Raw genomic sequence first — 72,089 nt, forward strand, 5'->3', positions numbered from 1 at the left:
TGTTTGTATTAAAGCTCCATACGATAGATAGATAGATAGATAGATAGATAGATAGATAGATAGATAGATAGATAGATAGATAGATAGATAGATAGATAGATAGATAGATAGATAGATAGATAGATAGATAGATAGATAGATAGATAGATCTTTATTCATCCCGAAGGAAATTATTCGGCCAGGCCGCTCCAGAGGAAAATAACTTAGTTAAAGAAAATAAATAGGATACAAAGAGGAAAATATATGATAAAATATATCCTGCAATGTCTAGACAATATACACGACAAAGGAGCAACCTAGATATAAGTTAAAAGTTAAAATACAGTGCAACATTAATTTAAAAAGTGCTGTAATACAAAAGTCCGAAAAACACAATCTAAGAATTAGATATGTTATTGTGTATGTTTATGTTCCCCTCCCAGCAAAGGGTGAGGAATTGTAAAGGTAGATGTTTGTGTTAAAGCTCCATACAGTATAAAGGTAGATGTTTGTATTAAAGCTCCATACAGTATAAAGGTAGATGTTTGTGTTAAAGCTCCATACAGTATAAAGGTAGATGTTTGTGTTAAAGCTCCATACAGTATAAAGGTAGATGTTTGTATTAAAGCTCCATACAGTATAAAGGTAGATGTCCATGTGTAGTGTGATTATAAAGCAGCTCTAGGTTCTATATTAATACTGTGAAAGTATCTATCTATCTATCTATCTATCTATCTATCTATCTATCTATCTATCTATCTATCTATCTATCTATCTATCTATCTATCTGATGTATGTTACTGATGGACAGAAAAAAAAGAAGTTGAACCATGTTGGAGCCTGATGAAGCAGGAAAACACTTTAGTATTAATGTGAACACAGTGACACCAAGCGGCTGTTTGTGATAACTGCAGCAAATTCACTTGTTTCTCATATATATATATATATATATATATATATATATATATATTAATATATATATATATATATATATATATATATATATATATATATATATATATATATATATATATATATGCGGGTGAATCTGAATAAATACGAATATCATGGAAAAGTGTATTTATGTCAGTAATTCAATTCAAAAAGTGAAACTAATACATTATATAGATCCATTACATACAGAATGATGTCTTTATGTATTTAATTTATTTTAATTGTAATGATTATGGCTTCACATTTAATGAAGACCTAAAATTTAGTATCTAAAAAATGTTTTATATTGCAAAAGACCAATTTTAAAAAGCATTTTTAATATAGAAATGTTCTACTCAATACTTGTTTTAGGCTATTTGACTTTAACTACAGGAAATTGACTTTTCCATGATATTCTAATTTATTGCGATGCAGCTGTATATTGTTTATATTAATTAAGGACGACCATAATTTACTGAAATACCCTGTTGCATCTTGAATAAGTAAAATAAAACGTTAAGTGATGAAATCAACAGAACATGGCTCAGTGTCATGTTTGCTCTTTAATCTTTAAACGGTTTCATCACAGACCAACAAAGTGTCATAAACATAAAAACTTTTTCCAGGTCTTCTTCACAGTATTGCATTTTGCACAGTGTTAATAATACAGACGACAGAGTTTTTTTTTCAAAGAGTGAAAGGCACAAAACTAGAGATTACTTCTGCAAAAAACGAAATCCCTACGGACGAACAGGATGAACTCAACGGATATTTCTTTTTAAAAACTCGACGACGGCCACAAACAGAAAAAACTAACTTCGTCTCTATCGACTCACGGCGAGAAAGGTAGTAGTGTCGTAATTATAATAATAATAAAACTAACATTACATGTCCAGTCACTTTCCTTCTTTTCTTTTCTTTTCTTTTCTCTTTTGCACATTTCAAAACTCAGAAGTAATAAAACTCATTTTCCAGACGTTTCCAAACCTGATTGTCCCTCACACACACACACACACCGGCTTCTCGGTTGGTTTAGTGCAACTGTCTCTCTCTCTCTCTTCAAAAACCTTTAAAATAGACCTCGCTCTGCTACAAAAGTACACACAGTAGTACAAGATAACAGTATTTTATAAGTACTTTTTTTTGCTACATATGAAGCATGCTTTCACAGTAACACAATAGCTACATATGCAGTAGTAGTAGTAGTAGTAGTAGTAGTAGTAGTGGTGGTAGTAGTGGTGGTTGTAGATCTGCGTCATGCGTCCAGTGTCTTAAAGTTTTTACCTTCAGGGTCTGTGAAACTGTTAAAAACTGATGACTAATGCTTTTATTGTTTTTAAACTTTATATTTAATATATATTCCATTCAACATGTAGTATTGGGTAACTTACTGAAACTCTAATATTTCCATTTGAATAAAATTAAAAACAAAAAACACTGTACACATCTCGTTTTGAAAATATGTGGCCAACAACTCTTTGATACGGGTGCCTGCGAGGTCCATTTTTAAGACGTCACATCATTAAAGCCAATCTGAATCAGATAGAAACAAGTAGAAAGTAAAACATCAGAGTGAAGTGAAGCAACCAGAGGTGCAACATCTGGAGCAAGGGGCAAAGCAGGCAAATCTTAGAGGCCATTAAGGGTAAATGAGGGGCCAATAACTGCCAATAACATAATAATTTTGGCCATTTTAAATGTAATAAAGCCAATAAATGTAATTCAATGTTTGAGACAATAACGTAATATATATATTTTTGCCAATAATGTAACAACGTTATTGGCCCGGTATTAAAAAACCCTGTAACTCATTGAGTGCCAACCACGTAATTTCTCGTTTTTCGTTCCCATGCGTTGAGTGCCAAAAACGAAATTTTTCGTTTTTTGCTTTTTTTTTAAATTATGAAAATAGACACTTTAATACACATTATATGTAAATTTGGGGACTCTACGACGAGGAGAACTGAAATAGATGACGATCAAAGTCACATGACAGCTCATGATCTGGAAGTTTTTATCATAACTCAGCTTCTGCAAACGGAGTTCTGCATGCAGATGCAGCGCAGCTGCGCCGCAGCTGCTCTGCTCTCACCCGCGAGGCTGCAGCAGCTGGGAGCTGAACCAGGAAGCTCTCAGCCCACTGTCCCGCCCGGTCTTCATCTGGAGCAACACCGTGTCCTCCCCAAAGTCCTCCCGCGGTAAAATCTGATGGTCTCTGGGTCAAAGCAGACCGGCACCACCGACCCGTACCACAGACGGACCGCGACCACCGGCGGGACCGGTGTTCGCGAGCCGCTGTGGCCGGCAGAGCCTCACGTTCCGCGGCGAGAGGCTGTGACACGGCACGGTGCGTCTGTGTTATTGCTGTTTAGTGGCGCCCCCCCCCGCCCCCGATGGTGGTTTTGTGAATAGAACAACAATTGTTGTGTATATTTATCTTATACGAGCCCTTTGATCCAGAAATGCGAGTGTCAGAAGAGCGACAGGCACAAACAGCGCACCTTTCATAAAAGACGCTCTATCTCCTTTTCTAGAAAAAAAGGAGGGATTTTGGTGAAACCCAGCCATGTTTAGCTTGACTTTTCTCAGGAACGGAGGCACGTAGAAACAAACGGTTTGTGGCCATTTGAAGGATAAAGTTAAACCTTTCAAATGAGCTACAGTATGTGTTGGTGGCAATAATATAGAATACACTATGGCTCTAAAATAAAAAGTCAAATATGGTCTAATTTGCCGGTACACTTGACTAAAACTTTGGAAAGGAGCGCGGCACTCAATGAGTTAATAATATAATAACTGGTGCCGATAATGTAATAATATATGATCTGTGATGATATAATCACATTTCTCATGAAGCATGGTAGGAGTTTATCGTATATTATTACATTATCTGCTCCAGTTATTACAATGTCAAACTTTTTTTTTTTTAACACTAGGCCAATAATGTAATAACCAGCAAAAAAGTTGATACATTATTGGCTCAAACATATATTTTTTGGCTTTATTATATTATTGGCCTTTATTACATTTCAGGTTGCTACAGGCTGTTCATATTGGCACATTTTACAACAACTATAATATAAACTAAAATATAAAATAGCTTGGGTGTTTAGGCGTTTAGGGGGCATCTGTAAATTGTAGCGTCTTGGTTTTGTTAGCTGTGTTCAAGACTAAGACCTGCAGGACTTTTAAAGGGATAGTTCAACATTTTTGGCAAATTGGCCCATTGTCATAATCCCTATAGTCATAGCAGTAGGTTCGTTACCTTTAATTGTCGGTGCAAGCTGTTTTTAGAACGGCGGAGCAGAGCCGTGAGCTGCTCAGAGCTACGCTACAAACGGAGGCTCATTATGGGATTTCTTGGTTTCCCTCATCATCGAACTCATCAAATACACAATCCCAACAACTCCACAACGCTCTGGTGGACAAGTTGTGACCTGCACATTCACCACGCTATGAGATAATAACACAACGTTACCACACAGAGTTGTTTTAGAGGGAAATACAGAGACTGTTGATGAAAAACTGTCCCTGAAGGCAACGCGCATCAGCGGTTTTGCATGAATTTCCCTCCCCTCTTCCCTCTTCTTCTAAAAACAGCTTGCACCGACAATTAAAGGTAACGAACCTACTGCTATGACTATAGGGGTTATGGCAATGGCCCAATTTGCCAAAATGTTGAACTATCCCTTTAAGATTTAAATCAACATCATTTCAAAAGGACCTGCAAACACCCGGCTGCTGCTCATCAATAATAATAATAATAATATAAAAACAGTACAGACTTGGTTTGTGTTTGTTCTGCCCGGTTAAAGTTCTGTCAGACTACTACGTACTTCCACCTGACGACACATAATAGCTTTGTATACAAAATATCTATTTTTAAACACACCGTCAACGAAACCTAAACCAGTGACAGCAAAGATACTTGTTATTTTGTATTTTTAAAGTTTTTTTTTTAACATCACATTACCGTCTTTTACATTTACATTCTTTATGACCGCATGAGTGCAAAGATGACGTGTAAACAGATCGTACGGAACGATACAGAGGAATGATTCTATTAAACAAGCCGTCGGGAGTTTGTTCATTATACTGCAGATGCACTGTAAGCGTTCACGGCACTGTAAGTCACTTTGGATGAGAGCGCTGATAACGGCGTCATTCGTTTTTGTGTGTTTTTGTTCATATATATATACGTGTGTGTGTGTGTGTGTGTGTGTGTGTGTGTGAGATCGGAGAATCTCCACCCGTTTCTACGTGAAGGAGCGCAAGTTCGAGACCCGACCGACTCTTCACTTTGAGCTATTTGTTAACTCGAGAGTACATTCGTTTTATGTGTGGCGTCCTACAGAGCTGGGCCACGCCGCCGCGGGAACACGGCCGGTTTCACCTGGTAGCGTAGTGGAGGGGACGTTCGCACAAAGACGCCGTAAAGACTTCATTCTTGCGATTAATTATTATTACAAACTGTCAACAAACATGACTAAAACAAATGTCTCTCTGTGCTGGGAACTGTTTTTATTAAAGGAAGTTTCACCAAAGTTCACCAGAAAATTAAATTCATTATTGTCATTATTGACTCCTGGTGAATACTCCGGAGTAGTTTTTTATTCCTCAAAGTGCATCTGGAGACCCGGGAGGCCGGTTCCTAGTCCAACCAAAACTTTATATGAGAGTAATAATAGGGACTGACACAAAAATGTCCATAAAACTACACAACAACCATTTAATATTCCTCCACACTGCTCGTCCACTGCAATCCAAGTGTCCTGAAGGGAGATAGTCCAGAGTTTACTGGAAACTACCTCATTCAGGACATTTTTACAGCCTGAACAGGACCTTATATCCCTTCAGGACATTTGGATTGCAGTGGATGAGCAGTGTGGAGGAATATTTAATGGTTGTTGTGTAGTTTTATGGACGTTTTTGTGTCGGCCCTTATTATTACTCTCATATAAAGTTTTGGTTGGACTAGGAACCGGCCTCCCGGGTCTCCAGATGACCTTTGAGGAATAAAAAACTACTCCAGAGTATTCATCAGCATATGAGGGAGTCAATAATGACTTTCATTTTTTGGTGAACTATTCCTTTAAGTCTAATCTTAAGGGTCATTATCCAGTGGCTCTCTGACACCTTTTGTTTTTACATTTCTGTTGCTTTGTCATTTGTTTTTATCATCGCTGTTTTCTTAAATTCTCTTTTGTATATTTTATGTGAAGCACTTTGATCATCACTCCAGATGTTTTTATGTGCTATATAAATAAAGATTGATTGATTTAGCATGAGCCTGCGTTAGCATTTACTCGGTATCGGAAAATGCATAGGCTAGCTGACTAGCAGCATGCGAACTTCAGTAGGAGTAGCATCACTGCAGAGTCAAGAACCGATTCTGGTTCTGAATATCTAAGAACTGTGGATTTTAGGAAATGTGGGAAAACTAAAGCCAAACCAAACAAAGAGTCAGTTGTTGTGAAATCTCCGTGTTTTCCCTCCACTACACTTCCTGGTTCCGACCGCCAGGAGGGATCAATAAAAAACACAACATACATTAGTCAACGTATGTGATGTTTCTCTGTGATCTGAGGCCGGTTCAAACAAAACTGAACACAGAACTGATGTGACCCAGGTCTGACGTCGACGTCCCGTCTGTGCTTTACAAACCAAATCAACGCAGCGGCCGCGACTATGCAACATCTCAACTACAAAACATCTTCTTCTATAGTTCACCCTGTAGTAATTAATATATTATATTTACATACACATATAAATATATACAGCTAAGGAAAGGGCCAAGTTTCTACAATCAGGTCCATGTTAGTTGTGTGTGCACATGTGACATTTATAACTTTAATTACCGTAAATTCTCAAATAAAAGCCTCGGTCTCTGATACTGACTCATAGGGGAATAGCACTAGCCTATCAGAACTAAATATTGGTGAAATGAAGGAGTTTCTCTGCAGATAATGTGTTATTTAGAGGCTGCATTCTCCATTATACGGATATACGCGCCTCTCGGCTGGAGCTCATTTCATCACAACCACTTGTAATGACACCAAAGTTATCTGGGGGAGGAAATGATCGGATTTTATGCTAGAAATAAGGTCCAGATTGTAAAAAAAAAACGGCAATTACCCTTTAAGAGGAGATCGATTTTAATCTTCACTATGAGTTTTTAGAGTCAGAGACGTAAATAAAATAAAAAAACTTAAATCCTCTGTTTGGTGTTGAAAGCACAGACGGAGAGAAGACGACTGGACTGAACCGGGACGAGACGTTAAGGTGAAGGTCGGACCAGAGGAGAGGACGAGTCGCCGACGGCAACGGGAACTATTTACACTAAAAACCAAAACTAAATCTTATAATTAATCTGAGAATGAATATAAAAACCATTTATCATCCGACCTGAAGTTTCTCTAAAACACAGAGGAGGAAATTATCCAGAACTTATGGGGTCGACTTAAAAAACTTCGTTTGTGGAAGGTGAAGAAGGTTTGTGCCGTCGAAGCTGTCGTGTTTGTTTCTGTGTTTGAATAGTGAAACTTTATCAACATCTTCGTCCTGCTGTGTTTTTATTTCAGTGGAATAATTGATGGAAAAGTACAAAACGCCACAATAACACAGAGGTTAAAAAAAGTCCATGCAGCTCTATTTATTATTGCATATTGATGTTGTTGAACCCTGTTACGCAGCATCAGACTTTGATGGACAAGTTAATATTTATACTCTGACGGCCCGTTATATTTTAATTTTATACTGTTTCTCATTGTCACTCTTCTCTTCCTCTTATTATTTATCTCAGGGCAGCAGTAGACACGTGTTGATCAGTTTCTCTGTGAAATGACAAATGTTTATTATTGTGACGACTCTTAAAGGACAATTCTGGGCAAATTCAACTCGGGGCTGTATTTTCCTAACATTTTAGGTCTAAAAGAAGGAATCTGAAGACTTTCAGTTTAATTGCTCCTTCTGGGTGCATGTTTGAGTCGCCATCTGACGCTGTCTGTGGAAAAAAATTGCGGCTTTGAGGGATGCAAACAGCCTAAGCAGCAGAACTTGCATCCGCTCCCATTCATCGCTGCCGTGGCGACGCAGGGACAGACACAACTACCGCAAAACAGGAGCAATTAAACTGAAAATCTTCAGATTCCTTCTTTTAAACCTACAATGTTAGGAAAATACAGCCCCGAGTTGAATTTGCCCGGAATTGTCCTTTAAATGTTGTGTTTTTCTATTTTTATATAAATAAATTATCATTTTAAATAAATCCATATCTATATATATATATATATTTAATTCAATGGGAATTTACAGGGAACTGTACATTAAATTATAACACTTGTGAAAATAAAACAGTTTAATGTTTCGGGGAATCGTTTTCTCTTTCTAACTGATTTTTGTCGGTGAGATTTTGTCTAAATTTTCCAGATTTGTAAACTTTTCTGTGACAAAGAAACGTTTTAGAAACTTGATCAGTTTTGCAGGAAACGTTGATGTTGTTGTTGTTGGTCCAAACCAAGTTTTTGTTTTGAACTTTTCCACAGGTTATCACACTGGAATAAAGCCGCTGTGTCGTGAGCGTTTTACCGCCGTCGCCCTCTCTCTCTCTCGCCACAGTTCTAGGCCTCGTACCCGGCCGAGCGGCGCCGCTGGTGGTTCCAGATGTCGTCGCGGTGCTCGGGTCGACAGAACAGCCGGGACGACTGGGCCAGGCGCTCCCGGTGTTCCCGCTCCCGGTGCTCCCGGTCTCGGTCTCTGTCCCGGTCTCGATCCCGGTCTCTGTCTCGGTCTCGGTCTCGGTCCCGCTCGGTGCCGCCGCCGGGTTTGGAGAACAGAGGACGGCTGCCAAACTGGGAGGACGAGTGTGTCCTGTTGTTGTGGAGACCGGACGAGGACAGCTGACCCCCCGCCGACCTGAGGAGGACAGGAAACAGGAACAGTCACTAAGCCGTTTTAAAGTGTTTCCATCCAATCAATCAATCAATACATCACTGTAATAAGATGACGTCATTAAAAGGTTGGGTCTGGAGTTTTGTGCCCAAAAAATAAACATTAGATTTGTACAAATGAAATCCGTCTAAATCGTCAACTCTGGGCTTCTAGTCCTGTGCCTGTATTTTGGTCTTTTGCTCTGTTTTGTTCAGGTTTTATAATGCACGTGCACGTTTCTGGGTGGAGTGGCGAGAGAGCATAGATATCTATGGAAGAGAGAGTCTGTGTTTTCTCTCCAGCCAGTGACGGAGCTCAGGTGAAGCTACGTGCAGCAGAGTAGGAGGCTCAGGGCTGCTAGCCGCACTAGCTGTCTCTGATGCTAACGAGTGCTAGCAGCTAGCACGTCTCTCTCTCTCTCAGCAGCAGCAGTCAGGACCGCAAAGAAAAAGAAATACAGTCTGAGTGAAGCGCTGGAGCCACGGACCGATTCCCCACCGTCACCGACACTGGTAACAAGTATTAGGGCCGTTGTAGTGAGCTAGCTCGATGCTAACTTCGGCTAGCGGTAGCGGTTAGCATCCGCAGCTAACACCGTCTTCCCAGCTCACCACAACGGCATAACAACATAACACCAGAGGCTCCCGGTGTTGGTGACGGTCGGCTATTGGCCCGCGGCTCCAGAGCTTCACTCAGACTGTATTTCCTTTCCTTTGTTGTCATGACAACGGCTGCTGTCTGGGGCAGGAGGCTACACAGCTTAGCCCGAGAGGAGGAGGAGCCCAGTTTCAATGTTTTGTTTACAAACTGCAACGAACAAAGCTCCAGGCTCTACCTTTAAAGACTCACATCATTATAAGCTATTTGTTTTACTGATTGATCACAAAGGATCAATATTAAACAAATTCAGAGCTGAAACACAACTGATTAATTGATCAATTAAGACATATTTAGCAGTTATCTGATAATCGATTATTGATTATACAACTGTAAAAGTGAAATTCTGAAGTATTAATGGAACAAAAAATCAACCAATAATTGAAAAATTGATTCATACTGTAAAAGTTGAATGAAAACTGAAATATAAGGATGTTTGGTGAATGTTCTTTCTTTTCCGCTCAGTAGAAATGATGTGACGTCATGTGACCGACCTGCTCTTAGTGATTCTGTGAGGTCCATTGTTCGTTGGCTGCTGGTGCTGCTGAGGAGACGCCAGAGGTCAGAGGTCACGGTTTCACTCACAGAACTCAACAACATATATCATGATTAACTCAGTGTGTGTGTGTGTGTGTGTGTGTGTGTGTGTGTGCGTGCTGCACCTTGTAGTGGTTGCACTGCGTCGGGCTGCCGTTGACCTGGTAGTACTCCACCAGCCTCTCAGCCAGAGCGATGCGTCTCAGCAGGTTCTCGATGAAACACTGGATACGAACTTTACCGCAGGTTTCCTGTCGAGCCGCCGCCTCCAGAAACTTCTGGATGGTTAAAACCTCCCTGGAGACAGAGGACACGTCAAGTCAGCGTCAATTCAGCGTTAAGTCAGCGCTGAGTCAGCATTAAGTCAGTGTTGAGTCAGCGTTGAGTCGGCATTAAGTCAGCGTTGAGTCGGCATTAAGTCAGCGTTGAGTCGGCATTAAGTCAGCATTGAGTCAGCGTTGAGTTGGCATTAAGTCAGTATGAAGTCAGTGTTGAGTCGGCATTAAGTAAGCGTTGAGTCGAAATTAAGTCAGCGTTGAGTCGGCGTTAAGTCAGCGTTGAGTCGGCATTAAGTCAGCGCGGAGTCAGCGCTGAGTCAGTGTTGAGTCAGCGGTGAGTCAGTGTTGAGTCGGCATTAAGTCAGCGCTGAGTCGGCATAACGTCAGTGTTGAGTCGGCATTAAGTCAGTGTTGAGTCAGCGTTGAGTCAGCGTTGAGTCAGTGTTGAGTCGGCATTAAGTCAGTGTTGAGTCGGCATTAAGTCAGCGCTGAGTCGGCATAACGTCAGTGTTGAGTCGGCATTAAGTCAGCGTTGAGTCAGCATTAAGTCAACATAAAGTCAGCGTTGAGTCGGCATTAAGTCAGCATTGAGTCGGCATTAAATCAGCGTTGAGTCGGCATTAAGTCAGCGTTGAATCGGCATTAAGTCAGCGTTGAGTCAGCATTAAGTCAGCGTTGAGTCAGCATTAAGTCAGCGTTGAGTCAGCATTAAGTCAGTGTTGAGTCAGCGTTGAGTCAGTGTTGAGTCGGCATTAAGTCAGTGTTGAGTCAGCGTTGAGTCAGTGTTGAGTCGGCATTAAGTCAGTGCTGAGTCAGCGTTGAGTCAGTGTTGAGTCGGCATTAAGTCAGCGTTGAGTCAGTGTTGAGTCGGCATTAAGTCAGCGTTGAGTCAGTGTTGAGTCGGCATTAAGTCAGTGCTGAGTCAGCGTTGAGTCAGTGTTGAGTCGGCATTAAGTCAGCGTTGAGTCGGCATTAAGTCAGCGTTGAGTCGGCATTAAGTCAGCGTTGAGTCGGCGTTGAGTCAGCGTTGAGTCGGCATTAAGTCAGCGCTGAGTCAGTGTTGAGTTGGCATTAAGTCAGTGTTGAGTCAGTGTCGAGTCGGCATTAAGTCAGCGTTGAGTCAGCATTAAGTCAGCGTTGAGTCAGCATTAAGTCAGCGTTGAGTCGGCGTTGAATCAGCGTTGAGTCGGCATTAAGTCAGCGTTGAGTCGGCATTAAGTCAGCGTTGAGTCGGCATTAAGTCAGCGTTGAGTCGGCATTAAGTCAGCGTTGAGTCAGCGTTGAGTCGGCATTAAGTCAGCGTTGAGTCGGCATTAAGTCAGCGTTGAGTCGGCGTTGAGTCAGTGTTGAGTCAGTGTTGAGTCGGCATTAAGTCAGCGTTGAGTCGGCATTAAGTCAGCGTTGAGTCAGTGTTGAGTCAGCGTTGAGTCGGCATTAAGTCAGCGTTGAGTCGGCATTAAATCAGTGTTGAGTCAGTGTTGAGTCAGCGTTGAGTCGGCATTAAGTCAGCGTTGAGTCGGCGTTAAGTCAGCGTTGAGTCGGCATTAAGTCAGCGTTGAGTCAGCGTTGAGTCGGCATTAAATCAGTGTTGAGTCGGCATTAAGTCAGTGTTGAGTCAGCGTTGAGTCGACATTAAGTCAGCGTTGAGTCGGCGTTAAGTCAGCGTTGAGTCGGCATTAAGTCAGCGATGAGTCAGCGTTAAGTCAACGTTGAGTCAGTGTTGAGTCGGCATTAAGTCAGCGTTGAGTCGGCATTAAGTCAGCGATGAGTCTGCAATAAGTCAGTGATGAGTCGGCATTAAGTCGGCGATGAGTTGGCATTAAGTCAGCGTTAACTCAGCATTCAGTTGGTGATAAGTCAGCGTTGAGTCAGCGTTCAGTCAGCGCTGAGTCGGCATTAAGTAAGCGTTAACTCAGCATTCAGTTGGTGATAAGTCAGCGTTCAGGCGGCAGTAAGTCAGCGTTGAGTTGACATTAAGTCAGTGTTGAATCGTGTTAAGTCAGCGCTGAGTCAGCATTAAGTAAGCGTTGAGTCAGCGTTCAGATGGCGTTAAGTCAGAATTAGGTCAGCTTTGAGTTGCTGTTAAGTCAGCGTTGAGTCGGCATTGACTCAGCATTCAGTTGGTGTGAAGTCAGCATTCAGTCGGCAGTCGGCTTGATTACCTTTCTCTTCGCTCCAGCTCGTTCTCCGAGGCGTTGAGCTGCTCCCTCAGCGCGGCGATCACCATGACGGCCACGTCCACCTGGCGGCTCAGTGACCGCTCCCGCTCGGCCACCTCCTGCCGCTCCTGGGCCAGATGCTGCGAGTGAGCGCGTTCACACAGCAGCTCGGTGTCGGTCTGGGCCAGCTCCGTGCTCACCTTGGCGAGGCGCCGCTGCATCGTGCTGTCGGCCGCCTGCAGGATTCTGGCCAGACGCCGCCGCACCGCCGCCGAGGCCGCCGCCGTCTCCACGCCCGAGTACGAGTTCTGCTCTGGTTGCAGCGAAGGAGACGAGTCACACACACACACAAGACCAGGGCCGTTGCTAGGAACTCTGGGCCCCTGACCCCTCACTTTTCATCACCACTTTTGTCTTCAGGGTTTATACAGGAATCTTGAAGTTAGTTCTAATACCTTTTTAAAGGTGTACAGAAATGGCCGTTTGTCCTGTTTGTCGCGCCGAGTTGTCACGAGCTGCAACACGAGTTTACCCGAGTAAGGAAAACGAATTTGATTGGTCGTTATCGAGTGGGCGGGATATTCAAAGCTTGGGGCGAGACCGAGCTCCGTGTGTGTGTGTGTGTGTGTCTCAGACGTTTGAATGATGGATTACGGATCCAATATCAGTGGCGGGTGAATCGTGTGCAGGCTGACGTATAATCTGTGCGCCTGCATTATCCAATGCGAAAAAAAAAAACACACTTTCATCCCGGATTTACTCAAAAATAGAATTTTGCACAAAATTTGGCCTACATCGTCTGATAGATGAGTTATTACACTAATTTTATGACCCAGAGTGGGCTTAAATTCAATTTTCTTTTCTGTACACCTTTAAGACATTTTCAAGACCTTCTCAATATTTTTCAATATCTCACCGCCACTTTTTTCCGTTTTAGTTTGTGATAAAGACTATAGACCACTATGATATAACAGAATTCAAAATAGGCTGGGATAATAAATCAAAGGCAAAGTTTATCACGAAAAAAACAACAAAACTGAGTCAGCTCCACTCTCAAAAAACCAAAACAACAATCTTCTTTTCTTTTTATGTACCGGTTCATCTTTGTTTTTTAATAAAATGAATAAATTCACACACTTTCACAATGTTTTTTAGGCATCAAATTCTTGGACAGCTAATTCAGAAAAAATACCTTCAAAATTTAAGACTTTATAAAGTTGTGAAAAGACTTTTTAATACTTTTTATTCATTGATTTATCACCTTTTAATACTTTTCAAGACCCCGCGGATACCCTGTTCTTAGATTATGTATTATGATCTTTTTTGTTTGTTTTACTTTTCTGTTACTCTATGTTCTTGACAGTGCACGATGCAATTTACACAATTATTATTACACGTTTACAGAGAGCTACTGTTGCTCAAGCATGGACTAAACCATTTTTATACGAAGACAGGGGGTTATTGCTTGGAAAATAAAGCGTAGTTCATGAATACTGCATGTTTTGATGACGATGCAGCATTGGGCTCTATGATTTCTGCAATCACGGAATCACGGACGGAATCACGGAATTGGCCAATTAAAACTGAATCTTTTAACACAGAAAATCGTGGAATATGACATAATTTGACTGAAATGTAGCCTAGAAATCTAGCTGCCCCCTAGCGGCAGCAAATATATCTGCTCCGTAGGTGGGTCTAGAAACGAGCCATAGGAACTTTTTGAGTCTTGAACACCATCTGTTTAGAGAGTCGTTGGGCGGGCTTAACGCCATGACGACATACATTTTAATTGGCTTGTCAGGCTAACGTCATCCTGCTCTTTGCTCTGATTGGTTGTAGCGCTACCCTATTGGTGCAGAGGCAGTTTGACAGACAGCCTTCATCCCGCCCCCTGGATTGAGCCGAGGTCTACCGCTCGTTGCCAGACTAGACATGTTAATGATATAGTCTGGCTTGTCAGGCTAACTGAAGTGCTAAGCATTTTTGTAGGTGGTTGTAGTACTTACAGTGCAATGTTATGTTGCATCATGCAGTACGCCTATCTGTTCTTAAGGTATGGAGGAAAAGTGTTTGACATTAAAAACCCACTCTTTTTGGTGGTAAAATAAGAGTAAAAGGTATAAAACTGAATTCCCCCAAAAAATTAAACGGAAAAAAACGCAATTTGTGAAAAAATAAAACAGATTCAAAGGGCCCTAGAGTATTAGTCAGAGATACAGGCAGAATAATTAAATAATTTAGTGAATCTGAACCCACCGACCAGATCCAGGTCCAGATCCAGGTCCAGGTCAAAGTCCGGGTCGGGCGGCGGCAGTCCGAGGGAAGCCAGCGGCGGGAAGTAGAAGTGATGGTGGTTGTAGTGATGATGACCTGCGTCTGACTTCTTTCTGGACATTTTAACGTCTTCAGCTCCTCCTCCTTCGTCATTGTCCTCCTCCTCATCCTCGTCTCCTCCGTCTTCATCCTCAGTGCAGCCTTCCTCCTCCTCCTCCTCTTCCTCCTCATCATCGTCGTCCTCCTCCTCCTCCTCCGCCTGCGTTCCCACGCCGACGCTCTGCGTGCGCCTCCTCACGGAGCCGTAGGAGTGGAGGAAGCCGCTGTCTCTGCTGTCGCTGAGGGAGCGGGCGTGAGGCGGCCGCCCCGCGCTCTGGGGGCGGGAGAAAACATCCATTCACATGAGTATCACAATATACATTGATGATTTTTAAATTGATTTCTTTTTTTAGATTTTTTTTTTTTTTTTATATTGTGCAATGTGCATTTGTTCGCCTTTTTTACAAAAAAAATAAGTTTATATAAAAAATTCTAAAAAATAAATAAAAGAAAATCGATTTTTGAAAATTTTTAATTTTTTTTTTAGATAAATAAACTTATTTATTTAATTTTTTTAGAATTTTTTTTTTAAAATATTGTGCAATGTGCAGGTTTTGAAAAGGGTTTAAGTTCACTTTATAATGGAGTATGTTGTGTATAAAAAAATTCAAAAAATAAAATAAAAAATCGATTTCTGAAAAAAAAAAAAATGTTTTTTTTTTTTAGAATTTTTTTTAATTCTTCACTTTGTAATTTCACTTTCACTTTATAATGGAGTATGTTAATTTATAGGCTCCTACAGTGTTTGTTTGCAGATAAATGTTAAAATGGAGCAGTTTACCTCCGTCTATATCTCATTTTGTCAGAAAGGTTTCAGAAGCCTGTATTTTCTACACTCTTTTATTTTTGCCTCTTTTATGCAGTCCAGGCTTTTGAAAAGAGAGTAAACATAGTATATATTGTTGCTGAATAAATCTTAAAGACTGACTTACATGTGATGTGTATGTTTTTTGGGGAAATATGTTTCCTGGAATAGTCTGTAGACAATCATAATCATTCAACTGTTTCACTGGTGTTAAAAATGCAGACTGAAAATCGAGAAAATTGGCAATAGAGAGCCTAAGCGGAAGCAGGAAGTAACGTCGCCATGGGACCTCAACTCGGAAAAAGTCTCCATGTAAGTGAACGGGAGTGAAAGTTTTATTTTGTGATCCGATTGAATTGTGCCATGAGAAAAAAATATGTCTTCTACCTGTTTAAAACATCACGTTTCATCCCGAGAAATCAGCAGTTTGTTGTAAAACGGCAACAGAAGAATGTATTTAGTGTGAAGACGCTCTGCGGACTACAGATCTGGTGTCCCACAAAAAATACGTCACCAACTGACACGGGAAAGGGCGCCATGTGGTGACGTCACCTACGCGACTTGTAGTCTTTCTGGTTACAGATTCTTCCGAATTTTATTCTACAATAGTTTTACAACAAACTGCTGATTTCTCTTCATGAAACGTGGTGTTTTAAACAGGTAGAGGTCAGATTTTTTTCTCATGGTGCAATTCAATTGGATCACAAAATAAAACTTTCACTCCCGTTCACTCACATGGAGACATTCTCCGAGTTGAGGTCCCATGGCGACGTTACTTCCTGCTTCCGCTTAGGCTCTCTATATCGAATGGGCTCTATGCACAGCTCCAGCACTTCCTGAATTTAAGGCAGGTCCTTCATTTCCTGTCTTACATTATTGGACACAGTGATTAATCCAGGTGTGTCTGAGTAGTCACAATGATCAGACACACGTGGATTAATCAGTTTGTCCAATAATGTAAGACAGGAAATGAAGGACCTGCCTTAAATTCAGGAAGTGCTGGAGCTGTGCGTAGAGCCCATTGGCATCCAAAAAATCGTAGAAGAATCGAATTGGGAGAAAAGCGTCTCGTCCCAGCCCTACCGTGCTCTGCTGCCCCCTGCGGGTGGGGAGGCTCATGTCGTGCCAGGGGATGGCCGCCGCCGTCAGAGGGTCGGGGAGTTTCCCGGTGATGCTGAAGCCGCCGGCGACCTCGTCCGGCGAGCGGTACGAGTGTCGGTATTCCAGGTGGCAGCGCAGCGAGGCCAGGCTGCGGAAACGCTCCTGCTCGCCGCAGCGCGGGCAGCGGAACGGGAGCTTCGCTTCGCAGGAAGAAGTGACGGCGCCGCAGGCCTGACCGTTCCTCTCCAAGAGGAAAGAACCAGAACCAGAACCAGAACCTCTGGAGCACAACTTCTGCTGCATCACTCCACACCTGCAGAGAGGAAACTGAGTTAGCCATCAGTGCTGAAGGTGTCGATCAATGAGGCGATTCACAGAAAACAATTAAACTTATTGGTCTCAGCTTCTCATAGATCTGAGGTTTCTGTTCCACATGAATTTAACTGGATTTATTTGGGTTTTAAATCTAGAAATGGATCAGAAGTTGAACTGATTAATAATGAAAAGCAAATATTACTAAATCATTAATGATTGATTAATTTACCAAATAACAGAAATACAAGGCAGTCCTTCACTGTCAAAAAACAAAAAACGTTGAATTTTCTCCAACTTCAAACTCAGGTGAGTTCCTTATGATTCTGAATATTTATTGGTTGTATTAGCTGAACAAAACACTTGTGGTTTACAAACTAAATGATTCATTGATTAATCTGGCAAAACAGAACAATTGATTCATAAAAGTTGAACCAAAGCAAAAACAAAACAAAAATTACAACAATCAAATTCAATTTAGGCAAAACTAATTTTCAGATTCAGAAAAATACTTCTCCCTTTCTTCCATATTCAGTTGTATGATTCATACGCTTATATTTATTCTTTCCTTTCTTGGCCATTGTTCAAATAATTGACAAAAATAACTCATATATTCATATCTTCTGTTTCATATATAGGTTTAATCCTTCCTTACTATGATAATGAGCATTGGTTCAACTATTTATTATGTAGTTTATTATGGCTGAATAAAAATCACTTTAGACTTTCAGTATGTTTTGTTTATTTCTTTGAGTTTAATTATCATACACATGATAAACGGTGTCTCTTAATCTGTTCCTGTCTCTGGGTTAAACTAAACTACAGACATAAGACAGACATATATTTTATTGTTCTTACTTTATAAATGACATTACTAACACCTGCTCATTTAGCAATTAAATATTACACTGAATATCCAGTGTAATAATAAATATTAAAGTCCATGGGTCAATCAGTGAATAACCTGTGTGGTAAGGACATCATTTTCCATCAACAATAGTCATGGCAACAATAACAATCCTATATATTTTTACACATATATAGATGAGTTATGTAATCATTCCTTTCACTAACTTATTTTTTCCATTGTATAGTTTATTTTCAGAGTGTAAAACAGGTCAATATCTCTTTAGCATCGTTAGCTCAGCAGCATCACACAGCATCACAGGCTAACGTTAGCACCGTTAGCTCAGCAACATCACAGGCTACCGTTAGCACCGTTAGCTCGCTGTGCTAACTACTAGCAGGCAGCCATACAGAAACAACAACCGCTGATTCATCACCGAACACGAACCGGGTTGTTGTTTTTGTTTTATTTTATTGAACGTGCGGCTCTTACCGACTGTAGTTTCACGGCAGAACCGTAAACTCACGTCCGACCGACCGCCGTTACTGTGTGAAGGCGTCATGTCGCAGATGGAGACGGACGGTAGCGGTAGCAACGGTAGCAACAGCAGCAGCAGCAGCTACAGCCCGCATGATGTCATCCATTCAACCAGTGGAGGACCACACGTCAAGCTACAGGCAGTAAACAACGACACATCCGGTTGGGATTTTCAAAATTAAACCTGAGAAGTTTTATTTCCGGTTTTGATTTTCAAAACAAGTTTTTTTTTTTTTTTTAAATAACGTCTGAATGAGGCAGGATCAGGATTTGAAAAACATAAAAACATAAACTAAATTAACACAGCGAGCTAACGATGCTAACCTTAGCCTGTGATGCTGTCTGTGTGATGCTGAACTAAACAGATTCAAGCACTCCTTTTTGCCCCTCTCAATTCAGGCTTTAAATGCCACAGAGAAGAGGAGGTGATTTCCCTGCCATTTTGCTGTTTTTTTTGCATTTCTTGCATTCATATTGGAGTTATTGCTTACTATTTATTATTGATATTTATATCCATTCGTTACAAATGCACTTTATTGCTGTGTCTTTGCTGCCTACATCGTGAACATCTTAAATGTTTTTACTGTGTGTGTCCTATGTTGTTTGAATGTGATGCCGAATGTCTGTTGCAACCAAATTGCCCTACAAGGGACATTTTATAAAGTGACTTGACTTGACTTAAACTAAACTAAACTAAACTACTACACTACACTACACCACACTAAACTGAACTAAATTACACTACACGACACTAAAATAAAATAAATCACGTCATAACATAAAATGTTCATTGTTCTAAACAGTAGGTTTTTCATTGTATAACAATATATTTCTTCAGGTTATATGTGATAAACTTAGGCTATAGCCTAACCTTATAACAAAATGAGTCATGTAGAAACACAAATTATGTCATGTTTATAACATAATAATCTGGTTTTGTGTAAGAAAATGATGAAACCAATTCACAATATAAGTTATCACATTAAAACCTAAAAAGTTTCACACTAAAATCTGAATCAATACAAATTATTAAATCTTTATTTAACTAGGTAACACCAACTGAGATCAAGATCTCATTTGCAAGGGTGACCTGGCCAAGTGGTCAGCAAACCCTTAAACCCTGGAAATATATAGATACAACATAATAGACAAAGTCCTATCGAAGTTTGACTAGATGCATCTTCTACTTTTTTTAAAAATAAATAGTTGTACGGACTCTACATGACGATGCATTCAGTTAAAATATGAAAAATGGAAACATTTTCATTTCAAATTAATCATCATGTGAGAACAAAACAAGGAGATTAGATGGAGTCTCAGAAAAAGTTTTTATTTTCACCGTGATCATGTACAGTGATGTCCTGTAGTAGGCTACAGGATGTATTATACAATCAGTGACTGTGCTTTTTTCTTTTCTTTCTTTTCTTTCTTTTCTTTTAACAGCCCATAATATCATCACAGTTTTCAATGCCACAGAAATGACGTCTGTTCCCAGAATTGATTCCAGATGAGTTCAGGTATAGCTGCCAGAACAGAGCATTCAGCTGTTTGTTGAGTGTTTTCATCCATTGTTATTAATAAACCTCAGTGAATAAAACAACCTGATACGTAACATTCATGCGCTGGTGGAAAAAGTCGGACACCTGAGACTTGAGCTGAGTGACTGAAAACTACATGTGCTTTAAGTAAAAAACTTTAATGCAACAGGAGTTACATGAGTTTGGTTTTTATGTTGGATTATTGTCATTTTCCTGAAGCCACCACACGGGGGCGCCAACGTTTAAACCATGTGGAGTTTGTGAGGTGAGTTTGAGTCAATCAGGATTTTTCTGTCTGATAAAATAAGTAAAAACTGCGACGTCTTGTTTTGTTGAACAGTCACTGATATTTAACTCGTCTGACATTCAGCTTCTTGTAAAGGTTTGATTAAAGGGATAGTTTGACATTTTGAGGGAAAAACACCATGCAGGCTCTAGTGTTTCTGCTGTAAATTTGAAGCTTGAGATCGTATTTTTGTCTTGTCCACACAGGAAGGAAGGAAGGAAGGAGAAGATGTAGCACTATGGCTTCCCAAAATGTTAAACTATTCCTTTGTTAAAGGGATAGTTCACTCATTATCTCCTCCCCCTCATGTGGACTAAGGGCTGGGAGAAGTTTCAGAGTCCTCCGTGGCTTCTCTGAGTTACAGGGGGTCTCGGCGTAGCAGTGCATGTCCATATAACGGTTGCAAATGGACACCAACTGTCTTCGTAACAAAAAGACACACCAAGAAACATCCAAATACCTCCATGCTGCTCGTATGTAATGTCTGTCTTGTATTGAAGCCCCAAAATGCGAAATTGTCCCGAAAAAAATTAAATAAGTCTATATTTCAAGCTTGTTTGTAGCGGAAGCCAAATTGGACAAACCAGGGTCCGAGGAGGAGCTTCCGCTACAAACAAGCTTGCAATATAGACTTATTTAATTTTTTTCGGGACAATTTCGCATTTCGGGGCTTCAATACAAGACGGACATTACATACGAGCAGCATGGAGGTATTTGGATGTTTTTTGGTGTGTCTTTTTGTTACGAAGACAGTTGGTATCCATTTGCAACCTTTATATGGACATGCACTGAAATTGGAATTTTGGGTGAACTATCCCTTTAAGGAACAGTTTGACATTTTGAGGGGAAAACACCGGCTCTCGTGTTTCGTGAAGCTTGAGATTGTATTTTTGTCTTTGTCCACACAGGAAGGAAGGAAGGAAGGAAGGAAGGAAGGAAGGAAGGAAGGAAGGAAGGAAGGAAGGAAGGAAGGAAGGAGAAGACGTAGCACTATGGCTTCCCAAAAATGTTAAACTATTCCTTTATTTATGACGTTCACAGGCTGGAGTTGTTGAAAAGTTAAAAACATATAATGCACTTTTTCCCTTCTCGCTCCCTCTTCCCTTCGTCTTTGAACCTCTCACCTTGAGACTTTTAGCCCTGAGCTGAGTCTGACAGGCAGCAACGCCTCCTTTCGCCGTCTGCGCAGCTTCGTCCTCGCCCAAGGTCTGAAAAGTCCTCCTACACTGTTTTTCTTCCTCTTCCTCTTCCTCTTCTTCCTCTTCTTCTTCTTCCTCCTCTTCTTCCTCTTCCTCCTCCTCTTCCTCCTCTTCCTCCCTCATTGACTTCCTGTTTGCTACTGGCAGTGCAGCTGGTAGTTGAGTTTCTCTCCCAGTCTGGTGCCTGCCAGGTGTTTGTCGAAGGCCTCGTCCATCTCTCGGCTCTGCTCCGGTGTGAAGTGGTTCTTCCAGTCCCCGACCTCACCTGCCGCCCAGGTACAAGACAGTTTTAAAGGGATAGTTCAACTTTTTTTTAATAGCAAATTCTCCTCTCATCACATAATGCCTATTAGACATAACTAGTGTTGTCACAATACAAACATTTTGGTATCGATACCGGTACCTAAACTGTCTGTTTATGCCTCATCTTTGTATAGTAGCTTGTATTCTGTGTATTTTATCACTTTTATGTTATGTGTAGGGACTACAGATGGAAATTAGCTGGGAGCTAAATCTGGTGCAACCATCTTTTCATTTTTTTTCCCTTTAAATGATTAATGTAATTGCACACTGTCCCTTATTAAACTAATAAACTAAACTAAACTAAACCAACATGTATACCTTACGATACTTTTCCAGATAAAAAGAAAAAATGTCATTATTTACTTAATTTTAATAGAAAATCTTAGAACTATAACACATATCACTGCTGCTGCAGGTTTAAAGTTTTAAAATTTCCATCGATATTAATTTCTGAACTCTTCCTAATTCAAAACGTTAGTGTTCTGTTGTTTAAAAATTAATATCAATTTGTTTTCTTTGCATTATTTGAGGTTTGAAAACACTGCATCTTTTTATTTTTTATTTTAACCAGTTGTAATTTTTTGGGAGAAATTGTTATCAGTAGTTTATACTGTAGAATGAAACAAGTTGTTGGACAATTGTTAAGATGGGGGAAGGTGGAGGGGCAAATTTTGGGGTTTATTCTTATAGTTTTTAACTTTTGTAATTCTAGTAAATATTTAACTTTGTAATTTTTTGTAATTTTTAATTTGTAATTGATCTTTTTCTCCTATTTTAAGTTGTTGTATTGTATTATTCTGCTATATTCTTTACCTTTGTACACTGGAGCGCTGTGATATTGTATATTCTATTCTATTCTATTCTACAAGTTGTGACCTGCACATTCACCAGTTTGACGAGGGACTGCGCACCTGTACCGTTCACCTCCATTGTGTTCACTAAGCAGCTCACATCTCTGCCCCGCCGATCTCAAAACAACATGCACCGATAATTAAAGGTGATGAACCTACTGCTGTGACTATAGGGGTTATGGTGAGAGGAGGAGCTGACTAAATGTTGAACTATCCCTTTAACCACTGAAGCTCACATTAATAAAAACAAACAATCAAACACTGAACCCAAGATGTTTTTTTTTGTAAAAATGATTGAGAGACTCTGGGGAACCTTTTCTGAAGATGACGTTGCCCATGTTGCCGTGGGAGTTGGCCGAGCTCTCCTTCATGGCGGTGAAGGTGCTTTCTCCTGCGATCCGCTGCACCTGAGCCTCCGTCAGGCTGAAACCAAAGAAGCTGGAGATCTGTCGGACGCCCTCGCTCAGGTCCTGAGAGGAAACAGGAGACAGGAGACAGGAGACAGAACCGGAAAGAAATGAACCGAGATCCACCAACCAACCAAAGAAACACGACCCTGTTAGCTTTGAAATTTGTTCTGACGTAGGCTACTGTTGAAGAGAAACTCTGAAGGATTTTCACCTTAAAGCGATAATTTAACATTTTGGCAAACTGGTCCATTGCCATAATCCCTATAGTCATAGCGGTTGGTTTGTTACCTTCAATTGTCGGTGCAAGCTATTTTTAGAGACTGCTTGATGAAAAACTACCCCTGACGGGAACGATGAGTTTGATGAGGGAAACCAAGAAATCCCATGAGCCTCCGTAGCGTAGCTCTGAGCAGCTCACGGCTCTGCTCCGCCGTTCTAAAAGTAGCTTGCACCAAGAATTAAAGGTAACGAACCTACTGCTAGGACTATAGGGGTTATGGCAATGGGTCAACTTGCCAAAATGTTGAACTATCCCTTTAACTCTGCTACATTTTTAGGTAAATCTTTAATTTACAGGCCGCTAATTACGTGATAATGTAAGAAGAAATAGCCAAGAAATAACAAGTGAGGGTGTAATTATATCTAGAAATATAAATAACTGTCAATTTCATAGTAATGTCGAGAAATATAGCCAAGAAATAATGATTGATTGCGTAGAAATAGCCCAGAAATAAAGGTCAATTGCAAGACAAATTCTGACCTTTTCTGAAAAATTCAAAGCATGAATAGCAATAGGTAATCTTTTACCTCTATGAAAAACATGACATTACTATGAAATTGACCGTTATTTCTGAGATATTTCTTGACGTTATCATGTAATTATCACATAATTAGCAGCCTGTAAACTAAAGGGTTACCCATTTTTAGCTTAATTGACCAGTGTCAGAGCAATATTGTTAGTAAAACTAGTTCCAGGGAGAATGGAGCGTCTCTTGGCTGAAAACCAACCTTGTAAGATCAGAGTCTCCGACCCGGTGTCCCAGCTCTCGTCTCCATGGCGACACTGCCACACAAATATTTGTCCTGGGACTACTTTTTTAGTCAGTGTATAGGCCTATGTTCAGATTAGGGCCAATGAATTTGTGGAAATATTGTAGAGAAAATTTTGGATTTTTTTTTTTCTTTTACAAAAAAGTGATAAGAATTCTCTCTCAAAATTAAAAAAAAGTAAAATATTTTCTTGAAAAAAGTGGTAACATTTCTCAAAAGTTAAAAAAAAAATTATGGAAGAAACTGGTAAATTTTCTCCAAAAAAAGAAGAAAAATCTAGAAAAAGTGGTTAAAATTCTTTTTAAAATAATAATAAAAGTGGTAAGAAAAGTTTAGAAAATTCTAGAAAAAAGTAGTTATATTTCAAGAAAAAGTTAGGGACTCCCTTGAATTCTCTTAAGGACCCCTGGGGGTCCCCGGACCTCACTTTGAGAACCATTCAAATCAATGACTTGTAACTTTGGGCCAATGAATTTGTGGAAATATTGTAGAGAAAATTCTGGATTTTTTTTTTTATTTTTACAAAAAGTGGTAAGATTTCTGAAAAAGTAAAATATTTTCTTGGGAAAAAAAAACGTTATCCACCGCTCCATGGATTGATTTCTCACCGGCTTCGTTGGAAAAACAAATGCACATGGAGGAGAGGAGGGTTAGAGACACAGAGGAGGGTTAGAGACACCAGACCTGGAGAGTTCAGGTTTTAAAATCCACATTAACAAGCTGCGACTTGATTTTCTATTTGAGAAATGAATCTTGTTTCCTTTCCTTATTTCTGAGCAGCAGCAGAACTGTTGCAGCAGTTCTTCTCTGTGGTGGATTACAGGGATTTTATGTACAGGTGTCTCTTGTTGCAGGAGATCAGGGCGCATTATAAGGTTCATCACTGCGGATCGTCGTGGTAACAGGCAGCGCGGAGAGGAGGGATCAGCTCTGATTCCTCCTGATTTATGAAGCTATTTCACAGGAATGTCGGCGGCTGCAGGGGAGTGAGCGGGATCTGCTTTGTGTTACTGTGACTGTGGCTCACATTCTGCACTGGGCTTCAACACAACTTCAAGTCCACCTCATAAATACAAATACAGCAGACTCCACCGGCTTCACATTTCTTAGTTTTCCTTCTTGTTTTGTTTATTTTTCACAGAGTCATTGTCTTCCTCTTACTGCTGTTTGATTTTAGTTGTGTCGTTGTTTGTCTGACTCTCAATGTGTCTTCTGAGGTTTTACAGAAACAACTAAAATCAGTTAAAACACTGGTGGATAGTTTGTAAATGGTCGACAGAAATTTTACAAAGTTAAAATATGAATTAATCATATTATACAGGTGATAAGTTAAAGGGATAGTTCAACATTTTGGCAAATTGGCCCATTGCCATAATCCCTATAGTCATAGCAGTAGGTTCGTTACCTTTAATTGTCGGTGCAAGCTGTTTTTAGAACGGCGGAGCAGAGCCGTGAGCTGCTCAGAGCTACGCTACGGAGGCTCATTATGGGATTTCTTGGTTTCCCTAATCAATCTCATCAAATACACAATCCAACAACTCCACAACGCTTTCGTGGACAAGTTGTGACACTTGGGTCAGTACAGACAAGCTAAAGAGTTTTGATGACTCTGAAAGTTCTCCAAACCCTTCCTTGGCATGATGGTGAGGAGATGATTGGTGAATTATCGACTTTGGGTGAACTATCCTTTTAAGAAAGGCTCAAAAAAAGCTCTGCATCTGACAATAATATAATATATAATATACAGTTATGACTCTTCAAAAATCTACTTTTATTTATTGTTTCAAATCCACTCAGGGGGCAAACAGACTAAATCAAGACAATTTTAACTGGCTAAAAAATGTCATAATCTGATGAATCTGCGAATATTGAATCTTATTGAATTTATCAGGCAGATAATAATCAGTACCGATAGTTACTTTTCCATGTGGCGGCTTCAGGACACTTGGGTCAGTACAGACGAGCAGTATGGAGGTATCTGGATGTTTCATAATGTGTGTTTTGGACGATTCAAAAGTGAACTCTATCCACCGCCATTATATGAAAACCTGTTGCCAGCCGGACCCCCCCTGGATCTCCTAAAGAGTTTTGACTGATGACTCTGAAAGTTCTCCAAACCCTTCCTTGGCAAGACGGTGAAGAGATGATTGGTGAATTATCGATTTTGGGTGAAGTATCCCTTTAATGCCAAAGCCTCACTATCTCGTTGTATCTCAGGGTTTCATTGCAAAAAGTGTGTGAGCAGCACCTGTTTCAGCTCCTCGTAGGTGACGATCATCACGTTGGGGTCGTCCATCTTCTTCTCCCAGGCCAGGGCGTGGTCGAAGTACGACCCCCAAGGAACTACACACACACACACACACACACACACACACACACACACACACACACACAGAATAACAAAGAAGATTATTTGACCTACATTTCAGTTCAAAAGACTGCAAAAAACAAAAAAAAAACAAAAAGAAGTGTTGAAACCTCTTCACAGTTTATGTTAAAGTGGTGCAGAGGTAAAAGCTGAGATATCAAGAAGTTGTAAAATCCATTTAAATTGGGTCAAAATGCACACACACCTACACACACACACACACACACACACACACACACACACACACTAGTGGGTAATTGAGGCAGTAAAGTGATAGTGAACCTGTTTACAGCTGTGATCTCTGTACAGTGGTGGTGGTTTACAGTCACTGAGCTGCTCTCTAATCTTTGTACTGTCCCACTTCTTCACACTCTGACTTATTGTACTTTATATGTATGAGGGAACTATTCAGTGCTAATCCGTCATTTTCATTCAAATTCATTGTAATTATATTATTTGTAAAGTCATTATTTACAGCACCGCCCGCTACACTGAAAAAAAAAAAGACAAAATCTGGATCGAAAGAACAAGACGAACATCAGTCGAGCAGAGACAGTCTCCAAGATCGTCCAATCGATCGCGATCGACGGGTTGGCGACCACTGCTTTAAAGGATATGTTAGTCAGCAATGTTATCGGCGTAGAGAGAGTTATTTCTCTTTATTAAACAAGAATCAACACCATAAATGTCCTTTATTATCTCTAGGAACTCGTTGCAGTAGGTTTCAGGATCTTTAGTAGTGGCTAAGCTGTTCCAATCTGTCGGCTTGAGTTAGGCAGATCTTTCACTGGTATCTTATAAGAGATTTGCTGTTTTTCTTGTCTGAGTTTTTCTTGTTTGAGTATAGATAGATAGATATAGATAGATAGATAGATAGATAGATAGATAGATAGATAGATAGATAGATAGATAGATAGATAGATAGATAGATAGATAGATAGATAGATAGATAGATAGATAGATAGATAGATAGATAGATAGATAGATAATCTTTATTACGGACTCAGGTCCATTATAAATAAAAAGGAGACAATACATAGACACATACAATACAAGATAAAAGATATAAACCTTCACACAGTAGATTAGGTGATAAGTGACTGAGCTGAGGCTGTGTGAGTCAAATGCAGTGATTTCATTTATTTCATCATTATCATTTAGGCCCTGTTTACTCGACAATGCTAGCAGGTGAAAACGCCAAAATGTTTTATCAGATGTGCCTTTCGTTTAGAGGCTGACGGCGATTTTGGGGCTTAAAAACGTAAAAAGTGAAACCACCCTCCAGAGTGGAAATCTTAAAAACGTGTTCCCGTCTAAAGGGAGGGCGCAAAAGTCTGCTCCGATCAGGTCCCATCTGCTCACGTTGCGTACTTACTTACTTACAGTACTTACATTCTTTGTGGTGTGTTTCACACTGCCACCTACGTAGCCGTCTGGTGTGCATACAACATCGAATTCCACAAACTTTTGCGTCACCGTATGTATGCAGATTTCCTCCAAAAAATGCTTGTTCAAATGCAGAATAAAGAGTGAGAACGCAACGCCACTTTTGCATTTTCTGTTCAGATGGTTTCTGTGTAAACGTAGCCTTAGTGTGACAGTGAGGACAGCAGCGATACGTCACATGCTTTTAGGTCGGAGTCTCCAAACACCAGAAAAGTCTCTGTAGCAGCCGATTGTCAAACAAATAAAAGTATCAAATCAAACTTCAAATTATACTAATCAAAGGGCCACTGTTGCACCATGGGTTGTGGTGTACGCGGATGGGAAAAACATAATGTCCAAACAAATGTCCAGTTTCAACAAAAAACGTGGTTTATTTAACCAAACAGCGAGCAAACAAAGAACAAAGAAAATTCCTGTGCCTCTCCCGCTCCGTTAAAAAACCATTTGCCCACCCAGGTGCATGCTGGTCCCTTACCGACAGCCTACCTATATAACTTCAGGTGCCCCCCTACCGTGCCCAAATGAAACAAAACACAAATAATAAACAAGAAACACCTAAAGTAAACAAATAATAAACTAGAATACTAATAGAAATCTAATCATAATGAAATCAAGTAAATTGACTGAGAATAATCAAAACTAAATACTCACTAAACAAAATAATAAACTAAACAGCACTAAATACTACAAATAAATAAATAGCTCCAACAGTCTCTAACAACACCGGAAAAGGTTGCTAGATTTGACGCTCCTCGCTTTTGACAAAAAAACAGTTGCCAAGAGGATTTGGAAAGTCGCCATGTTGGCAACACTGGGGAACGGCTTCAGAGGAGAAACCAACCGTCGGATCGGAGCGGTGCGTCCTCCTAGAACCGCCAAACGAAGGCCGGATTCATCAGCTTTTGTTTGGAGGAGCCTTTGAAAGTGGGACGGGCCTTGTTGTAGCAACGATGTGACGTAATCAGCCTTTAAACGCCGCCTCTGAAGGCTGCGGCCGCTGGACTGGGACACAGTTATTATGTTGTTTAAATCCTAAATAATCTCATGTCACGCAGGTTTCGATCATAACTCATAGTTTTCTTAAGAAGCAGAAGATTTATTGGTTTTTCTTTGAACGCCGCTCCAACGTCTCCACCCTGAGTCCACACGGCGTTTGTCCCCCTGTGAACCGGCTGCAGCTCCAGTCAAACTGTGACTGTACAAAACAAACAGAGGCGCTGCTGTGTGATGATAGAGGGTCGGCGAGGCGAGGCCGTCGACCCCACACGACCCGACAGCAGCCCAGCTCTCCACATGGGTTTAGTAGGTATAGATTTCAAATTAAAAGCCCTAAACAAAACCCCAAAATGTGCCTCATGTGGCATCCAAACCAATCCGCCGCTGAAAATAGTCCCTGCTACAGTACAACACTGCAAAAACTCAAAATCTTTCCAAGAATATTTGTCTTATTTCTTGTCAAAATGTCTCATTTCTAGTCAAAACTAATCTCTTTTCACTTAAAATGAGACTCATCACCTAAAAATTAACTTGTTTTCAGATAATTTTCACTTGAAATAAGTAGAAAAATCTGCCAGTGAAAGCAAGTTTTTTGTGCTTGTAATAAGAAAGAAAAACTTGCTTTCACTGGCAGATTTTTCTACTTATTTCAAGTGAAAATTAGTTTGAAACAAGTGAAAATTATCTGAAAACAAGTTCATTTTTAGGTGATGTGTCTTATTTTAAGTGGAAAGAGATTAGTTTTGACTAGAAATGAGACATTTTGACAAGAAATAAGACAAATATTCTTGGAAAGACTTTGAGTTTTTGCAGTGCACGTCTCCACACTGGTTTAGTAGGTATAGATTTCAAATTAAAAGCCCTAAACAAAACCCTAAAATGTGCCTCATGTGGCACCCAAAACCAATCCGCTGCTGAAAGTAGTCCCTGCTACAGTACAAATCCAGCATTCCCTCCTGTTTGTCTCTGTAAAGCAGCTGTTTCTGGACGTTTCGCAACAGAATCTATATATTTATGATGTTTTTCAGATTTACATCTTGGTGTGGAACCAGTGGGCTCAGGGCCACGCGGTCTGTAGATACTGACGAGGACTCACACACATCTGCTTTTGCAATTTTTCATGAGATTCACTGGCAAGAAGAAGAAGAAGAAGAAACGATTGTGTAATCCTGGTTCATGAAAGGACGTCCTTCACCTCATTCAGTCTCAGTTTCAAGGACCTGAGGACAGAAATTAATCATTCTAGAACAAATCTGAGCTGACTATAGAGAGATTAAAACAAAACGGAACAAAAAAACTTGTTGGTGCGTGTTTTGAGCCAATCACATCCATGCACAAGACACCACCACGGTTTGGTTTTGGTGCAGAGCGCCCTCAGGCTCAGTCCCGTACGTTATCGCAGAGGAGCAACAGCACATAACCAGGTGACCTGGGTGCACCTTAACGGGAAGAGAAGCGGCTATAAAACGGTGGATACATTTTTTTGAGCGTCACAATGACTTGTTTCACAACCAGAAGTTGATCCATTCAGTCCGATTACGTTTGGAAAGTCTAGAAGAGCCGCACGATTAAATTATTTTATTCCCGTTCTAGTTAGCCGAGAGCTAAAGCGTTACTGTGCGTTCACACCAAACGCTCGAGGGTTACTTAGCTTCAGACAAGACAGCTCCCAAAACGGCAAATTTTCAGCCGCTTTGGCCGCTTGTCACGTGACTGACGTCAAATTTCGATTGCACTGGTCATTGGGGAGCTGAAGGACAAAAAAACAGAAAAAAAAAAAAAGGCAGCCGACGGACGTCTCTATTCTGACAGGTTGCCGCCGAACCGCGTCATAGCTAATTACCCTGAAGTTAACCAGGGCTCAACTTCTCGTCTGGTGACGCTTTGGACGCTTTGGAAGCGCGGCGACGCCTGTTGACGCTTTGGACGCTCAGTGTCGCCGGGCTCTCATTGAAAATGAATTGATTTGCGGCATTTTGACGCTTTGGAAGCTTTTGGTGTGAACGTACAGTTAGTTAGTCAGCTAGCTCCACGGAAGTCTCTAATGCGCCTACTTCCTGTTTCTTCCCTAATACAAATAATGAATTCAGAGTTTTTTTTAAAAGCTGGAATCTGAACTCGAATACAAATAGCTCCCAGTGATTATAATAATCAGTGTTGTGTGTTTGTTTACCGTCTCCGCTGACGAAGTGGGAGTAGAAGGTTTCCCAGGACTGGACCGGGAGGACCGGGTTGTTGTTGGAGAAGTGGTAGAAGGAAACCAGAGTGTCTTTAGGGTTCCTGAAGATCACCAGCATCTGTACGGGGCATGATATAACACATAACATATCATGTAACATGTAACCACGGGAAACACATGGATCACATTCACATTTTAGGAATAATCATTAAAAAAATTAAATATTAGACCCATAAGAATAAAGGTGTAACAGTACGATGGAGTGTCAGCGCCACATTGAGAAAAAATTTTAATAAAATTTGATAAAATCATATAGTATTTTTGCAAGAAAAAAATCATAATATTATGAGAATAAAGTCATAATATTATATAATCGGTTGTTTTAAAGGAGGAAAGTTGTTAAAATGAGGCCGTACGTGGAGCATTTTGTGAAGTCGTGAAGTCATGACAAGGAGATTTTGGTACATCAGCACCACACTGTCATCAGTATCAGGACTTTGAACAGAAAATGCAAGAAAACGCATCTATTCCACCTGGAGGAAATCGCTGCATTTTTCTCATAAAATTGCCACTTTATTCTCGTAAAACTACGACTTTTTTCTTGTAGTATTATGACTTTATTCTCAAAGTCTGTGAAAAATGTTTTTCTCAATGTGACCCTAATACGTCGTATAAGAGAAAGAAGTAATCCATGGAAATATAATAAAATCCAAATATAATCTGAGGTAATGATGTCAGCCAATCAGAAGAGAGGAGGACGAGGCTCTGAGCCTCTCTTCTGATTGGCTGACTGTTTTCTGAGTCATCCAATAAAAACAGAGCAGATTTTAGAATAAAACACTCAGAGAAACTAAAAATCCTGCAAAGCTGTTGTTGGATGGATGGTGGGTCCATGTGGTGGTGAGGGGGCGGGGCTTAGTTGTGACATCACAAAGTGACAGGAAGTCCTGACGGCTGGTTTTAAGGCTCAGGCCCAATTCCAATCCGACCCCTCACGGACTCACTGACTTAGAGGCGCGTTCACGGGAAGTCCGTGAGTGTGTGAGGGCTGTTCCGTTGTCAGATCATCAAGTCAGTGAGTCAGTGAATGAGCCCTTACTGCCCCCTTACCGTAAGTCAGCACCGATGCTGACTTTGGGTAGGGGAATTACCCACAGTTCATAGCGTTGTGAAGTCAAACCATAACACATGGGATGCCGTCGGAACGCAAGTGTTAAAAAAAAAAAAGAAATTAACACACGTGGACAGAGAGAGCTCCGCCAGTCTCTTTATTGTTAATGGACAGGAGCCAAAAAAAAGGAATAAATAAAAAGAAAAGAAGCAGTTTACTGTCAGTGTTAACGTGCAGTTTGTGATTATTGATGATGATTTGATCAGATCTGATCCAGGAATATTTTGTTTTGAGTCCGCCTCCCTCGCACACCTTGTGCGTATTGAAAGTACGTAAATTTATCGGTCCAAGGGCGGAGTTAAAAACATTTTGTTGTCAAGGTAACGTGTCGTGAGAGTGGGTAAGTGCTGTTCCATTCATGTTTACAGCATCTGGACCCTCACAGACTCTCACACTCTGTCACTTACAGCTGACGTCACTTAAGTCAGTGAGGGTTCAGGGCCTGAGTCTTTAGGGAACGGATTGGAATTGGGGGTCAGTTTCTGAATACAGGCTGTGTGCATTTCTCTGTGGACTGAGGCTTTGATACTTTCACAGTATTAATATAGAACCTAGAGCTGCTTTATAATCACACTACACATGGACATCTACCTTTATACTGTATGGAGCTTTAACACAAACATCTACCTTTATACTGTATGGAGCTTTAACACAAACATCTACCTTTATACTGTATGGAGCTTTAACACAAACATCTACCTTTATACTGTATGGAGCTTTAATACAAACATCTACCTTTATACTGTATGGAGCTTTAATATTATAGGGTTAGGGTTAGCCTATATTATAGTATATAATAATCAGTTTCTGAATACAGGCTGTGTTATACAGTGGTAATATATTTGATGGTACCTTAGTTTTCTTTGTGTAGAAGGAGGAGGGGATGTTGTCGGGGTGCAGGTGAGTCCCCAGAAACCTGGGAGACGGAGTTTCTTCCACCACCTGAGGAGGAAAAGGAGACTTTAAAAAAAACAAAATCCAAGTGGAAAACTGAAGAGTTTAAACTTCTCTTTGTGTCTGTGTTTGTGTTTCTTGTTTTGTGGCTCAGACTGAACTGGTTTTACTGGTGTGAGTCGTTCTGGAGGTTAACCCTCTGTCCACAGCTCATGTTGCAGCAGACACAGACACAGACATCTGATCGCTTACCCATCGATCGGGACATTGTTAGTTTATCTGGGTGACGTGTGTAATAAAATATCTGCACAGCTCAATAAATGCTGTGTGTGTGTGTGTGTGTGTGTGTGTGCGTGTGTGAGATCACACATGTGGGGAACAAGCAGACTGTAACCATCTAAAACACTTAATCTAAACAATAATCTAAAAAAGATGCTGCAAGTTTCAGCTCTTTGTTGTCAAACAACAAAGACAGATTTGATCTCTGTCTGTCTAGCTCACACACACACACACACACACAAACACAAACACACACACACACACACACACACACACACACACACACACACACACACACACACACACACACACACACACACACACACACACCTTTAAAGCCTCTGGTCCATAGAACTCGATCAGCGGTGGCATCCTGGACTCGGTTTTCACCCCCGTGGACTCAGCAATGACCTTCCTCAACACTCCCACCATCCAGTTAAAACCTGCACACACACACAGAGACGCACACACACACACACATTATAACATTATATTTCCAATACAACTCACGCCTTTAAAGGGATAGCTCAACATTTTTGGCAAATTGGCCCATTGCCATAATCCCTATAGTCATAGCAGTAGGTTCGTTACCTTTACAGTAATTGTCGGTGCAAGCTATTTTTAGAATCAAATACACAATCCAACAACTCCACAACGCTCTGGTGGACAAGTTGTGAGCTGCACATTCACCACGCTATGAGATAATAACACAACGTTACCACACAGAGTTGTTTTAGAGGGAAATTCATGCAAAACCGCTGATGCGCGTTGCCTTCAGGGACAGTTTTTCATCAACAGTCTCTGTATTTTCCTCTAAAACAACTCTGTGTGGTAACGTTGTGTTATTATCTCATAGCGTGGTGAATGTGCAGCTCACAACTTGTCCACCAGAGCGTTGTGGAGTTGTTGGATTGTGTATTTGATGAGTTTGATGATGAGGGAAACCAAGAAATCCCATAATGAGCCTCCGTAGCGTAGCTCTGAGCAGCTCACGGCTCTGCTCCGCCGTTCTAAAAACAGCTTGCACCGACAATTAAAGGTAACGAACCTACTGTACTGCACATTGAAGGTCCCTGATTTACTGTATTTCACTGTTTTGTCCTTCCACTCTTAGCGAACTGTTTTCACTGTTCTTCTTCTACTTGGATAAATGCTCGTGGTCGAACCAACAGCTGCAGCCCATGACGTTAACATGTTCCAGCTGTTTCCATGAATGTGTATTTGCATACAGGACAGGGGGCCACTGGCTGGAGAGTCCATGATTACAGTCATTTGATGGATTTGTTTCTGAGTGCAGGTGTGTTGTGTTGTGCAGCATCAAGCCCTGCAGGCTGCATGCTTGGGGTGGGGTAGTTTAGCGTTTACACGGTCGGAACTAGTGTCTGATTGTCACGAAACCTGACCTCAGACCTGTCAAACTCAACCACAACTATCTTGTTTCTTTGTTTCTTCCTTCACACGCACTCGCACGTTACGGCGAGGGCAGGTGGAGCTGCTCCCTGTGGCGATTGCGACTGCAGTATGTGATCTAAAAGAGGCATCAGCACTGCAAAAAATTCAAAATCTTACCAAGAATATTTGTCTTATTTCTAGTCAAAATGTCATTTCTAGTCAAAATAAATCTAATTCTACTTAAAATAAGACTCATCACATTTAAAAAGTAGCTTGTTTTCATACACTTTTTTACTTCTTTCAAGCATATTTTCCACTTTAAATAAGTAGAAAAATCTGACAGTGGAGCAAGTTTTTCTTTCTTATTACAAACACAAACAACTTGCTTTCACTGGCAGATTTTTCTACTTATTTCAATTGAAAATTAGTTTGAAACGAGTGAAATTGATCTAAAAACAAGTAAATTTTTAGGTGATGAGTCTTATTTTAAGAGGAAAGAAAGTAGTTTTGACATTTTGACAAGAAATAAGACAAATATTCTTGGAAATATTTTGAGTTTTTGCAGTGAGGGAGTGGAGCGGCCCCCGAGCGCACACAGAAAACCATGCAGCGAAGAGATGAAATATTACAGTACAGGGCCGTAAACAGCGGGAGGCCATAAATGTGAGAGTGTTGGGGTGAAGGTCGGGCCAGTCCTCCCCTATCGGCCTCGTATATCACCCACATGTCAAGAAGCCATTATCTGTGGCAGTCTGCCGTGTAAGGCCGATTTAACGGCCCGTATAACGTCAAAATGGGGCGTTCAGGGGCCTCCACTGTATAGCCTCACACCCATAGATAGATAAGTAGCTCTGTTATCCCCATGTGGGCTTCGGTCCAAATGGGCCCCTATATGCAATGGAGATGTGGGGGTGAGTGCGTAATCTAGCATTCCTCCCGAAAACGGTGATTAAAGCTCGTCTATCTGTCTTGGTGGTGTTGTGTCGCCTCTCCGCCCGCGACTCGAGCTGCCGTGCAAAAGGCTTTTTTTTTTTTTTTTTTTTGAAAAAGTAAACACTTCCCTGAAAAGAAAACATGTCACATTCCTCAAATGCACTGCGGCGACAGCAGGAATGTCACGCTCCTCTTCCACCGAGACCAAACTGAGAGGAGAGCAGCGACCGACCGAGCTGCCGGGTATCAGTGAATCTGCAGCACCGAGCGATGTCAGTCAGCCAGGGCCGTTGAGAAAGGTGATGATAACTCTAGGGGCCCAGCGCCCAGTGGGGCCCATAAAAAACCCCAGTAGTCTAATCTTTGTATGACCGATTTATTCTGCGTAAGACCCTGAATAATACTCATAGCACACTGTAAAAACTCAACATCTTTCTAAGAATATTTGTCTTATTTCTTGTCAAAATGTCTCATTTCTAGTCAAAACTAATCTCTTTCCACTTAAAATAAGACTCATTACCTAAAAATGAACTTGTTTTTAGATCATTTTCACTTAAATTCACAATAAATAGAAAAATCTGCCAGTGAAAGTAAGTTTTCTGTGCTTGTAATAAGGAAGAAAAACTTGCTCCACTATCAGATTTTTTCTACTTATTCCAAGTGAAAATCTGCTTGAAAGAAGTCAAAAGTGTCTAAAAACAAGCTACTTTTAATATGATGTGTCTTATTTTAAGTAGAATGAGATTTGTTTTGACTAGAAATTACATTTTGACTAGAAATAAGACAAATATTCTTGCTAAGATACTTGAGTTTTTGCAGTGTAATGCTGCATTAGCATCAAAACAAAGAAGGCTAAATAAAAAACGATAATACATATGTAGTCTAAGAAAAAAAAGGAAAAGTTAGGGGGAGGGGCCCACTTTAGTATTCTTTAAGGGGGCCCAGAATTCCTAGCAACGGCCCTGCAGTCAGCTGATCACATGCTGATCAACTACTGGCTCTGCAACCAACACTTCAGTTTGGAAAACAGAGTTTACAATGATTGTGTTGGCAGGTCAGCATTGCAATTAAATCTAACATGTTTAATATCTATATTAGGGATGTCACGATTACTTGTTTTCACAATTAATCGTGGTATTAAACGCCACAATTAATTGATCGTAAAGATTCCTAAATACCATCACTTTCACAAAAATTTGATCTTGGAACCATATCAGCAGATGTTTTTTATGTAACATAACATTGAATTGGTAGGAATTTAAATGTTAGCGTGTCATTTTTAATAATAAAAAAAAAAGCAAAACAAAAAACGATTAAAACAAATGCAAACATTTGGTATAGATGACAATTTATGACCTGAATATTTCAAACACTTCCCCTGGGGGATTAAGAATTGGTGATATATTAATAGATACTTGAAATATTGTGTGTAAACAATGAGTAATGTAATTATTTTTTGACTATATTAGATTTTACACATTCATAGTGTTGTGAAATTAATTAGTGCATAATAATAATTGTGATAATCGTAACACCGTGATTATTTCTCTGACAATAATCGTACCAAGAAAATCTATAATCGTGACATCCCTAATCTATATATCTGATATCGATCCATACAGTATAAAGGTAGATGTTTGTATTAAAGCTCCATACAGTATAAAGGTAGATGTTTGTATTAAAGCTCCATACAGTATAAAGGTAGATGTTTGTATTAAAGCTCCATACAGTATAAAGGTAGATGTCCATGTGTAATGTGATTATAAAGCAGCTCTAGGTTCTATATTAATACTGTGAAAGTATCAAAGCCTCAGTCCACAGAGAAATGCACACAGCCTGTATTCAGAAACTGAGCCTTAAAACCAGCCGTCAGGACTTCCTGTCACTTTGTGATGTCACAACTAAGCCCCGCCCCCTCACCACCTGGACAACACCATCCATCCAACAACAACTTTGCAGGATTTTTAGTTTCTCTGAGTGTTTTATTCTGAAATCTGCTCTGTTTTTTATTGGATCAGTTTAGAAAACAGTCAGCCAATCAGAAGAGAGGCTCAATAATTTCAAAGTAAAACAGGAAGGAAGTCTTAAATATATAATCTATGTAAATCATGATAATTATAGTTGAGTCAATCACAGAGGAAGGAAAAGGGGAAAAAGGAAGCAACTTCAATCATCACGGTTGTTAATCTCAGAGGTAACAAGTCTTTGTCACGCAAACAGTGACTCTGCAACATTCCTGCTCGTCACAGAAACCTGCAGCGTGAAACTAAAACTTGTAGAACTTGTAAGGATGAAAAGGAGCTATGTGGTTAATATGTTATTATGGGTTGTTTGTTTCATCTGTGCACAATAAGATAAAGATCTGATAAAAACATTATTAAGTATTTCACAATAAAAGATAAGAAGTGTTTACCCTTTCATAATCATTTTGTGACTCAATTAGTCCTCCAGATATTAGACCGATCCCTGCCTTTATCGCAACCAATCCCTTTAGTGCAGTTTAGAGTCCTTGAATGCAGAGTTCCTTAAAGGGATAGTTCAACATTTTGGCAAATTGGCCCATTGCCATAACCCCTATAGTCATAGCAGTAGGTTTGTTACCTTTAATTGTCGGTGCAAGCTGTTTTTAGAACGGCGGAGCAGAGCCGTGAGCTGCTCAGAGCTACGCTACGGAGGCTCATCATGGGATTTCTTGGTTTCCCTCATCATCAAACTCATCAAATACACAATCCAACAACTCCACAACGCTCTGGTGGACAAGTTGTGACCTGCACATTCACCACGCTATGAGATAATAACACAACGTTACCACACAGAGTTGTTTTAGAGGGAAATACAGAGACTGTTGATGAAAAACTGTCCCTGAAGGCAACACGCATCAGTGGTTTTGCATGTATTTCCCTCTAAAACAACTCTGTGTGGTAACGTTGTGTTATTATCTCATAGTGTGGTGAATGTGCAGCTCACAACTTGTCCACCAGAGCGTTGTGGAGTTGTTGGATTGTGTATTTGATGAGTTTGATGATGAGGGAAACCAAGAAATCCCATAATGAGCCTCCTCTGTAGCGTAGCTCTGAGCAGCTCACGGCTCCGCTCCGCCGTTCTAAAAAACAGCTTGCACCGACAATTAAAGGTAACGAACCTACTGCTGTATAGACTATAGGGATTATGGCAATGGGGCCAGTTTGACAAAATGTTGAACTATCCCTTTAAAAAGCTCAAACTAACTAAAATGCGACTCAGCAGTGACTGTCTGTCTGAACTCTGGGGCCAGCTGCAGATGTTTACAGATGTTTGTGGGCACTAGCGCTGATTGTGGAATGTGCAGCGGCTCATTTACTGCAAAGGCAAATTAGCAGCGAACACACAGGGAGGTTGTTTCCCTCTAATCACAACAGTGTGTGTGTGAGTGAGTGTGTGTGTGTGTGTGTGTGTGTGTGTCACTGTTATTTACTTTCTTCTGTGTTGTGTTGTTGTGTCACACAGTGTCTTACGTAACCACAGCGACGCCCAGACGGCCGTTCGTTCATCACAGACAGACTTAACTCAAGATGCTGAATCACGGTGATATTCACGCTGCATCTAATCTGGTGTCAAACAACATCTTATCAATCCGCCCACGGCCGCCAGGTGAGGCGAGGTGAGGTGAGAGCTGTCAGGTGCAGCCGGTGTGCAGCTAGCACGCACACAGCTTTCAGTTTTTAAAGGGATAGTTCACTCAAAATTGAAATTTCACTCATTTTCTACTCACCCTCATGTCGACTAAGGGCCGTCAAAGCATTTATGGCATAGTTGCTGAGTGAGTCCAAGACAAATTTCCCCGTACAATAAAGTATACATCGTATTGTAATATGCCATACCATATTGTATCGTATTGTATCATAATGTTTTGTATAATAATGTGTTGTATCCTATCATATCATATCATATCGCAATGTGTCGTATGGTATCATTTCGTATGGTTCGTATCATAATGTGTTGTATCATATCGTAATGTGTCCTACTATATCGCAATGTATCATATCACAATTTGTTGTATCTAGGTCTGTCAATCAATTAAAAAAAAAAACACAAATTAATCGCACAGTTTACTGTAATTAAATGTGATTCATTTATCGATTAATTAATTGCAGTTGTCCACTTAAGACTGAATCTTATAATGAATATTTATCTAGGTCAAATCATCAAATTGATGTAGAATGAACACAAAGAAAGTATATTTCAATTCAAAGACTATTTTAATGGCTTTTTGGATAAACTGACCACATGTTGGGGATCTAAACGGTTACTTTCTCACATGAAAAATAGTATTAAAACTTAATAAAATGACGTATTAACAGCGCTACAGCACAGTTTTTTAACGTGTTAAAGGTTTATTATTAATCGCCAAAATTAACGTGTTAATGTTGACAGCACTAGTTGCATCGTATCATATCATGTGTTGTATCGTACTGTATTGTACCGCAATGTGTCACACCGTATCGCATCATATTGTATCGTATCATATCATATCGAATATATAAAGCTTAAACTGTCCAGACAAGATTGAAAACTCAGTTAATTATTTTACAGTGAAGCAGGAGATTTGTTGAGCTACTTGATTTTGTGACTGAATTTCATCAGCTGAATCAAAAATGAGGCAAAAAATGTTAAAGGAGAAAGAAATGAATACAAGTTTTCATCCATTAAAGGAGAAGTTTGTTTTTCAAGGTTCTTATATGAACAGAATTAGTGCTCAGACACATGTTGTATCAGCCTTTAAGTTGATATGACACAGCTGCTCACATCTGGTTCATATTTCCACTGTAGGTACAGTAGGTCGTTAAAAAGCTTCACTTTCACCACTGTTACAATCATTAACGTTAGGAGCGGCAGCATGTTGGTCAAAGGGCAGCGTGTGGACGAGACAGCGGCCCCCGGGCACAAACAACCGAGGGGCCCCGACCCGTCACACCTTTACCTTCACCTCACTCCACCTCACCTCACCGGGGGGCTGCAGCGTTTACATTTCCTCTTCTGTTTTCATAAACCCTCGCTTCAGATCCTTCACTTCCTGTCCTCATGGCGTGCGACAGTTAAGCCCCGCCCTGATTAGCTTCACCTGTCTTTCCTTATAGCATTTCCCCCAATTTCATCTCTGCTGGTTTTCCCTATAAACTCATCTTTGTTGGATTTGTTCGCCTGCTGCTTTGGCCACCAAACCGCTACACTGCAAAAACTCAACATCTTACCAAGAATATTTGTCTTATTTCTAGTGAAAATGCCATTTCTAGTCAAAATAAATCTCATTCTACTTAAAATAAGACTCATCACATTAAAAAGTAGCTTGTTTTTAGACATTTTTTACTTCTTTCAAGCAGATTTTCACTTGAAATAAGTAGAAAAATTTGATAGTGAAGCAAGTTTTCCTTTTTTATTACAAGCACAAAAAAGATTTTTCAACTTATTTCAAGTGAAAATGTGTTTGAAACAAGTGCAAATGATCTAAAAACAAGTTAATTTTTAGGTGATGAGTCTTATTTAAAGTGGAAAGAGATTAGTTTTGACTAGAAATGAGACATTTTGACAAGAAATAAGACAAATATTCTTGGAAAGATTTTGAGTTTTTGCAGTGTATCTACTATCATGTGCTTATAGCTGAGCTCTTTTTAAGAACTTAAAACTTTATCTATTTTCTTTTCTTTTACTTTTATTTGCTCTTGCTTTTAACTCTGTTTTTTGTGTCTGTTTTATGCTTCTCTTTAAAAAAAAAAAAAAAAAAGTTTTGTCTTCATGTAAAGCACATTGAGTTTCCTTGGTATGAAATGCGCTATATAAATAAAGATGCCTTGCCTTGCCTTGCTTTGCCTTACTAAATCTACTTCCTGTTTCTGTTGTGGCATCACCAGTCATTACTGAGACTCAGAACCTTTACACAGACCGATTCAGTTTTTATTTCGCTCCTGTGCAAAAACTTTCCCGCTACAACTCAGCTCACCTCTGACTGACAGCTGAACACAGAGAATATATATAGGAAACATCATCACAGGAAGCCTGAGGTGCAGGTTTCTCTTTCCTAAAAGCCGGTTTGTCTCGACGCAGCGGCTTTCTCAACAAGTCGCACCAGGATGAACTTTTTGCTTTGTCATGTTTGTCAGCCAGGTGGTTGCATGCAAACAAACACACATTCCTCTGGTTTAACACTCGCTCTTCTCACGTGAGGACGTTATCTCTCCACACCTTGAACGACATAGTTGTAAAATCACTGCCTGTACTGTAGATAAACAACTCTGTCATGACTGTCTCCTCATTCATGAATTTACATGAGCGGCTTTAATGTAAAGGGAAATAGCAGCTGCTGGACCGACTTTAGAGGATCCAGAGGGGAACTGGAAAAACCTCTGTGATGTTGCTCCAAGAAAATATAAACTGAAGACCTGAAGCTGTGACCTGGGGGCCCCCGATGCATTCAATAAAACTATGCAGGGGTCAGACTGAGACTCATGCATCAAATTTTCTTCAACTTCAAACAACTTTAAAGGGACAACGAGGAGTTTTGGAAAAGCGAAGTGTTTTCACACTACATTTATGAGCCTCTTTGACCGGCGCAAGACAGACTCATGTTTTCATTCATCAAGAATTAAAGTCAGAGGTTGGAAGACGATCACATACCGTCGTAGTTCCCACCATAAACGGAGATTCAGCGGCGTTATTCACTGCAAAAATTCTAAATCTTACCAAGAATATTTGTCTTATTTCTAGTCAAAATGTCATTTCTAGTAAAAATAAATCAAATTCTACTTAGAATAAGACTCATCACATAAAAAGCAGCTTGTTTTTAGACACTTTTTACTTCTTTCAAGCAAATTTTCCACTTTAAATAAGTAGAAAAATCTGACAGTGGAGCAAGTTTTTCTTTCTTATTACAAGCACAAAAAACTTTCAAGCTTTCACTGGCAGATTTTTCTACTTATTTCAATTGAAAATTAGTTTGAAACAAGTGAAAATGATCTAAAAACAAGTTCATTTATAGGTGATGAGTCTTATTTAAAGTGGAAAGAGTTTAGTTTTGACTAGAAATGAGACATTTTGACAAGAAATAAGACAAATATTCTTGGAAAGATTTTGAGTTTTTGCAGCGTTCTCATGACTCGCCGCGAAACCGAAAGTAAGGAAACGTTGGTCGGCTCGAGCAGCATTTCCACCACCACTAATAATAACAACAAAACGATATATTTATCGATAATGGAGCCCATTAACAAGTGTGGGTAATGTAGATTCATCCACATTAATATGAGACTTTTTTTTTTACAACCAAATAGAAACTCCTCATTGTCCCTTTAAAATGAAATAAAACCATGCAAAAAGACATATTTAAACACCACTCACTCACCACATTTGGGGTACGCCACCAGCATGACGTCATCCTCCCGGGCTGTGATGTCACCCAGAGCCTTCAGATGTTCCTCGGGACACATGATGCGCGGGTACAAGACGCCGTTGTAGCGGTACAGCTTCTCCTCGTCGCTCATCTCCTTCGCCAGCTGCATCCGGGACTGCAGGTTGGTGAGGAGCGCGTTGGAGTTCATCCTGAGGAATAACAATCTTCTTTCTTTCTTTCTTTCTTTCTTTCTTCAGTATCGGCTACACACTGCGGCTGCTGCAGAATGGAAATGGGAAAAACTCTGAAAAGCTGAGTGGATGATGATGAAGAAGAAGAGAGGTTTAAACTTTTCTTTTCTTTCTTTTTGTTTTGTGTTTTCTTAGAGAGAATAAAAAGCAGAAATGACAGAGTGAAGCTGAGTCGATCTGCTGCTGCCCTGCGAGCGAGCGAGCAGCACTGAGAGAGGGGGAGAGTGTGTATGTAGTAGTAAAGGGAGGAGGACCAGCACCAAGCACCTCCTCCTCTACACACACACACACACACACACACATGCATGCATGCACACTTCCTGCATATATGTGTGTGTGTGTGTGTGTGTGTGTGTGTGGAGGTGTGACTGATGGGAGATGCCTGTACAATGTTTGCCAGATGGGAGGTGCATGCTGCTGACAGACTGACTGCAGACACACACCACTTTCTATTTCACACACACACACACATGAACATGAACATGCACTCACACGTACACATACACACATACACATTGTTCAGTTTCAGCAAAATTACACTCATTACAGAGCAGTTACAGTTCCTCATGTTGTTTCCATGTGCAGCTCAGACTCAGACATCCACCACAGCAGCAGCAGTGGTGGTACAGTAGTTGTTGCTGTTGTTGCTACTGACCCTCAAACATTTCTCTGAAAAAGAATAAGAAGAGGAAACAAAAGACGGAGAGAAATTCCTCTTACCATGCACATTTTATTGGTCAAACATGTGCAACTTATGTATTTATTCACTCATTCACTTCAGCCACTTTTCATACTGCAAAAAAGAGCAATGAGAATTATTCACAGGGTTGATTATGGGGCACACACCAATGACTTATTTTGGAAATCTAAAACTCTAAAATTGTTTGATTTGGTGGAGCATAAAACAGCCCAAGTATTATATAAAGCAAGGAACTATCTGCTACCAAGAAATATTCAGAGAATGTTTCATGAAAGAAAAGTTTCTGTATCACCATTTGTGGAGTAAAACTGTGGAATAATATGAATAGCTATTGAAATCAAAAACATTTAGAGTGTAATCATGTTTAAAAAGAGACATAAAGAAATGATTCTCCAGAGGTACATTGAATAATTCACAAAAGGTGTTTGCTTACTTACTATTTGGATTAAAATGTGTAATGTGTAAAATGTTTAATTAGAACATATAGTTAAAATTATAGGGGTAGGATTAGATCTACTCCTTTTCGCTCATGTAAACTGCGCTGCTTATGAGATGTTACTTTTTTTTGTGTATACATTTTTGCTGTTCACTTATTTCCTTATTATATTATTATTTTATCTTATTTTTTTTTTTTTTTTTACATTGTCGTTTACATGATCGAAATAAAGATATCAATCAATCAATTCAACTGATCTTTGACAACACTGTATCCTTGGCATCCTATTCTATTTATTTACCTTATCTTTTATATGTATTTATTGTGTGTATACTGTGTTTTTTTGGACTATGCAAGCTGCTGAAATCAATTGCCCCTGGCTGGTGGGATTACTGTAATAAAGTTGTTTGAAGTTGAAGTTGAAGTTGAAATGGGAGCCGACTCCAGAGAGGAGAGAGTTTGAGGTGTGATCCCACTTCCTCTTAACAGTCGGGGGGTGAAATAGAAAACTTGACAGAAAACGATGAGAAAAAATGTTCCTGGGAGGATTGTGTGTCCTGTTGTGTTGTTGGACTGTGGCCTGATGTTCTCCTGCAGGGATCAAGGATAAAAAAAAAAAAAAAAAACTTAAAGTGGCGACTTCAGTGATTCACACGGGGCAGCGTCTGTAGATCAGGAGTGAGATTGGTCAGGAAATACTTCGTTCGGATACTTTGTTTCCCATGATGCACCTCGAAATCATCCTCCTCCTGATCAAAACCAAGGGGGCAGTTGTCGGTCTGAGAAGTGAAGTCACTTCCGCGTTCAACAAACTGCAATCCCCTCTTCTTCCTCTGGGGGCTGGTGTCAGAAAGCAGCATTCTCCATAGACCCCCATGTTAAAATCACCCACTTTACACCCTCAATAAACATGTTAAAAGCCTGGTGTCAGCACGTTTTTTGGTCTCAATCGATAGTTTCTACCCCCGCACACACTCTGAGGGGGTTTAACTCTACCGTTTTACTGTTATTAGGTTAAAATTCTGGCCAATTAGGGCGCGGAAATGTTGAGTGACAGGTCCGGAGACCGCTGCTTCGAGGCCAGTGGGCGGGTTCATGTACGATATCACGCTAATTGTACAATGTTCGACAGTGTTGTCTCCATTGTGAAAGTCCAAATTGGCGATTTCTACCGGAAGATAACGAAACGTCATTCAGACCAATTTTGGTTCGTTTGCATGTGTGAACCATAGACTGTAGAAAGAATGGACGCAGCACCCTGACGTCACCCATTGGTTTGGGGGAGTCTGTTTTGTGCCGCTACTACGGGGGTTTGAACTGAGCCATGTTGGATTCTACTTGCCATATATAGTCTCCGGACCTGTCACTCAACGTTTCCGCGCCCTAATTGGCCAGAGTTTTAACCTAATAACAGTAAAATGGTAGAGTTTTAAAAAAATTCACCCCCCTCAGAGTGTGTGCGGGGGTAGAAACTATCGATTGAGATCAAAAAACGTTCTGACACCAGGCTTTTAACATGTTTATTGAGGATGTAAAGTCGGCGATTTTAACATGGGGGTCTATGGAGAATGCTGCTTTCTGACACCAGCCCCCAGAGGAAGCCGAGGGGATTGCAGTTTGTTGAATGCGGAAGTGACTTCACTTCTCAGACCGACAACTGTCCCCTTGGTGTGAATGCGGACCGCACTGCAGTCTGTAGCTACAATGTAACAATTTTACTGTCTGGTGTGGACCAAATAATCAAACTAGTTTAACTGGTTTTAAATTTCTTCAGAGGTTGAATCCTTCAGCAGCTACATTTATTCATCTGACTCCTATAGGAACACACCTTGGTGGCAAAAGGGCAAAGGTCAATGTGACCTCATCAAACATTTTTTTTTAGCAATAACTCAAGACTTCAGAAGTTGCGATAAGTCGTGTCCCTTTAGGACGAACATTTCTTAGGAAATTCAGCCGTCAGTTTAGCTGCAGCTTGTCATTAGGTCGGAAGATGTGGTTTCAGTTTGTCTGAGAGGATTTATGTCATATTCCTTCTTCTCTGCCTTGGTGCGATTATGAAGAAAGTGAACTTCTCCTGAACTGTGGAAACGTCAGTGTAGCATTACCAGATAATCACCAGTTCCTAGAGATTCTCTCGTGTCGACGGTCACTTCTCTTACAAAACCACTTCATTCTTTACTCCGCTGCCGTCCTCTAAGTGTAGGGGGAAAAGGATTTAAACCCCCAAACATCACACTGCAAAAACTCAAAATCTTTCCAAGAATATTTGTCTTATTTCTTGTCAAAATGTCTAATTTCTAGTCAAAACTCATTTCTTTCCCCTTAAAATAAGACTCATCACCTAAAAAATAACTTGTTTTTAGATAATTCTCACTTGTTTGAAACTAATTTTCACGTGAAATAAGTAGAAAAATCTGCCAGTGAAAGCAGGTTCTTTGTGCTTGTAATAAGAAAGAAAAACTTGCTCCACTGTCAGATTTTTCTACTTATTTCAAGTGAAAATCTGCTTGAAAGGAGTGAAAAGTGACAAGCTACTTTTTGACAAGCTACTTTTTAATGTGATGAGTCTTATTTTAAGTAGAATGAGATTTGTTTTGACTAGAAATTAAATTTTGACTAGAAATAAGACAAATATTCTTGGTAAGATATTTGACTTTTTGCAGTGCCACGACGCGGATGTTGATTAATGATGTTGCTGCTCCTCTGGACTCAGGGAAAAGTACAAAGACGGAGGAACAGTGTTTTCTAAAGACACATCCACATCAGGAGGAACAGACTCAGCAAAGTGGCCATCTGAAAATGGACATGCTGATGGTTGTGCCCGCAAGAGTTTAAACTAAACAGGAAATATCTGTCGCTGTAGATAAAACACACACTTATCTCACTGAAAACATAAAACTGGGTTCAATGTTAAACTGTAGCGAGATAAAGAGAAGACGTTTATGTTGGTTTTATCTTTTTCTGAGAGTGTTTGCTTTCTAAAGATCTTTAATATGAATTTCTGCACTTTATTAACTAATTGATATTAAAACAATTCAAACATTAATGAGGCTCTTTTGTCTTTCGCTTCCTGTTTCTCTGTTTTGTTCTGTGATTCATTGAGGAGCAGAAAACTACGGTGGCTCTGAGGGCTCAACTCACTGCAACTTTAAAGGGATACGCCAACATTATTTTTTTTCCGTGTCTTGCTTCACTCCCGAGTCCGTGACCAGCAGATAGACACCATCCTTTCGACTGTGCGTGCAGTAACAAGGGAGATAGAGCCGTATCGCCCGTAATTAGCTTAGCTCAAACACTGGAAGTGTATGGGTAGTGTTAGCCTGCCTCCACCTAAAGTCGCTAATTAGCTTAGCTCAAACACTGGAAGTGTATGGGTAGTGTTAGCCTGCCTCCACCTAAAGTCATCAGAGAAACTCTTCAGCAACTCTAAACGGAAACCGGCGGGCCGATCTTGGTCTCAGAGCTGACAAAACTCTCCGGTAAGGCATCTTGAGCGGTCAAATGCCGCTAACGGGACGAGATCGGTCAAAATGGAGGGTTCAAGCAAAGACGCTTTATTTTGGTTCAAGCCAGCTACATCGAGGGTAGGTTAGCTTCCTGTTTCAAAGTAAAAGCACAAATTCTATCGTCATGGTTTTCTGTATGTAAAGGGCAACGGGTGTTTTATTTTTTGAAAGTAACCGGAAGTGCGTTGGTCACAACGGCTAGCTTGAGTAGCGCCGAATTCGTCCGAACAAAATTGTAAACAGCTGGTATTTAGACAAATTAACGACACACTGCTGATCTAAACGGCTACTTTCTCGCCTAAAAATGTTTGAAATGTCGATAAAGTGAGATATTTACAGAGTTTAGAGCTAAAATGAAACAGCTTCTGACTGCTGGTTTCGGCTCGGGTAGCAGGCAGGCTAACACTACCCATACACTTCCAGTGTTTGAGCTAAGCTAATTAGCGACTTTAGGTGGAGGCAGGCTAACACTACCCATACACTTCCAGTGTTTGAGCTAAGCTAATTACGGGCGATACGGCTCTATCTCCCTTGTTACTGCACGCACAGTCGAAAGGATGGTGTCTATCTGCTGGTCATGGACTCGGGAGTGAGGCAAGACACGAAAAAAAATGTTGGTGTATCCCTTTAAATAAAACAAACGTGCTACAAATTCCAAAAAAATATTGTACTGGGTGGGGACACAATAAAGGGAAGCTCACAATCACATGTTCCATATGTTATTGATCATATGGACTGTTAGCTTAGCATTAGTCTTTGTGCCTTTAGTCTCATTTTATTGCGTCCCCAGAAACACGTTGTGTGTTTTCTGAAGTTGCAGTGATTTGACCCCTCGGGGCCACCGTAGAAAAACACATCCAGTCGAACTCCGACATGAAGAATCAGTGTGGCTGTATAGGACAAAAGGTTTTTGTGTGTTTGGAAGTTACAGCAACTCTGCCTGAAGTTTCCATCACACATGTTTCACCTTAGTGGGGAGTTATGGAGTGAGTGGAGTTTTTTTTTGTTCTGTTTTTTTTACTGGTTTCAGTCCTTCAACAAACTAAATCCTTCATGAGAGGCGAAGCTCTGAAGAGATTTTAAAAAGGATAAAAATCTGTGTCAACATGTTTCCCTGAATATAAAACTGTGATTTTGTGAGTTTTGTGCCTTCAGAACAGATTATTCTGCCAGGAGAATAAAGCCACATGACGTTTGCTTCTCTTTCGATGGTCTGGTATTGATTAAGTGTTACATAACACCGGCCTCATCCTGTGACACTTGAATTTTTTATTAAAAACAATGACAACAGTGGTTCCAGACTCCAGACTCAGTGTTTCTTCTCATCTGACTGAAACTAAATGTGTGGAAAGGTGTTAACATGTTTAATGAAGGTGATAAAAAAAGTATTAATGCTGCTGTTATAGCCTACTCCACAGACGGGAACATTTAAAACTCTATATGTAGAAAACAAACAAATAAAAAGACTCAACTCCCAAACTCTGGAACATTTAACCTGCCAAGATCAAGTCTGTTGATTCAGTTACTGCTTTTTAATCACATTTAAACACATTATTTTCCACTGAGGTGTTTGAATTTTAGTTTAGATTACATTGTTGTGGCCGTTTTTACAGTTTGCTCTGATGTTTTTGTGAAACCTTTTGCAACCTTGTTAAGCAAAGTGCAGTTTAAATAGAGATTATCATTATTTTGAATATATATTACTGTTGTTTTACTTTTGTGAGGTCTCACTCACTATTAAATGATGCAAAAGTTGATTTCCTTTGTCACTTTTTGTTGTGGATGTTTGAAACGTGTTAGTTTTAGTCCAAACCAAGTTTAAGAGAAGAGTTGCATAAAAAAAAGTCGTATCTCAGGATTAAAAGATTGATGAACAGGAGGGATTATTATGGGTTTGAGTGGGAGCTCCAAGACGAGACGTTAAAACTCTCCTGTGATACTGTAAATCTGAGCGTTTCTACTGTACCGCAGCAGCAGCAGCACGACTCCATCTGGAAACGATCAGACGGATGAAAACAGTCGAGTTGAGTCTGGACGGCGAGCTGCATTAAATCATCTCTGTGTTTACAGGCCGAGCGCTGCAGCTGACATGTTATCATCAGACCCATCTACCACTACACGGGCTGTGCATGGGTCATCAGCGTTGTGAGTGTTTTAAAGGTTGGAGCTTTTTTTTGGTCTTTTTGTTAGTGACAAAGCATGTATAAGACAATCACTGCACAGAAAGATCATTTTTGATTTTTTTGTCCAACATCCACCCATGACACAACATAACCCCTTGTCCAAAAACGAACATGGACATAGCCACTGAAATAAATAAATAAATAAATAAATAGAAGTAGGGAAAAAAATGTGAATAGACCAAGGGGGCAGTTGTCGGTCTGAGAAGTGAAGCTCACTTCCGCGTTCAAAAAACTGCAATCCCCCCGTCTTCCTCTGGGGGCTGGTGTCAGAAAGCAGCATTCTCCATAGACCCCCATGTTAAAATCGCCGATTTTACATCCTCAATAAACATGTTAAAAGCCTGGTGTCAGAACGTTTTCTGGTCTCAATCGATAGTTTCTACCCCCGCACACACTCTGAGGGGGGTGAATTTTTTTTTAACTCTACCGTTTTACTGTTATAAGGTTAAAATTCTGGCCAATTAGGGCACGGAAACGTTGAGTGACAGGTCCGAGCAGCTCCGTGGACAGCTGCTTCGAGGCCAGTGGGCGGGTTCTCGGCCGGCCAATCCAACATGGCGCTGTTCAGGCCGCCATATTGGAGTCACAAAAACGACTCCCCAAAACCAATGGGTGACGTCACGGACGCTACGTCCATTCTTTTTACAGTCTATGGAATACACAGAATAAAAATTGTAAAAATGATTAACAACCATACTTAGAATGAAAGGGAGGAAGAAAAAAAAAGTAAGGGAAGGGGGGGGGGGGGCTACTCCGAAACTATCGTCGAAGGTTTCTCATAGAATACCAAGAAGGGGCGCCATACAGTATATTGTAGAATTTTTTTCTCTGATCCGCAAATAGCGTGTCTAATCTTCTCTAGATTCATACAAGATATCGTGTTGAGCCAGTGTGAGTAGGAAGGAGGTGCTGAGTCCCTCCACTTAAGTGAAATAGTTTGTCGAGCTAGGAATGTGGCAAAAGCCAGAAAGTTGAGCATATAGCTTTAGGTAAGTCCAAATCTGGAGCAAAGCCAAAAATACCAGTCAAGGGATTCGGTTCAATTTGGTGATGAAGGGTTTCTGACAATGTGTAACGGAGGTGCACTCACTTACCCATAAAGGACGTGCTAACCAACTTTCCAAGCGGTTGTCAACCTCTTGGCGAAGTGGTTAGCATCGCCGCCTGCCGTGCAGGAGATCAGGGTCCCCATCTCTGCATCCAAATACCTCCATGCTGCTCGTCTGTAATGTCCGTCTTGTATTGAAGCCCCAACATGAGAAATTGTCCCGAAAAAAATTAAATAAGTCAATATTTCAAGCTTGTTTTGTAGCGGAAGCTTCTCGAAGCTCCTCTTCCTGGTTCGTCCAAATTTGATGAACCAGGAAGAGGAATTTCCGCTACAAATAAGCTTGAAATATAGACTTATTTAATTTTTTTCGGGACAATTTCGCATTTCGGGGCTTCAATACAAGACGGACATTACATACGAGCAGCATGGAGGGATTTGGATGTTTTTTGGTGTGTCTTTTTGTTACGAAGACAGTTGGTATCCATTTGCACCTCCGTTACAAATGCATCGAAGACCGATGACCAGAAGTTACTTAAAAAGGGACGAGTCCAATACATGTGATGGAGTGAAGCAGGTGCGCCTTTACACTTATCACATGTAGGGTCGACATCAGGATACATTTGCGCTAGTTTGGTTTTGGAAATGTGGATACGATGCACTACTTTACATTGCAAAAGTGCGTGACGAGAGCACATGGAAGAGGAGTGTTTATCCGGTCCAGCGCCGAGTCCCATACGTCCTCTGTAAAGGTATAGCTTAGGTCTTGTTCCCATGCAGTTCGTATAAATGTTGGAGCTTTTATCTGAGGGTTTGTGAGCGTGGCAGGAAACAGGAACAGATCCAGAGGACGTAAAAAGGCTGGAGAGTAAAAAAAAACAAACATCTGAAAACTTTCCCCACAAAGTAGAAAATACATAAAAAATAATAACTGACCATTACATTCTTTCTTCAAATGTGTTTTTCTATCACTCGATCCAATTTAAAGCTCGTATTTCTGTGTTTCTGCTGCTCTCTGTCCTCAGATATCCCCCTCGCTCTCCTTCATTCACTCATTCATTCATTCATTCCTTCTCTCTCTCTCTCTCTCTCTCTCTGTCTTTATATACATTTCAGTGTCGGTTGCCCGGGGGCCCCACACGGTCACTTGAGAAACCGTTGCAAACAAAAATCTCCATTCACCGCAGCACAAATGAGCAACCAACCACGTATGTATTCAACACACACACACACACACACACACACACACACACACACACACACACACACACACACACACACACACACACAGTCCTACGGGGCCTCAGACATAATACACACATTTCCACGCTTCAATCTGTCACGCTTCCTCTTCTTTCTCTCGTGCCCTTTGATTACATGAATCATTTTTGAAGCCCTGCTGACTTCTCCTGCCGACCATCTCAACATGCTTCTCCATATTTAGAGTCTTGTTACCCATCATGCCATGCAGCATCGTCAGGAAGGCGTCTGATTGGTCCTCGGTTCGGCCCTGCAGCAGCAGACGGACCAGTCTGGGATGAGACTGTTTTTTCCCTTGAAAAAGTGACAGGACAAATATTTACAAAGTGACATCGACGTCAACAGACTCACAAAGACGAACCATGATGGGTTTGATAAAAAAAACCTGCACTGCAAAAACTCAAATATCTTACCAAGAATATTTGTCTTATTTCTATAGTCAAAATGTCATTTCTAGTCAAAACAAACCTCATTCTACTTAAAATAAGACTCATCACATTAAAAAGTAGCTTGTTTTTAGACACTTTTTACTTCTTTCAAGCAGATTTTCAAGTAGAAAAGTTCAGTTTCAGAAGTAGAAAAATCTGAAAGTTTTTCTTTCTTATTACAAGCACAAAGAACTTGCTTTCACTGGCAGATTTTTCTACTTATTTCACGTGAAAATTAGTTTCAAACAAGTGAAAATGATCTTAAAACAAGTTCATTTTTAGGTGATGAGTCTTATTTTAAGGGGAAAGAAATTAGTTTAGACTAGAAATGAGACATTTTGACAAGAAATAAGACAAATATTCTTGGAAAGATTTTGAGTTTTTGCAGTGTGCTGCTGCTGTCACTTGTTTTGGAGATGCCCAGGTCTGGTCCACCATATTTGAAACATCCTTTAACCAGTAGCACAGTATGACAAGCCATTTTAACATTTAAAAGCCAGAGTGGATGTGTTGCAGATATCTGTAATTCAGTTTTGCCTAGTCAAAAAGAATATTTCAGATATCCACAACTCCGTTCTTCCTAGGACAAATGACGTCACTTTTGCCATTCATGTGTATGGAGTTTGTCATTACAGATATCTATAATTCAGTTGCAGATATCCGCTATGTGAATTACGGATATCTGTAACTGAATTACGACTAGTACTAATTCCAGTTTGAGATATCTACAATTTGATTCTGACTATATTATTCCAGTTCAAGATATCTTTAATTCACCTCAATTAAAGATATCTACATGTCCCTTTTCGGATAACCTAACCCTAACCCTAACCCTATCTCTATCTTATGACTATAGGCGAAATTATGTTGTAGATATCTGTAACTGGAATTAGGAATAGTCGTAATTCAGTTACAGTTATCTGTAATTCACATAGTGGATATCTGCAACTGAGTTATCAACAAACCCCATACACATGAATGGTTAAAGTAACGTCATTTGTCCTAGGAAGAATGTAGTTGTGGATCTGAAATGTTCTTTTTGACTAGAGGCAAAACTGAATTACAGATATCTTGAATGAAAAATCCAACTACTCCAAATGTAATTACGACTGGTCAGAAAGACGTTGTTGATATCTACAGTGTTAATTACGGATAGTCAAACTTTGCTTTTAAATGTTAAATCTTCTTGCCATAGCACAGAGATAAGGAGATCTAGAGTGGAGTATAGGCTATAGCACCTGGACGACAGGTACACAGAGTTACGCAACGGCCTCTCTGTCATTATGATCGTGGTGTTTAGTTTAGTGTTGACTCACTGGAAATAGGTCCGATCATAATGACGCTGCAAATTAATAGAAATTGTTACATCACATCTCAAATTTGAAAAGCTTGGACATAAATATGAATATCTCTTTGTGTTTGGAGAGCTTAGGAAAAATCAATAGAAACAGTTAAATATGTTCTTCTAAATATGTTTTAGCTCTGAAATGGAAACGTTTTTGATTGTTCTACTGGATCTTACCTGGATCTTCTGACCTCATGGTGCCGGTGCTCACCTGAGAACAACAAAGTGAACCACAGTGACCCCTCCTGTAGGTGAAAGGACAATACAGTGATATTGGAAGACAAGCAACAAATCGTCACAACTGAAAAACTGAAAGAGAATATTTGTCATTTTACTAAAAAATAAAAAAGTATTAACAAAAATGTTTTTTTTTCCTGTAGATAGTCTAATTCTGTCAGGTTTTAAAATGTATATTTTAAGATTTCTGTTAGCTTTTATGGAAAAGGGGTATGACTGATGTAGTATAAATTTGTATGTGTGTTTGTTTTCTTAATGGACCTTGAGTTTAATAATAAAAAGTCTATCTATCTATAGGTAAGGCAAGGCAAGGCAATTTTATTTGTATAGCCCGTTTTTACAAACAGTTTGTCTCGAGGTAAATACAGAGAGACTGCTTGTTGAAAAACTGTCCCTGAACGCAACGCGCATCAGTGGTTTTGCATGAATTTCCCTCTAAAACAACTTTGTGTGGTAACGTTGTGTTATTATCTCATAGCGTGGTGAATGTGCAGGTCACAACTTGTCCACCAGAGCGTTGTGGAGTTGTTGGATTGTGTATTTGATGAGTTTGATGAGGGAAACCAAGAAATCCCATAATGAGCCTCCGTAGCGTAGCTTTGAACAGCTCACGGCTCTGCTCTGCCGTTCTAAAAATAGCTTGCACCGACAATTAAAGGTAACGAACCTACTGCTATGACTATAGGGATTATGGCAATGGGCCAATTTGACAAAATGTTGAACTATCCCTTTAAGATAATTTTTGGGAGTAAGGACCAAACTTTTTCCCAGTTTATGTTAGAGGAGTAGAGACTAGATCAGCTTGAGTCTATATAGTTGGAGAAACAGATTTTGCCTGAGGAAGCTGGGTTGGATCAGCTGTCATTCCGGAGTTCCGAGTTGTCTTGAACGCAGCATCAGATCTGCGGCCGGCGCATGCGCATGTGCGTCTAAATCTAAATGGAAAGCAGAGAGGCTCACGGGAACAGGAAGTCTGTAAAAAATGGCGATGGACGGGATGATGTCCACGTCTTCGGGTCTGTCTTACCACAATGCCGGGGACTTTTACCCGAGAAAGTTCGGCCCTAAGCCGGACGTGGTTCCGTCCGGGGTGACGGAGAGGAAGGTCGGTCCGCTGGACAAACCGGACATGGTGTCGGTGGACGTCCTCAACATCTCCGACTCAGGTTTGTTGTGCTAACGATGCTAACGGCTAATAATAACACGTCGGCGGTGCTGCTATGCTCGGTTCATCCATCCCGCTGTTATGTGGCTCAAGTTTGGCTTTTAACGGCAGAATTAACGTTAACTGTTTTTTTTTCAACGGTCACTTTATAAACCAGTTTAAACCGGTTTGTGCTCGGTGTGTCCGCGCGGCCCTGTCTGTCTGTTGACGTTAGCGTCAATAATGAGTCCTGTGAAACAGCTCAGCGTCTAAATCAATTTAAAACGTTAAAAATCTAAATATATAATGAAAGTCTTGGAATATATATTTGTTTTTTCAAGTTTAACTCTTAGCAGTTACGTTTGTGTTTATATCAAATGCTTATTTGTTGCAAACCAACAAGCAAACAGTTTTGTTTATCCTGATTGTTTTTTATTGACCTGTGAGGACCTTTATCATTCTCATCAGGACCTGAATGGACACCTGTGATTTTACCAAAACTTTAAAAAACAAAGTTATACAGAGCTCTGCTAAAGTTTTAGACACCTAATGTAACCGTGGATGCTTTAATGATTATGTCAGTAATAGAATATTTCTTATTTTTTAACTAACTTGTGGAGTAAAGAAAAAACTATTCACTAGGCTAATACCTGTGAACTCTCTTTCTCTTTAGTTTGATGCAGTTTAAGATTAAAGTTCTTGAGCTGCTCATAATTGAATTAAAGATTGACTTTTCATTTTCAAAATATAAAATTTGGTCTCCTATACGAAACAATCTTGTTGGCTACCTTTTTTTTATTTTTATCTTTTTGTCCAGGGGCGTCTCCGTAGAAAACACATTTTAACTTCATCAGAAAACATAGTTGCTGTGATAATAACACTTGGCCATATTGTGATTTTGATCACAATATGGCAAGTAATTAACTTGATGTGTAGAATGTTACTATTATTACTTTTTTTACTAAAATTACCTGCAGGAAATCAACAGAAAGAATTCTAACTTTGGTGATAAACTGAAGCCACCGATGTCTGTCCATCATAACTTTGTTTTTGGACATCTACATATAGTTTTTCACAGTAGCATCCATGAACGCTGACATTTTCATCATGTTTACATATGGAAATCAACTTTAAAGCAGAACTCTCTCACTCCATGTAAATCAAAGAGTTTTATTATTAATCATCAACCGTTATTTCTCCTCAGACGCCCCTCTGCACAGGAAGAAGCTGGAGCACGACACCTACGTCCTGGTGAGTCCAGTATGTCTGTTATCTCATGCACTGCTCACACACACACACACACAGTTACAGGTGTTTGTTTTGTTGCAGGCTTAAGTTTTAGTTAAGAGGAATTAAACCTTGTGTTTCACCTACTTGATTAGAAAACTGAAGGTGTTTTGTGCAACAGGCGTCCGTCAGAGTTTTATTATATAAATCAACCAGACACTCCGGTCTACTCACACACCCAGTGGATAGCCTATCTGATAGAAACAGATTTATAACCAGCTATTTTATCAATCAGTTGATTGTCAAACTTGTCTTTCAAACCAAATATGTGATGCTTTTGTGTTTTCAAATGTGAGATTTTACATCACAGTGAAGACTTAAAGGATTATTAAAGATGTAATGGGTGATGGTCATGAGCTGTAGTGCTGGTTTGATCCGGTCTGCTCTATTCAAGTCTAGTTTGGTCTGGTCTGGTCCAGTCTGGTCTGATCTGGTCTGGTTTTGGTCTCTTTCACCACCGAGAGAAGAACAAACTTACAGCAGCTCTTTGCAAAGTGACTGTGGGTCGAACCGGGTTGAGAAAGTTTCTTCTGGCTGGTTGAAGCGTCTTTAAATCAACCGTCTGCAGATGTTTGTGCTGTGTGAACAACTCTGGTGCAGTGAAATAAAGAAACCAGATAAAACCAAACCGGGCCGATCATACAGTATGTTGAGTTAGTTGTTTAGTTTATTGATGAAGTGACGGTGAGAAAGTTCAGTTTCCTGTTTTGAACCACAGTCTCTCCTATAATCCTGCTTCCAGCCTGTGATGAAGTTACTGAAGTCTGGAGTTCATTTGACGTCTTTCTGGCAGCGTGAGAACAACATGTACATGAGAAAACATGACTTTAGGTTTTTTTAAAGGGATGTTTTTGACCATTTTTGGTTAAATTGTGACAGGAAAGTTAAAACCTGCAGGTGTGTCGTCTTAGTTTCACTTCTTATTCACTGTTCAGGTGAAGTCGGTGTCGGTGTAACACACTAACTCACCACACGGTGGCGCTGCAGCTCAAGCTTTACTTCCTGCTCTGCTTCTCAATCACAGACTGACTGTTAAACATCATTCCTCATGTGAAACAGAGCAGTTTTTATTAGATCTGTTCAATTTATTAGTTAGATGATAATAATAATAATAATAGTTATTAATCAGATGTTTGTGTTTAATCTGCAGGGCACCATTCATCCGTTCAGGAAGACGCACAGATCCATCTGTGGGAAACTCCAACAAGAATTCAGACTGGTGGCCTCAGATAGACGGGTAAGAGTGTGTGTAAGTGTGTGTGTGTGTGTGTGTGTGTTTCTGGGCTCCGTGCTGTTGATTATCAGTCAGTCGGTCGGTGGTAAACGTCCGTGGCTCAGCCCTGCTCCTCTCTGTGGTCTGTGTTTTTTACTTTACAATCCCATTAGAGTCTAAGCTGAGTGGATTCAGTGTCTCTCACACACACAGAGTCAGAGTCGGACCCAAACACCTGCAGCAGGCAGCTCTAATCCTGTTTCCTACTGGGTCACCATGTTCCAGTCAAACAGCAGCAGCAGCAGCAGCAGCAGATGAAGCTGTGACAGTGAAACTGACCTATGATCTGTGACTTGTTACTTTCTGATCTGGCTCCTTTTCACCTGTTGGCAGGGTGTCAAATTAACTTTTTATCTCATCGATCGTTGGATAGTGACCTCCAGAAATTTACTGGCCAAATTAAAACAATCATACCTTGTTTGATTAAAAGTAATCGCCTTGGGTTTTTAAGCAACATTTAAAAAGCTGCACGTCCTGGCAGCTGAGAGTATGACTGTCAAGTTGTTGTCCCTCCTCTGTTAGATATAAAAGGAGGCTGAAAATCACAGGACATGTCTGTTCTGTCCTGAAATGTGTTATACCAGTTATCTTGATACTTAATCTGGGTTTGGTCTTATCTGAAGTTATTTGGGTTAATTATTTTGTACGCGCTATTAGCTACAATCTCCTGGAAATTATCTGGTGACATAATGGCATACACATTCAGAATAATGAAAACAAACTATTAATTGCATAATTTATTTACATGATACACATCTAATTACTCAAATGTCACAAATTATTTGAATTTTTTTTACCGGGAAGTCTGGAAAAAGTCTGGCATTTTGAAATTTAAAATGTGTAGAAACCCTGTAACGCACATTCTACATCGAGGCGACATCTTTCCACATTCGGGCTTCCTGCACCTTTCAGACGGGTCAGAGAGACACAAGCTGAGGGAGCAGGTCTGTGGAGCTGTGGAGCTGTGCACCGCAGACATGCACCAAAAAAAACAAGCACGATGCATCGAATGCGCCGCTGCTACAGCGTCGTGTTTGGTTGTGAGCGGCATGAAGTGCATAAAAGTTGTTGCTATGTGGCAGATTGAGGTTTGTTCAACCGCTGCCGGCAGTTTATAATTAGGTGAAATAAACAATAAGCTATTTATAATTAGGAGCAATAAACCCCGACAAAATGGACAGAACAGAACCCTGACGGTTCATATCGGGGTTGTGTTCATCCTGTTGCATCCCTATAGAGGCGAGCTAGAGAAATAAACTCTGTGGCAAAGGAATTACAGTTCAAAATTTTCCATCGGCTACTGGTGGGTGTATGTTTGGGTTTTAACTTTACACCCTGGTGAGAGGTGAATAGGGAGTGGGGAAAGTATCTTAAGGACAGATCTATGAGATACAACCAAGTCAGAGGGAAGAAATTATTATTATACAACCAAGGTCCATGTGCAACGATGCCAAGTGTCCTGCTGGCTGTTTAAAGTGCTGCTACAATGATAATGTGTGGTAATTACACAGGTACTGATCTGTTTGCACCTTAGAAAGAGAACAGGAAACGACAACAACAGAGTTCGTCCTCATTTCACGCAACAAAACAAAACAACAAGTTCATTTTTCTGTCTAAAATGAGAGTTTATGGAGAAAAGAAAACAGGGACAGATGTAGAGAGGAGCTGAAAATTACAGAGAAAACACTGGAGACATGATAATGAACCAGAAAGGAGCTCAGACATTATTGTTTTGTGTGTGTGTCTGTGTGTGTGTGTGTGTGTGTGTGTGTGTGTCAGCGTTATTGTGCTGTAATCCACTTTGAGCACACACTGGTGGGGGGTCCTGCTTCCCCATAGAGCCTTGGATTGGATTACACGGTGTCGTACACAGCTTAGGGACCAAACATAGTTCAAACCGGAGAAAGCTGAGATCTGCTTCCTCAGCACCTCGACAACTCAGCAACTCAGTCCTCGTCTCGGCTCCTCGTCTCCGTCCGCGGCGTCAAACGAAACGAACCAATAAAACGTCTCGGTCCGACGTCTGAGTCCAGGTTCAGTTCAGGTTTTGCAGCTCGATACAGAACCAGAACCAGGAGGAGAAACATCCAGAGCTTCACTGAGCAGCCTGGACTTGAACTTGAGGTTCTTGAAGATGCTTCACCTTCAGCATCGCAGTGTCAACATGCACGATAATCCAAACCAGTCCAACTTTAATTGTTGAACACTTCCAAAGTGAGTAACATATGAAAAGCATCAGAAATAAAAGACGTAACGGCTCACATAAGGCATAGAATTACATATAAATACAAATAAAATACATTAAAAGACACACAACGTGGGTAAAAATAATAGCCGTACACTAAAAAACCAATAAAATAAGATAAAATAAAGTAAAATCAATCTGAAACGCGTCCACGCAGCATCGATCGATCGTCATATTTGTTCTGACACGACTTCCCGGTTTTGTCGACTATACTCAACTCAACTTTATTTATACAGCACTTTAAAACAACCGTAGTTGAAAACAAAGTGCTCTACATAGAGACATAAAACGATTAAAGGCAATAAAATAAATAATAAAACAGACAGTAGAATAGTTGTTTCATTGTTTTAAAAGCAGTTAGAAACAATAAAACAATAAATAAAAGCAAACCATAAAACACTAAAACAAGAGCAGAGTAAATACAAAATACACAGAAGCTGATTATGAACAAATAAAACTCCTTTTAATATTATTTAATGATCATCTTTAGTGAAGCTTGAGAACTTTAATAAAAACACGATGAAGCAACCGTTGCTCCAGATCCAAGGACTCTAAATCCTACAACTCCCATGATGCAACTGAACAAGTATGGCTTCATTCAAACCTGCTTAAGAAGATACTTTCGTTCTCTATGATACAAAAAGTTTTAATCTATCCAAAATGTCCCCAATGATCAAGAACGTTGTGTGTAATCAATAAGATCCCGATAATCAATAGGTTTTTAATGTTCAAGATGATCCTGTGGAAACAAAGAAGTTTTGTGAAGAGGATCTTTCACAGTCCAGAGCATTGTGTGGAATCAAGATCTTCCCAATCAATAAGATCCTCTGCGATTAGGAAAACTCTGTTTATTCATTTAGATCCCCAATAATCAATCAGATTCTTCATAATCAATAAGATCCTCTATAATCTAGATCGTCTCTATGAGGTGGTTTCTCTCAGTTTCTCTCGGTTTATGGAGGAGAAGATCTGTTTCTGTTCCAGTTTTTAAGTGATTTAGCGTTTGAGCAGCAGGACGACGTCACGTGTCATTGACGACTCATTGATTATTGTATTGATTAGTTTCTAGGGATGTCACGATTATAGATTTTCTTGGTACGATTATTGTCAGAGAAATAATCACGGTGTTACGATGATCACGCTTATTATGCATTAATTAATTTCACAACACTATGAATGTGTAAAATCAAATACAGTCAAAAATATAACCACATTACTCATTGTTTACACAAAATATTTCAAGTATCTATTAATATATGACCAGTTATTAACCCCCCAGGGGAAGTGTTTGAAATATTCAGGTCATAAATTGTTATCTATACCAAATGTTAAATTCATTTATTTATTTATTTATTTATTTTTTTTGACACACTAACATCTAAATTTCTACCAATTCAGTGTTACGTTAGTAAAATGGACCAGTATCTGTGCATTTACCTTTATTTTGGCGCCACATCTGCTGATATGGTTCCTACATAATCTACGCACCATAACAGTCCTCGTCCCTACGTCGCCACATTCACGGCGTCCCTTGGCTGCACACACAGCCCTGCATGCCGTTCTCTCTCCTCATTGGATAAAAACTGTAGGATACGAGATAGGGATGGGCATTTGTAGAAATCTTTTTGATCGATCTTCGGGAAAATTAACGATCAATTATCGATTAATCGTTAATATTAATATTAATATTCATAATTAAAAACAAAATGCGTGCAGCTATGGCGTGTGCCAGTAATCCAGGGCAGTCCCCATGAAGGAAGAAGGTCAGACAACAACGTACATGGACGTCTGTGTGCTTGTGCTTCACCTGTAGGGACGGTGCCGCTGCCGGCATCATTTACAGTAGTAAAAAAAAAAAAAAAGCACCGTTGCGCTGCCTGGCTTGACTGCAGCTGAGCTGTCAGAGCAGCTCTGCTGTCCCTCTCTTCAGCCTCGTGTTTGGCTGCACTTGTACAAAAAAAAGTGCACTTTTTCAAATTGTGAAAGCGTGTGTTTTATTATTATTTCTGTCGCCAACACACGGCGGAGCGGCGCTCTGATCAGCGCGGCACAGAAAAGAGAAACCAACTCTGCAGGATATTTACCTTAAGTTTCATTTTAACCGTCATTAAACAGCTTCGGACTAATTGTGATGTTATGACTTGTAGCTTGTAACTTACAGAGAGAGTGGAGGCTGCTGAAAACCAAACCTGCTGATCACAGCGGGCGGAGCCGCGGTGTCACAGCTCTCGTCTCTGCTGCACAGAGTCCGCAACACAAGCGCCCCGTCATATTTAATGAATAATTTCACTCTTAAACCATGTAATAATAATAATAATAGGCCTGTATAATAATACTTTTATATAGTTTATTGGTTGTTATGAAAAAATAAACCCGGGGTTTATTTCTCCATGACAACCTCTGCCCTACATGATCCCTTATATAATAAATCGATAAAAATTTTCCGTGATTGATAAAATTCTTAACGATCAATAATCGATCATCGATTAATCATGCCCATCCCTAATACGAGAAAAGTTTTCTCCTGGGCTCAGAGCAGAGCAGAGGGACTGACAGACCCGTGTTTCAGACCAAACACTCTATAGAAGTGATTGCTGTCGGAAGATAGAACTATTTAAGACTTATATTAACACAAATATATCACTTACTTCTGCTTTAATTAATTGTGGCGTTTAATACCACGATTAATTGTGAAAACAAGTAATCGTGACATCCCTATTAGTTTCTGATCAGGTCTGTGATTGACAGCGAGTGGAACAAACAGTAGATCTGAACAGTGACTGGAGGACAGGACGGTGACGACCAGGTGGCTAGAAAAACTCAGACTCCACAGTTCACAGTTCACAGGCCGCCACCTTCGCCGCCGCCGCTGCCGTGGCTTCATTATGTAAGCGACAGTGTGTTTATTTTGAGCGGAGAACACAGCTGCCCTGGAGACACGGAGCCCTGACGGCTCAGACCGGAGCAGAGGAGGACGTTTCTCTGTGTTACCGCCGCCACCGGGAGCAAAGCGTGATGGGACGGCGTGCTGCAGGTTTCAATGGCTTCAAAACATCAAACAAACAAACAAAAAAAACCCACAATCCCCCCTCTGCACCCTCCTCCTCCTCCTCAGACGGTCACACGAGTCGGTGACACAGTTTCTGGGCGATTCCACCAAAAGAGTGCCATTTCTGTCCCCAGCATATTAAATGTATAAAAACATGTAATAATATAATATAAATTGCATTTAATTAATAAACAAAGCACCATACACATGAATCACTGTAGAAATTAAAGATATATAATTTTTAATTACTATAAAAAGGCTTTCAAAGCACTGAAACATAGCCTTTGTTGCATGTCCCCAGAGCCAAACGCTATAGTTTACCACAATGCATTATGAATAAAATCCTTCTAAAATCATTTTTTTTTTGCATATTAGTGTGACTTTATATTATATCTACACTTATATAACATTTTTTAAATTAAAACCTAATTATATTTTGGTTAAAATTCACATTTTAGTCCCGTCCCCAGGTTTTCACTCAGTGCTGTTACCCGAACACATTCTACACTCTAAAAGTTTTGGAACATTTCACCAGTGACATGTTCTGCTGGAAGTGACATCATTTAGGTCTTTTTAAAGTCATGGGAAGACCAAGAGTACCTGTATGCAGGGACAAGAGCATACCGGAAGTCACGACCGGAAGTTGCTCTTCTTCGTGTGTATCATTTCTATGTAGATAAAAAAACAACTCAGTAACTCAATGGTCCATAATAAAATATTGTTTTCCAGCGGATATCTTAGTTACACCATGATTGAGCTAACTAAATATTTTTTGCATGGATCGTTTATTAAGTTATTGAGTTATTAAAAAACGCTGCTAACGGCTAACGGCTAGCGCCGAACGGCTAACGGCTAGCGCCGAACGGCTAGCGGCTAACGGCTAACGGCTGGCGCCGCTCCTGCTGACAGCAGACCAGGAGAGAGAGAGAGAGAAAATAAATGAAATGTCGTTGGTGGGTGCTTTGGTTAGGGTTAGGCAATGAAGAAAGGAGTTGGTTAAGTTTAGTAAAAAGAGCAGGTAGAGGGGTTCTTAGAATAACATAGAAATAATATACACGAAGAAGAGCAACTTCCGGTCGTGACTTCCGGTATGGATCTGCTGGGCTAATGGCGGCGCCCATGTCCCTGCACACAGGTCCCTCTCCTTTTTAAAGTCATGGGAAGACCAAAATTAAATTCTGTAATTTATTTTTCCTGAAATTGAATGATATTGTAGCTATGTCAGGGTCCGTCACTCTTAAAACTCATTCCTGTTACCTAAATTATCTCTAGACCGTGTTTGTTGATATCAAAAGTAAAATATTCAGTTAAATCCTAAGAATGTGCTCTGTGTGCTCAAGCTATTAGTATAGATGCTATTTGGCTAGATTTCACACAATTGCTGATTTTATGCTAAAAACTCATTGCTGTTACCCTCATTGCTGTTACTTTTTCTTCAAAAATGCAATGATAAAAGCAGCAATAAATTAAATAAAGTAGCCTGAGATTGACCAGTACTCATTTTGAATGAGTAAATGTGTATATTAAAAAATTCTATACTGAAATGGAATGAAAAATGAAGTTTAATTTTTAAGAGTTACAATGAGCAAATGGCACTCTTTTGGCGGAATGACTCATCTGCCCCATGATGATGATGATGATGATTGATTGATCATATTTATTTCAAACCAAACAAAAATTATATCGCACATACAACATAACAAGAACATCCACAGGACACCATATAACCAAATATCGAACGGGACTAACAACAACAGACACTAACAACAACTAACACTGTTTGAAATGGGGATGGAAGAAGCAAGCAAAGCTTATCCCGGACAACACACATACAACACAACCAAAACACAAGCTCACTCTCAGAAATACACATACTTTTAAGAGTCGGTCTTACACTTTGCTGTTGCAATTTGATATTATTTTAACAATAACATTGATGAAATGGATTCCAGATAAATTATTGTGTGGTTATTAGCTTTGTAACAACATCTATTGCACGTCTGTGCGTCCTGGTTGAGGGATCCCTCCCCTTGTTGCTCACCCTGAGCTTTCTCCTGGTTTTCCCTGTTAAAAGGGTTTTCCATGGAGTTTTTCCTCAGTGGATGTCAGGGTCTAAGGACAGAGGATGTTGTTATGATGCCATGTAAAGCCCTTTGAGACAAAAGCCGTGTTTCCACTGCAGGAGTTCCTGGTAAAGGGAGGGGGTAGGAACTTCTACAGGAACCGTCCTCTCACTCGGCCCTCTCAGTGGTCGTGTTTCCACTGCAGAGTCGGACCCCGTGACGTCACCCAGGCAGGTCACAAGCACATGCACAAAAATCATAACAACAACGAAGACGGATGGAAGGAGCTGAGGCGGTAGGCGCGTTTCTGGTTTGTGTGTTTGTGCACATGGCGGTTGATTGTAATCCTGCTTGAGTTTTTTTTTTTTTTTTTTTACTTTTCATGGCATTGTTTTGCGACGTGATGGATCCCCAGTGTGTCGAGGTGCGCTGATATTTTCATTTCGCCGCGATGACTCAAACCCCCTCTGAATCTCCTCGGTGCCATAGACTGCATCAATGTCTGCACCTCATCGTCGGCCCATTTGTGTACATCTTCCTGCTGTTTTCTTGTTGTTTACAGCGGTGTCTGCTAGGCTAATGCTCCCCTTCTGCTCCCCGTTTTAAAAATGCCGGTTGTTTTGGTGCTTTCTGGTAGCGTCAGAGCCTGCTCTAGCTTTAGCCAATCAGCGCCGGGTTAACCTCGAGCCCCACCCAGGAGCTTTTCAGGGCCGAACGGAGTACCTACCCTGGAGTAGGTACTCCGTTGGCCCCCGTAAAAGTTCCTGTAAATGGCCCTGTGGGGGAGGTTCCTGCAGTGGAAACACGCACCAAAGGGGCTGGCCCCGTAAAATTACCCCGAAGTTCCTGCAGTGGAAACGCGCCTAAACTGGTGGTAAAAACGGGCTATACAAATAAAATTGCCTTGTCTTGCCTTGCCTTTGCAGTGAATTGTGCAATAGAAATACTTTTTACTTTTACTAATACTTTTGAGTAAATTTCAGAGCGTAGTAGATATTTGGATCAGTACTTTCACTTTCACCAAAGTCATTTTTTACACGGGTACTTTTACTTCTACTCTAGTAAACAGGGTTTCCGCGGGTCATTAAAAAACATTAAAAGTCATTGAATATATTTTGCTAAATGTAAGGCCTTAAATGGCATTAAAAGGAATTAAATTCGATTCTCAAAGGCATTAAAAAATTGATTAAAAAAATTGATTGATTCATACAGTGAGATTTTGACATCATTACATCCCTATAGAGTACAAAGAGCAGAAAAATAGGGGGATTATACAGTTAATCTACAGTAAAATTAAACGTGGGTGAAGAAATGGAGAATTTTCTAAATTAATATTTTTAGGTGGTGGCAGGCTGCTGTTGACTTTTCTTTTTCTTGTAATTGCTAGCGGCAAAAATCGGAATCGGCAGGTCAGGCTTTTTAAAAATTGGTGATTGGCCAGAAAATTGCAGTCGGTGCACCCCTATTGGTGTGATAAACATGCAGAACCAAGTAATTGGGTAATTGTGTATGTGTATATAGGTAAGTGTATGTACGCACAAGTATAGTATTTGCAGTCACAGGCATTAAAAATGTTTGAAATGACATTAAAAAGCATTAAAGGGATAGTTCACCCTAGAATGATATTTCGCTCATTATCTACTCACCCTCATGTTGACTAAGGGCTGGAAGAAGTTTCAGATTCCTCCGTGGCTTCTCTGAGTTACAGGGGGTCTTGACGTAGCAGTGCATGTCCATATAACGGTTGCAAAGGGACACCAGAGCTCTTCGTAAAAAAACACACACAAAAAAACATCCAAATACCTCCATGATGCTCGTATGTAATGTCCGTCTTGTGCTGAAGCCCCAAATTGCGTAATTGTCCCGAAAAAAATTAAATAAGTCTATATTTTAAGCTTGTTTGTAGCGGAAGCTTCTCGAAGCTCCTCTTCCTGGTCCGTCCAAATCTCGCGTGATTCGCAGTAACCGCACTGACGCATGCTGACGCCGGCGCAAATCACGCGAGATTTGGACGGACCAGGAAGAGGAGCTTCGAGAAGCTTCCGCTACAAACAAGCTTAAAATATAGACTTATTTAATTTTTTTCGGGACAATTACGCAATTTGGGGCTTCAGCACAAGACGGACATTACATACGAGCATCATGGAGGTATTTGGATGTTTTTTTGTGTGTGTTTTTTTACGAAGAGCTCCGGTGTCCCTTTGCAACCGTTATATGGACATGCACTGCTATGCCGAGACCCCCTGTAACTCAGAGAAGCCACGGAGGACTCTGAAACTTCTTCCAGCCCTTAGTCCACATGAGGGTGAGTAGATAATGAGCGAAATATCATTCTAGGGTGAACTATCCCTTTAAATTAGATTTGCTGGTACCTGCAGAAACCCTGAGTAAAGAATCTGGGTACTTTTGCCGTCTCTGATGATGATGATGATGATGATGCATCAGCTCAGTGGCGTGGCGGCGCTCCATGATGATGTAATCAGGCCTGGCAGTAGGGGGGAGAGGGAGAGGGGGGGTGGTTACTGTTTGATCCAGTACCTGGTGACTGAGCCGCTGTCACTCCAATGTCACATGTAACCTCGATACGCCGGCACGCCGAGACGCCGCCGCCGCCGCCGACGGACAGACGGGGGCAGCAGAGCGTCACCATCAGATCAGACCTCCGCCGCCGTGCACGCTCCTCCTCCTCCTCCTCCTACTCCTCCTCCTCCTCCTCCTCCTCCTCTTCCTCCTCTTTCTGCTGCAGGCGCCGTGTGTGTGTGTGTTAGTGTGTGAATGGGGGGTTGGGAAATGTTTTGGGCCGAGTGCTGTCTCTCTGTTTGCACACACAGTCTCACACACACACACACACACGAGAGAGAGAGAGCACAGACACACACACACACACTGTGGGTCTCCCATGCCTGTCGCTGGCTAGTGCTGTCACCAGACGCCCCAGCGCTGTCATAACACAGCACACCACAGTAATTGTAGATTTCACAGCACTCGGCGCTCCCCACCCCGGCATATGACTCCAACACGAAGTGACAGGCCAGGACACACACACATACACATTTATACACACACACACACACACACACACACACACACACACACACACACACACACGCATATTCGTTCCCTTGTTCCATTTCTTTTTTTCCTCTCCCTCTGACACACTCTCTCTCTCTCTCTCTCTCTCTCTGCTCAGAGGTTTTATTTTTTCCTTCATTGAAGTTTCCTCTGGATTCACGTGGAGCAGCAGCTGAATGAGCATCAGCTCATAGGAACCACTAGCTGGGTTTCCATCCAAGTCGTATCGAATTTAAGAGCGGATTTGTGAAAATGCGCAAAAAGCAAATGCAAATTCATGACCATTTCCATTCATTAGTGTTTTGCGATTAGGAGGAGTGCACCGTGAGATTACGTCATACGAGAGCGTTAATGTATCCAACAGTTGACACTCAGCTGACACTCAACATCATGGACAATTTACGTACTTAATAAATAAATTCAGAGACTGCTTGCTGAAAAACTGTCCCTGAACGTAACGCGCATCAGTTGTTTTGCATGAATTTCCCTCTAAAACGTCTCCGTCTCGTAACGTTGTGTTATTATCTCATAGCGTGGTGAATGTGCAGCTCACAACTTGTCCACCAGAGCGTTGTGGAGTTGTTGGATTGTGTATTTGATGAGTTTGATGAGGGAAACCAAGAAATCCCATAATGAGCCTCCGTAGCGTAGCTCTGAGCAGCTCACGGCTCTGCTCCGCCGTTCTAAAAACAGCTTGCACCGACAATTAAAGGGAACGAACCTACTGCTATGACTATAGGGATTATGGCAATGGGCCAATTTGACAAAATGTTGAACTATCCCTTTAACAGGTGGGAATGAGGTCATGTGACTTTATATGTCTGATAATAAGAGGAGCTGCTCTGTCTCTCTGCTCGTTGACCTTCCCCTCAGCGGCGACTTCTGTGATCGACTCATTCAGACCGGAGCCGACACGTTAGGCCACACACAGCCTGAGCTGAACCGGGCCGAGCTGAACCGGGTCAGACCGGGTCAGACCAGAACAAACCGGGCCGGGCGGCGCTCACTTTTGCAGAATTCACAAAAAAATCCCCGACAGAGCGGCAGAGCGAGTCGCCCGTCGCTCGGGAGGGAAACTCACTCTGTCTCTGAACCCGGCAGCTCCCAATCGGTTTGTAGGTTTGGATTTAGATTTAGATCAGACGGCAGCTGGTCACCTGCCAGGGAGTCTGCTGCAGGACCTGACTGACGGCCAGGGAAACCCCGTACAACAGGAGGAGGGGGAGGAGGGGGGGCAGTTGTATAATGTGGAGGAAGGTTGAGTCATCAGGTCGGTCACATCTGGATCTGTGATCAGGGAGTTTCTGTAGATACAGCTGGACGATTGATCAACAACGTATCAGAATCTCAACATGGAAACGTTAAAATCAACAGAAACAACACAAACTGTGTCACAACAAACTATAAATGAATATAAATGTCATAATTTTTTATGTTTTACGGTGAAAGTTTGTTAATTCCAATCAGAATTGTTTCTCATTAACACAATATCTGCTCAATAAGTTTAAATGTTCAAGGTCAGAGGTCAAAGGTTACAGATGAGAATAATTGGCATCTTCAGACCCAAATTACACGAGTTGCATCTAAAACTAGAAGTAAAATAACAAAACAATATTGAGATTTAGCGCTCTCCTAAATAGGGATGGGTATTGATAAGAATTTAGCGATTCCGATTCCATTATCGATATTGCTTATCGATTCGATTCCTTATCGATTCTCTTATCGATTCTCATTGGGTGAGGGAATAAAAGAGAAATGGGTTTGTTTGCATTAATGCAGTGGTTCCCAACCTTTTTTGGCTCATGACCCCTTTTGACATCACAAATTTCTGGTGACCCTCATTCAAGATGAGCAAGCTCAGATATTTGTATATTCTGCATTTTATTTTATCTTGATTTATTCAAGAAAGTGAATATATCAAGAATATAGTTGTTTAAGATTCTGAAAAATAATTAGTTTATTTATTTATTTTTAATCAATTACTAGACATTTAAGGCGATCCCATTTGAATTCCAGGCGACCCCACATGGGGTCCCAACCCCAAGGTTGAAAACACTGCATTAATGGCTCTGACATTAAAAAAGTTGACAGGACCGACCTGCCTGGACAGGTTAACACTAGACCACTGTGGCTGTGGGCCAGCTGTGCTCACAGGAGGAATTTAACAATGTTTCCATTACATGGTTTTTATGCATCTGTAGGTTATTGTTTTCATAACGTTCGTTTTTATGCGGAGTGAGCGAGTGAGCGAGCGAAAGAGAGAGAGCGCGCCAGAGAAAAGACACAGGGCGCAGCTACCGTTTCACGTGGCTACGAGCAAAACCTGAAAGGAAGTGGTTAGAATAAAGAGAGAAAAACACAAAGAATATGTAGCCTGTTCAGGAGACGTTGTCCTGTCCTCACGACGTGAGGGAGGGAGGACCGGAGGGTGGCTCTGGCTCACAGGTTTAGTGATGAGGAAACGTCGCTGTCAGCTGCATCTGTCAGCAGCTCCGCTCCACACAGACACCACACTAACTTTATTTTGTGAGAACAAACGGTGACATGTGGATATAAACACTAAGCACCCTCATTTATAATGAAGATTGATTTTAACGGAACGTCACGTAACGTCATTAATCAATTAATGCGCGAGTTTCTGAACCAAACGGAATCGATAAGGGAATCGTTAAAGCAGACACGCACACGATTCCAAGAATTGATCCAAGTTGGAACCGGTTCCGACGAGGAACCGGTTTTCGATTCCCATCCCTACTCCTAAACGATTACATTTCTCCCAATTAATCCATCAACTACTTTTTCGATTAGTCGAGCCGTCAAACGATTCATTTTTCCACTAATCTAGCGATTATTTTTTTGGTTGATTGTTAATTTACAAAAACACTGTGGTACGCCATCTCCATTTTGCAAAGGCTGCAGAGCACATGATTAACCGTTTAACCATTAATCGGTTAACGAGCGTCCACTTCTGTTTGTGAACGTTAACGTCTGCTGCTGCACATTCGCGCAAACTGCCTAATCGACAACAACTCGACGGTATGTTGTACGCGTCGCATGTTTTTACTGCAGCAGCAGACTGTTGATGATGGGCTGTATCCAAAGAGATGCAATGCAGCGTGTCATGAAACCTGAACGTTCAGTTTACGAACATAACGGATGCGTTTATGCACAACACTGAATGAATGAATGAATGAATGAATGTTTATTTATTTCGATCACAGCAAAAAAAACGATACAAAACAGAGTTCAAGGTAGTAACAAAATATAGCTGGTCGAAAAGGGTTTAACTGCCAGACCCTCTTTTCCCATTTCATTACAAACCCATAAGCAATCTAAAGAGAAAGACACATACAGTACACACATAGTACACACACCGACAATCCTTTAACTATCCACAAACATACACAACTCAAAAACAAAACGGGTCAAAATCTCAATTTTCATTTTTAAATGGGCAACA

General features: G+C 40.6%; 3 protein-coding genes across 3 annotated transcripts in view; 1 reads left to right on the forward strand and 2 right to left on the reverse strand.

Annotated features, from left to right (window-relative positions):
- Positions 1-8,130: 8,130 nt before the first annotated feature.
- On the reverse strand, positions 8,131-18,546 carry znf365 (zinc finger protein 365). Its single transcript, XM_085799261.1, has 7 exons — positions 18,403-18,546; positions 16,734-17,064; positions 14,729-15,119; positions 12,476-12,785; positions 10,161-10,332; positions 9,993-10,042; positions 8,131-8,826 (listed from the first exon to the last, which is right to left on the reverse strand). The coding sequence occupies exons 2-7, from the start codon at positions 17,052-17,054 to the stop codon at positions 8,532-8,534; spliced, it is 1,539 nt and encodes a 512-aa protein (XP_085655387.1). The 5' UTR covers positions 17,055-17,064; positions 18,403-18,546; the 3' UTR covers positions 8,131-8,531.
- Positions 18,547-21,549: 3,003 nt separating this feature from the next.
- On the reverse strand, positions 21,550-43,311 carry sult6b1 (sulfotransferase family, cytosolic, 6b, member 1). Its single transcript, XM_085801010.1, has 7 exons — positions 43,115-43,311; positions 33,748-33,860; positions 33,097-33,186; positions 31,068-31,191; positions 26,333-26,427; positions 22,938-23,094; positions 21,550-21,735 (listed from the first exon to the last, which is right to left on the reverse strand). Exons 1-7 carry the CDS (start codon positions 43,308-43,310, stop codon positions 21,608-21,610), a joined length of 903 nt encoding a protein of 300 aa, XP_085657136.1. The 5' UTR covers position 43,311; the 3' UTR covers positions 21,550-21,607.
- Positions 43,312-55,402: 12,091 nt separating this feature from the next.
- slc30a6 (solute carrier family 30 member 6) overlaps positions 55,403-72,089 on the forward strand; it is a 97,990-nt gene continuing 81,303 nt past the window's right edge. Inside the window, exons 1-3 of the mRNA XM_085799257.1 lie at positions 55,403-55,662; positions 56,845-56,891; positions 58,078-58,164. Of these exons, the coding sequence (XP_085655383.1) occupies positions 55,479-55,662; positions 56,845-56,891; positions 58,078-58,164 (318 nt within the window). The 5' untranslated portion in view covers positions 55,403-55,478. The remainder of the gene's footprint in view (positions 55,663-56,844; positions 56,892-58,077; positions 58,165-72,089) is intronic.

This window comes from Trachurus japonicus, chromosome 15 (assembly GCF_045865225.1).
Source record: "Trachurus japonicus isolate A0001 chromosome 15, Traja_1.0".
NCBI lineage: Eukaryota > Metazoa > Chordata > Actinopteri > Carangiformes > Carangidae > Trachurus > Trachurus japonicus.

Bases quoted from the DNA above. Each gene is read 5' to 3' on its own strand.
- znf365 (XM_085799261.1), bottom strand. From the start codon at position 17,054: ATGCAGCAGAAGTTGTGCTCCAGAGGTTCTGGTTCTGGTTCTGGTTCT. The intron at 15,120-16,733 runs GTAGGGCTGGGA...TCCCGCCCCCAG, and splicing joins GCAGGGGGCAGCAGAGCACG to AGCGCGGGGCGGCCGCCTCA. The intron at 10,043-10,160 runs GTGCAGCACGCA...GCGTCTCCTCAG, and splicing joins CGCAGTGCAACCACTACAAG to CAGCACCAGCAGCCAACGAA.
- sult6b1 (XM_085801010.1), bottom strand. From the start codon at position 43,310: ATGAACTCCAACGCGCTCCTCACCAACCTGCAGTCCCGGATGCAGCTG. The intron at 33,187-33,747 runs GTGTGTGTGTGT...TTTCCTCCTCAG, and splicing joins ATGGACCAGAGGCTTTAAAG to GTGGTGGAAGAAACTCCGTC. The intron at 23,095-26,332 runs GTGCTGCTCACA...GTTTCCTCTCAG, and splicing joins CCTACGAGGAGCTGAAACAG to GACCTGAGCGAGGGCGTCCG.